This window comes from Betta splendens, chromosome 9, assembly GCF_900634795.4.
Source record: "Betta splendens chromosome 9, fBetSpl5.4, whole genome shotgun sequence".
Taxonomy (NCBI): Eukaryota; Metazoa; Chordata; class Actinopteri; order Anabantiformes; family Osphronemidae; genus Betta; species Betta splendens.
In genome coordinates, this window is record NC_040889.2 from 27946343 (window position 1) to 28018431 (window position 72089).

A 72089-nucleotide genomic window follows, 5' to 3' on the forward strand; every position below is an offset into this window, starting at 1 on the left:
GCGCTGCACTAATGCATATCGCTGTGTTGTTTACCGAAAATATACGACAGCCGCAGACGCGGAAAATATGTGGAGGCCAGAAAGTCTGAGGCTGGAGAATAATGAACCACAGCGGAATGAAAATCACAACAGCGGCGGTGTCAAGTGTGAAATCACGGCGCTTTTTTTATGCTTACGTTGATTTCGTGTCGTCACCCATTCACTGAGCAGCGCTGGGTTTGATGTGGGGTTAAAGACGTGCAGGAGCCTCTTAAACCACAGGACGCGACCTGCGCTAATGACGCGAGGCTCCCTCCGATGCACAAACAGGTGAATGAGGCTCCACGTGTGTTTAGAAGAAGCCGTTTCGGGAGCGGGCACCTTTTCTGGCTCATCGGCCCGATCTGACCTCCACCGTGTGTGTGTTCTGTCAACGCCTCCACAAACAGCCTCCACTTGGACTTTTTGCCTCTCGTCTGTTTTCAGGCGAGGTGAAGTTCACCTCGAGCGCCTGCTGTGAGGACGCTGCAGATGCTACGAGTGTGTTTATGCAGGAGGGAGACGGTAAATGTTTCCCGTCTCCAACTGCAGCTTCTTTTTCCTATTCATGTTTTCATTCATTCAGGTCGCTCGCTTTGTGATGCATTCTGAACCTCTCTCTTTCGTTTCTCCCAGGGAGGTGCGAGGAGCGTTTATGCAAAATAAACCTTGTGGATGTTTGATCCTTCACAGTCGCTGGCGATGCATCCTGGGAGGGGAGCTCCCTGCTGACAGCACCACGCAGGACACACTCACGTGCTGCAACACAAACAATGTGTGTTTTGGTTCATTTAGTTGGATGAGCTGAAGGATTTATGCTCCTCAGCCTCAGAGAAGCCAGTCGTCTCACTTTGTCTCAGATTTACAGGCGTTGTCACTCACCCCACTGTAAGCAATGCCCGTAAACATCCCATGATGCATCAGAATCTGGTACTTTATTCTTGTTGTTATCTCTCCACACATCAATCAGAACTAAGGAGCAATCTGTTTGCTGAGAACCTAGTCAATAAAAAAGTCCCGCATATTGGTTTATTGTATGAAATAATTCAAAGGAAATGAAATTAGATTTAAATAACTTTAATTGGGTCTTGGCTGCAGTGGATGCAAGATGAGCGGTCGATGCTCCGGGCAGGATGCCCTGCCCCTGTGCTGATGGAGCCCGGAGCCCCCGTCCTCCTTCACGTTTCTGGCTTCGGGTCACGGGTTGAGGTCCGCTGCCTGAGCTCTGTAAACTGTAGTGACTGTTGGTCCAGTTGATCTTTCAAATGTTGTAGTTTTCATTTCTGCAATGAATTCCAAGCAGTGCGTCGATGTGATTCCTCCTTTGCAGAGAAATATGTCCAAACACAAAGTGCAGCTGCTGGAATCGAAACGTCCCTCAAACACGACTAATTAAAATATTTGTTGTTAATTAGAGGAGAAAACGCTCCAGTTAAGGTAATGCACAAACAAGCTGCTTCATTATGGCCTAATGAAAAGAATATTACTGCGACATGTGTTTGCGTGTTTCCAACACTCGTGTTGTGCCGCGAGTCTCTGTGAACATCACAGCTGTGTCATTTCATGTCTGTCCGTGTGTAAGTTGCACATTTCTTAGTTGAAGTGGGCCGAATCGGGCCTGACTGAACCTGTTTCATTATCGCTGCGTAATTGCAGTCTGCAACGTAGCGTGATTAATCAAGGTGTTTTTTCCTAAAGCGGCTGAATTGCCTCTCGCTCATTTGGAGGAGCACATCAAATCATGACATCACAGGCACATCACCACAAATTAAAGGGGACGAATCCCATCTAATGATGTTTATCGCTTGATGTGTAGATATAGGGGCTTAATCACATTCTCCTCACTCTGTGTGAAAAGTGCTGGGGCGGCGTGTGTTTAGCTGTGCTGTGTGCGTGTTATCTACAGAGGATGTTCAATTACATCCTGACATGAAGGGAGGTTTTCAAATGCTTTTCCCCTTTAAGCCAATTAAGGTCTTCTGACAAAAACACTTCTTTCATTATTCATCATAAAGTGTGTCGGCTTTGTCGGGCAGACCCGCTGTCACCCTGATCTAAGTGCAGCTCAGCACAACTTGTGAAGCATGTCAGGGACACAGATAGTGGCCGGGAGCTGCCGGCCTGATTCTGCCGGCCGCCGCCACGGACCGGGTCCTGTGAAGACGCCCGCCGAGCCCTGCGGTAATTAAACCCCACATTTCCATTGATCTCCGTCATCTCCTCCTACATCCCCTCTGCCTCCTCCCTCGTCCCCGCTCCCATCCTGAGGAGGGCTCCTGAATAAATCATGGCGGCTTCTGAGTGCAGGTGTGTTAATTGGCCTGTCTTTACGAGCCCGGAGGCCCGCGCTGACCTTTGGTGGAACCGACCGGTGGCCCAGGGCCCGGTTCCTGCCCAGAGACAGAGTGGAGGCAGGAGCAGGTCTTCTCCACTGCTGGGGTGGACTCAGGTCTTTGAGCTCATGTGTCAGGCTTATCCCACTGTACCTGTGATCATCATACTCCATCTCTACGGATTACGTCTCACAATAACTAATGGAGTGAAGCACGGAGGCAGCAGCTTTTCTCTGGGTTGTGCCCGTCAAATCCGTGGCTCTGCGCTTCCCTGCATTACTTCCCGCTTCATGCAGGCAGCGTATGTGTAAAATGAAAAAGGACGATTTACACAGTATTACTAAGAAAATAATGTATCTCTATATATTCCTCTAAGAGGCTTTTACTTTTTGTGTGCATACAGAGAAGGAGCTGCATAATCTGCCAGACTGGCAGATTACGTCCAATCGCAGAATAACGCGTGTTTTGTTGCAGTCATTGCGCTGCGTTATTTGCCACAATGTTGCAATCTTGATGTTTGCGTCTTATTATGTTCAGAAGCTGAGAAAGGTTTAGCATCGATGGATTCTCGCACGCGGCGCCGCCCACCGGGACGCCGGGTCCAGGGCCGCTCCTGCGTCGGACGTGAAAGCCTTTCAGTGCGATACCATCTGGACGTCCAGGGAGCAGGAAGATCTCATTATATGATTTCACATCATGAACTCAGCATTTGAATTCTAGCACCGGACCGCAGTCGGCTGAAATGCGATCGGCCGATAACTCTGATACATGTGGCATCACCTTTATTAAAAAGGAATTAATTCATGAGGTCCTGGGACCGTCTGAGGACAAGCACCAAAAACATAACTGCATCATTGCACTCGTCGTGATGCTTTCCCAGAGACTAATACAATGAGAGAACAGAGAAACTAGACTAAGCTCATAATCCAATCTGATTCAGAAGTAGAATGAGATCTGCCTTCGCTCAGCTCCAACAACAGAAGCCCCACAACAGCCTGGAATATGCTGCTAAAGCCTGGAATCCCTGAATAATTTCATACAGTAGGTGGAACTGAGGCAGCGCTCGTGTTTCAGCTCTTCTCTGGAGCAGCTGTAGTCTGAAGCCGCCTTTGACTAAATCCCCCAGACTGATTTTCAGGTTCTGGACTTATCAGCAAAGAAAAGTGTTGCAGATGGAGAGAGGTGAAGATTACACTCAATGAAGTGATGCAAATGACCTAATTCCATTAAGCGATGGTGTGTAATTAGCTTTATCGACCGTGGAGACGTTATTAGACCCTTAAATAATCTGGAATGAGAGAAAGTAAGGTGTCAGACTCACGTCGTGGATTTGTCATCCGACCCGCGTGGACCTGACGTCTGGAGGCAGAACAGCACAGCTCGGGCCCAACATGTCAGGACAAATTATGTAGCAGCACAAAGCAGCTGCTCAAAGTGGTGAAGGGCCTGTTTTCAAAGTGCAATGACCACAGAGTACTAAATAAAAATCAATAAATCCTTGTCCTTTATGAATAAATAATGCTGAATTTAAGGGAACACGCGACAAAGTGCAGCAGACGGAGGCAGATGTGATGGCATTTAAGAAATGCTCTTTAATTATTGCCCTGCTGCTCAATGGCTGATTGTTGTTTGCCTGCGAGTGGAGACCGTCGGTGTCAACAGGAGAAGACGAGGGGAGACCTCTGCTCGGTTCCAGTGAACATCAGACTGCCCTCACTGCTCAGCTTGAACCTGAGGACGGCGGCTTCTATACGTTTGGGAGACGCCCACGTCTCGTAAATAATTGCTGAGGAACGATGTGACGATGCTCCTGACGGACCGAACCCATGAGTCTGCATGAGGTGAGGAATCTGCAGCCATGTTTTCCTTTGTTTAAGGAATATGAGTCATTCAGTGATGTTCAAACCGATGTGCAACGTGTCCCTGAATTGATTTCGGGATGAGCTGGAATCTCCTCGTACACGTTGCTCAGTCATTTCAGCAGAAGTCTACACCTGGTTCCACTGGTGCGGACTGAGGAAGACATGCAGCGCGTGCCTCCATCACCCGCTAGACAAGACCAAATCAGACCCAGAGTCAGACGCAGGAGCCGTGCTCGTCCAAGCATCCTCCTCGTCTCTCGTCTCCAGCTCTCAGTCGAAAACAAAGGGAGAGGAAATCAAGGTCAGAGCTGGGAACGCGTGAAGCTGCAGGAGGATGAATTTCCACATTCTCCTCTCCGACCCGCTGACAGGCTCAAGGAACGCAGCCTCGCTCCACGGGTAATGCATGACTATTAAAGGCTTCTGCCTTGTTCCTCCTCTCCTCTCACGCACTACACTCATTCCATACAGGAGGTGACGAGTGGGTGGGCGCTTAATTCACCAGTCAAAAGCAAGTCCACATTGTCGGCGTCGGAGCAGCGGAGAATCTAATTAAAACGGCAAATGGAACGCGAAGACAGCGAGTGAATGAGCGATGGAGAAAGGGAGCGAATCAGAATAATTACAGCTTAATGCAAACAACTAACTCTACATTGTCTTTATTCCAATGAGTTAATGAGGTTACAGACTGGGAAAAAACAATTCCATCACTGCATTGTCCTCCGCAGGCCACCAGGAAAATGAGCTGTCACCCGATCTTAATGGGACGGGGTTTCACACGGGCCACGATGAATATGTGACTCCCAGGCCTAATGAGCAGGAGCAGTGGGAGCGTCCAGCGAGGTGGGACCATGAACACGGGGAGGGAGCGGCCCCCGACGCGGGGGGGGGGGGTGGTCCAGTCCAACTGACCGCGGTTCAGGCCCAACAGCATCAGCTCTGCTCTCGCCACACGCTCGGGCAGCCAACATACAGTACAAATGCTTATGGCTTCGGCGCGGCATCGTTAGGCAGCTGTTTCATGACAGAACAGCTGGAGACACAATCTGCATGTACACACAATCCAAACGCGCAATAACGCAATTACAAGACGCAATTAAAGCGCGAAACCCGCTTTCTGCAGCTTGTGTGGATATTAAGGCAAATACAAACACAGATTTACTCGGTGTGTGTGTTTGTTTAATGTGGCGTTTAGGAACCAATTCCTTTATTTCACCCACACATATGAGCCTAATAAAAATGAATCTTTTCCAACGATTAGTGTAAAATATAATGTTCCACCCGTGAACTGCTTCCACCTCAGTCTCTCGTGGCGCCAGCAGGGATCCTCCCTTAAGCATCATTTGCATTTTCTCTTCTCTTCCTCAGATTTCTGACGTTTTCTTCGCTGCTTTTGTAAAACTCAGGCGTGTTTTATCAGAGCCGCCCCACGCTGGGTGTTTGGGTAGAAAGTTGTAAATGACTATTGCCTAAAGTGACAAATGTACTGCTCGGTCTGAGCTGAGACTCGGCTGGCTAAATGCAGCAGCGAGCGGCGTTGCATATTCAAGCGCTGGTCTGGGAAGGAAAATGAATATGCACCAGTGGCGTCTGCTTCATGAGTGGAGGCGTCCACACACAAACAGGCAGTGCTGCACCCTCACACTCCTGCTGTGATCTGGACCCAGCAAGCACTGGCTTTTACACTGGCCGTCATCCGCGTGCTGTAATTAACACTGGTCCTGCTTCAGCGGGACACTGCTCACTTTCTCATTATCAAAGGAAGTCATTTATGCCCCATTTTGCTTTTGATGCGTCAGGCTTATAATGAAAATAATAGTAGAACCACAGCCTACGGATTCACCGCCTTTGAGACTTAACAGCTTGATTCGTTTCATTACTGTCATGAATTAAAGATCCCTGATGTCCTTTCTTCCCTCTCCTCATTCGTATGGCTGTGATCCATCCACAGTTAATTTACAGTTGCTCGTCGTGCGGCGCCTCCAGCCTTAAAGCTCCTGTGACAATGTACCTGCGTCCTTTTCACTGTCTGGAACATATACAATAATGGAATGAGGAGAGCAGTCGGGAGCGAGTGGGCACGCTGCATAATGACCTGGGGGAGGTGTGTAATCAGTTAAAGTACACCCTTCACTTCCTGACACAAAGACACGGCTTAACTGGGGAGCGAGTGCTAATGTTCAGCAGCTGCGTGTGTTCGGGAGGCGTTTTACTTCTGGACCTTGTGATAATAAACATTGTTATACAGCGTGTGCCTGCTTGGTGAATACAAGGATTCACTGCTCATCTCCAGTATGACGAGTGGATGGAACGCGTGCGTTTCCATTCGCCCTCCACCAAGGCACCGTACGTGTGAGCGCGTTTCCTCGCACTCGATCCAGAGCAAACACGCGCCCCGAAGCAGCACACGTGTGCGTTGTTCTGCTGTAATCCACCATTGGATTACGTGCTGTGAAAGGTGACAGCCTTCGCCTCTCCTCCGGCCTGACCTCGTTCCCAGCGGGGCCTCTCCACCGGCCATCTGGTGCCACCGGTCTCCACTGTGAGCAAATACCAGCGGAGTGGCTCGCTGACATATTCTGATGGGGCGACTCAATATCGTGGTGGTTGTAAGCTCAGGATTAGTGGGCTGCACAGATTCTACCTCCACTACGCCGCCCACCTGGCCGCGCCATATGGCGGCGCCTTGGCTTTTGATTCACGTCTCTGTATGGACGCACGGCTGCACACATGCAACCGCCGACTCTGTGCCTCGTGATGCACACGCGCTAGTGCTTCGCTGCTAAGCTCCCACTGCAAATGAGAGACTCAGAGTGCAATTTGGAAACTTTCCCATATTTTATAATGAATGCACAGGCCAGCAGATGGGAATATTACACATGCGCCTATAGGAGATACAATAAATAATCTCCACTGTGAATGCAACTATTTATCAGCAAGAGATTGCAAACACATTTACAGAATGATTCCTTGTCTCGCGCCGGCAGGGAATCATCTTCCACAGATGAGGCTGTTCCGTCTCTGTCCGTGGTGCTGAACGTCTGGTGTCATGTTCGTCAGTAGGGGGCGTGTGCGACCTAAAGATAACAGCACCGCCGCCGTGCATCCAGTCCTCCGGGAGTTGAGCAAAGCCAGCATAGCAGCAGACAGTGGATGGGCTTCCGCCAACCAGTGCCCGAGTGCCTTTGCTGCTCATTAATCCAAACGCTCTGCGGACTCGCTGCATTTCAACAAAGAGACAATCAACTGATTTAATGTTGGTCGATACTGTTTCAAGGTGTGTGGATTCAATTTAAATGTCATTCGCACGAGATACGGCCAAAATAGTTCATGTGTGGTTAAACAATACGGAGGACATTTTAGTATCAGTAAGTTGGAGGCTTCGTTCCGTCGGTCCAGTTACCAAGCACAGCCGAACCCCTATTTTCTGTCGGATATCGACTCCGCCCCCGCCTCGTCCCTCGCCGGAGGGAGCGCGGTCCCAGCAGCGGCCCGGGCTCGTCGCCTGTTTGGGCTGTTTTCGTATGCATGCGCGTGCCTGGCCACGTCTGATCCAAATAGATTCGCCTCACGTCACCTTCTACCTACCAGCAGCCGCCCACCCTCGGCGCATAAAACATTTATTAGAGCGCAGCCCTGCGCTGCAAGAAGTGTCTGCCTGAATAAGTCATTAAGTGTCACTTTCCCTTTTTAAAAGTCTGCCGATTATGTCAAATGAACCCGCGTGCTCTCGGAGTTGACTGTGTCCGTGCTCTTCATAATCTACGGGTGTCGAGCAGCCAGACAGGAAATAGAACCCGAAAAACAGCTCCTCGGTTTTATTATTAATGGTAATGACAATGACGGATGTTACGATGGCGTCTACGATAACGAACGCACACATCGAGCGTTGTGGACATGCTTTACGCACGAGGGGTTCACAAACCACAGACATGTCTTGACTGAAATGAATATTGCACTTTGAGATTCGGGAGAAATATTCCTGCAGCGTGACACGGACTCATAAAAGTCTCATCTGTGAAATCTCTCTCTCTCTGCCTCTCGCCAACAAACGCACCTCGCGGCCCCGCCCTCCTTTTCCACCTCCCTGTGGCAAACGCGCACCAGTGCGGCCGCGATGCGCATCCGCTACACACTTTTGTCGGTCTGCTTGGGAAATATACAGCGCTGCGAGTGACTGGATACGGTTTCATAAAATGGATTCGATACGTTTTTTTCGCCCGCGTCGTTGATTCTCCACTTCTTCCTCGTTAACACTTTGAGCTCTTCTCCTGAGCTCCTCGCGCGTCCTATATTTTGGGGAGGGTGTCGACTGGCGCGTCGAGTCTGCTGTTCCCAATCTGGATGTTTATTGTTGACTATTTTTCAACCTCTCGTCCAAATGACTGAGCTCAGGTGCAGCCGGAGACGTGGCTCCCCTGTCGGGAAGACCTTCGGCTAAAGTTTGACGGGCGCGGGGCTTCAGGCTGTCCGTCTCCCACCGAGCACTGGATCTGAAATTACCCACAAATTGCCACAAACGGCGGATTTCCTCTCCGACCCCGTCTCCGCGCTCGCTGGGATTCATTCGACTTGGATTTATAGCCCGCAGCTTCTGGATTTCGCCCGCATCTAAATCATGAAGCCCGTTATTATGGACGGTGAGTAGGCATCGGACCACAGCACACCTCTGTAAAGTTTCCACATAACGCAGGCAGGAGAATCCTCCGGGGTTCGTGCGCACGGATAAAACCCACATCGGGCAGTCTCGCTGCTTTGTGCGGAACAGACGAGCGCAAATAACGGCCCAGATGGTCCCCAGTGGAGTTGACTCTGTTGGCTCCCGCACACTTTCTTGAAACTGGTGACAAAAAGCACGTAGAAGCCTCATATTGATAAACGACTCTCCTTTTTGGAGAGGGTCATCACGCAGAGTCAATATCCGTCACGGATGCTGCGGCTGTTAACGACCTTGACTCACTGGCTCTTAATTAAGCCGTAATTCACCGCAGATTTTGCGCTGCGCAGTGTGTTTCTTTGTGTGTTTGCGTGCATCTACTGAGGAGCCCGCGCGCGTGAGCGGCTGCGAGGTCTCGTATCGGCCGCGGTGGTCAATATGCTCCGCGTGATATCGCAACTTAACCCGGGCGTCCGCGCGAGCCCGTCTGGAGGCTGCGCGCTGAGCTTTTGATGGAGTCCGCAGATGGTGCGCTCGGCGCCTCGATAACAGCGCCCAAGTCTCCGGCTTCTTGGCTTCTGTGTGCTGGTTTGTGGCATCGTCCCACTCAGGGCGCCGACGGAGTGAAAGGAAACGGAGCTCCGTAGTTTTCACCAATTGCACTTGGAGCTGTTCTCAGGAGGACGGCGCTGCTCCTCGTTCCCACCGGAGCAGGCGAAGGATTCCATTTCTTGGCAGGTGCAGGCTGTAGGCTGCCCGTGCGCGCTCCCGCTGGCCTGTGCGCGTTCGCGAATAGGTGGAGGAAGGAGGAGGGACTGGGAGGGGGATGCACCTGGCATCTCAGTGCGCCTGCACCGCTGATTGTACCCGCGGCTGTTTGTGTGAGTGTCTAATGCGGTGCGGCGGAGAGTAGCGGTGACACGGCGTGTGACGAGCAGCACCTCCACGAGAGAAGTGCATGTATGTAACATCCAATTTGTTCCATCAAGAGCCTGTGGAAAGCTTCCTGCCCCACCCCTGCACGCACACACACACACACACACACACACACACACACACCACACGCACGCACGCACACGCACGCACACGCACGCACGCACGCACACACACACGCACACACACACACAGACACACGCACACACACACACACGCGCACACGCGCACACACACACACACTGATCTTCTGTTCTCTCTCTCTCTCTCTCTCTCTCCCTCTCTCTCTTTCACACACTCTCACACACATAATGCTTATGCAACGCGCTGCGCACACTCTCCCGTCCTCACGTTGTTCATTACTTGACTAAAACTGCAGGATTATGGTGAGAAAGCTGCAGATTATTGTGGGCCTGCCGAGTAACTTTGCATTTCACAACTAGGAAAATCAAAGAGGCACATCCACTTGTGCATTCTCTTTGATATGTCACAGGGTGATGCAAATTCAAGTGCACAAGCCTCCGTCGGCGCAGAATGGCTCTGGGTGCCACGGACCCTACAGGCAGGTTTTCATCATCCAGCTGCTGGTGTGATTTAGCACCAGGCTTCTGACACACACCTCAGCCTGCTTTTCCTCTTGCTCCTGCAATTATATCTGGTATCCATCTCTCAGCATCCTGATTTGGCCGAGAAAATATGGCCTGTCATGGCTTGTGTTTTAAGTGCCAGGGTGGGGAGGCGCTTTCATTTACAGTCTCAGCATATAATCAAATGCCTCGGTGCGAAAGCTGCTGCTTTGGGTGTCGTCGCTCGCTGTCTGCCACCAAATAAAGCTCAAATGAATGTTTCAAACTGTGACTGTGGAAGTGAAAGATTGTCTTCGGGAGTTTTAGGGCATTACACAAAGCAGGCGTTTTTTCAATTAGTTAACTTTGTTACGGGTTTGGCAGCGCCTTGCCAAAAACCCTGCCCTATTTTCTAAAATAGGCCACTCGATGCAGCATCTGAAGTGGCAAGATAATTGTCGAGAACATATCAAGCTGTAAAGAAAAACATGGCACGCAAAAAAAGGGAAACAAAAATAACAATAGCTGATTTGCATAGCGGCATTAGGTGGGATCAAACATCACGCTGCCAGCTGACAATGAGACACGGCATCCTCCACATCCTGAAAGCCAGCGTGGAATTCACGTGTCTCTGTGAGGGAGCGATGGGGAGGATGATGTGGGGTCTGAGGAAAGGAGGGAAGGAATGACCGCAGGAAAGGAAAGAAGGAAGCTCAAGGTCACGTGACTTCACCGGCTTCTCGCTTCACTCGACACCGCTGAAGCAGCTCTCACCAAGTACTCGTACGCAAGCTGCAGCCCAACGAGAAGAAAGGGGCATTCCGCCGTTTTTTCCTCCGTTGCTGAATGCTGCTCTGAACGCAGCCTTTCACCGATGGAGACTAATAGGCCGTTACCTGAGCCCCACAAAGACCAGGCATGTTCTGCTGATGCTGCTGCAGTTCTCGTGGTCACCGACAGAGGCTGAAGCAGGTCACGGTTGAGCCGTCGCCCCTTTGTGATTACATTTGAGGGTCAATAGGTGTCGACTCAGCCGTGATGAGTAAATCGTGCTTTGGCCGCTGCCCAAAATGAGACTCACTCCCGATGAGCTCACAGAAGGAAATGCTTGGCGTGTAATTAGCAGCAAATACATGGGAGCAGCCACCAAACACATGTCACTGTCATGCGTCGTCTTGTGGGAGTCGTCTGGACGCAGCGGAGCAAATAATGACTGCATTCAGAGTCAGCTGTGCACCTTGGTCTCATCTGCATACTGTAACATAAACGTTTGTCGCTGCCTTTTGACCACGGGGACCAAACGCTGTCTCCATGGACAGTTCAGTTGTTCCACGTAATCATTTGGTGCCATTATGCTGCTCGCCGTCAGCCTAAAAGTGAAGCCGCTCGTATCTGCTGCCACAGATCAGCCTGAATGTGACAGTCAGCGGGCTGTTTGGGATCGGATCTGCCACGTTGGCAGCGTCCTGCTGAGCTCCGTCCTTGAGGGGCTTCTGGTAATTGGTGGCTTCAACTGAGACTGCATGTGTTTATACAGTACACACACAGACACACACACACAAAGGCATGCATGCATGCGTGCACACACACAGACACACACATGCACGCACACACAGACACAGACACAGACACAAACGCACACACACACACGCACAGACACACACAGACACACACACACAAACACACACACACACACACACACACACACACACACACACACACACACACACACACACTGCTGGCCTCAGATACCCTTGGACCCATGGGCTCCAGGTTATCCCAGTCTCCCAGCTCTTCACTGCTAATCAGCACGACAGAGGAACTAAGTGGATGAACGAGCGAAATTCTGTTTAGTTTATTCAGAGGAAGCTAAGGGGCGAGAACGTGCATAAAGCGGTGGAAATGGAATACAGCATTCCCTCAGATTACCAGTCCTTAATCCTCTCTGTGGGTTATTATTCCACTGTCAGAATATTTGGAAGGACAACAAGCAGAAAACACCCACTCCCCACACTCCTCATTTAAACACAATAAGTGTTGGCTCTTGACTGGAGGATGGATGAGGGTGGTGATGCGGGCGGAGTCTTTATGTGGAGATTTATTTATGTCCACTGACATTGTCTCATAAAGCCGTAATAGCGTCTGCTCCCGACAGACCAGATCAAAAGCCCCAACACGCTCCTCAATCCACCGCAGGAAAAGACGCGCCACAGAACGCTGCATCATCAGAGCTGAGCTCCCAAACCAGCACCCCCCCCCCCCCCCCCCCACTGCCACATGACGGGGCTGCAGCGCCCAGCGTGGACGAGCGGAGCCGCCAACGTGTGCAACGCATCGCACTCCGTTGCACCGTGTCGTTTTTCAGTCTAGGTTTCAGTGGCTGCGGCCGCGTCCCTGGGATTCAGCGTCCACGGAGGCTGTGACGCTGATTGTAGCACAAAGGGGAGGCTGAACGCAGTAAATTGTTAATTAGCGGAGCAGAAGTCGCTCCTAAATTAGATGCATGAATGGAGCCATGTTGGGCCTCATAAGCCGGGAGCTCCTCCTCCTCCAGGACGGACGGACGGACGGACACGAGCGCCGATGGACCTGAAGCACGTCCTCCGTGAACCATGACGACGAGGCAGGTCTGAAAACAGACTGCAGCAGCAGCGACGCTTCCGCTGAGATCATTAGCGTGAGGATCTCCTGAGGAACAATCTCAGATTTCAGTTTTCCTCTGCAGCTAAATAAATATTGTGATATTTATAGCCGTGTGTTTCTCAGCGACGCAAAATGGACTCCGCACCGATCCTTGTGATCATCCGCTGTGCGCCGCCTGTTGTTGTGAGTAGTTTGCAAACCTGACAGATGGGAGTTGGTGTTTTGATGCTGCGTCTTACTCAATGCCTGGCACCACATCACTGCGGAGCTTAAGCCAACGGGGGTCACCTTCCTCTGTGCGGATTGTTGGAAGCTATTCTTCACCCGTGTTTAAGGCAAATTTCTTAGGGTCCGTTTCAGAGGGAACGGGCGAGTTGCATAAACAGCTTTTTTTCATGTGAAGGACAAATACTGTGCGGTGAATTCAGAGGCTGCGGGATTTCAAAAGGCAAAGAAGCACCTTGAGACGACCGGAGGAAGGAGACCGGCTAATGACACAGAGGCCAGACAATAGGGGGACAGACAGACAGGCAGACAGACAGACAGACAGACAGACACACAGACACACAGACAGACAGGCAGACAGGCAGGCAGGCAGGCAGGCAGGCAGACACACAGACAGACAGGCAGACAGGCAGGCAGGCAGGCAGGCAGGCAGACAGACAGACAGACAGGCAGGCAGGCAGGCAGGCAGGCAGACAGACAGACAGACAGACAGGCAGGCAGGCAGGCAGGCAGACAGACAGACAGACAGACAGACAGGCAGGCAGACAGACAGACAGACAGGCAGGCAGGCAGGCAGGCAGGCAGGCAGGCTGATAGACAGACAGACAGGCAGACAGACAGACAGGCTGATAGACAAACAGACAGGCAGACAGACAGACAGACAGACAGGCAGGCAGACAGGCAGGCAGGCAGACAGACAGGCAGGCAGGCAGGCAGGCAGGCAGGCAGACAGACAGGCAGGCAGGCAGGCAGGCAGACAGAGACAGACAAACAGACAGGCAGACAGACAGACACACAGACAGACAAGCAGGCAGGCAGACAGACAGACAGACAGACAGACAGGCAGGCAGGCAGGCAGGCAGGCAGGCTGATAGACAGACAGACAGACAGACAGGCTGATAGACAGACAGGCAGACAGACATACAGACACAGACACACAGACAGACAGGGGTTCGCAGGTTGTGACTTTCACCTTGTACCACACTTCCATTAAAGCAAAACGAAGCTGTAGAGATGCGTTTGCACTGTGCTGCTGAACGCACTCACACTCACACGTGCCTCTGAGTCGGTGGTCGTTCACGCCTGAAATATGTTTGAGGCCCTTCAGAAGAAATAGGCTGCCGCTCCTCAGCTCAGGGGAAATAGATGTGTTCTAGACGTGAAAGCTCGTCATGTAACGATGCTCAGCGCTTCTAACGTCTCCCCGTTCCATGCGCTTCATGGAATCAACCCAGACTTCAGGTGGTTCAGGCGACGTTCCGTCAAACGCAGATCAGTGTCGGCCGCTGGAAGTGAGGATCCGACGGCCCGAGACGCAGGAGCCGAGCAGAACCTCCTCCACGCAGTGGAATCAATGAGGATCCCCGTCGCGTGCGGCGCCGGCAGCGCTCCGTAACCTGCCCTGAACGAGCAGCGCCGCTGTTTATCTGCATGTAATTGGACCGGGCTGCCCTCGCACAACAATAAAGCAAACAGCCACAAAAACAGGAGCGCGTCTGGTGCCGAGACGCACGTCTGAGCTGCGTGGAGCGGGTTCTGCTCTCGTCTCCGGGGCCCAAAGTGGGTTATTCTTATTAAAATGCAAATCTGACAAGTGTGCTTCAGCGCTACTCTCCCTTTGTCTCTGTGGACTCAGTGCCAAACACACACACCTCCTCTTTCTTTACAATCTCTGCCTTCATGCTCACTTTCTCCGACCGCTCCCGTTTTCCTTCTAATTCTATTACGGCTTCACCTGCACTCGCGCTGTCGCTCATCTCTCTGTCTTCGCTCTCAGGTGTAAATGCTGATTATCTTGTGTAGATATCAGGCCACGGCAAATTAAATGTGACCACGCTAGCCTGCCAGGACATCCATTATAATGATATCTGAAATCTGCTGGGCTCCGGGGCAGCGCTGAGGGGGGGGGGGGGGGGGGGGGGGGGGGCTTGGGGCGGGGGGGTTGGTCTGCATGGATGTGGCGGCTGCTGACGCGGCCTTTAACCCGCTAATGAGTTTGTCACATATCGGACCTTCTGCCGTTTAAGTCGTTGAATTCCAAAGCTGCAACGCGTCAAGTTGCATTTCGTCACACGAGAGTTGGCTTCATTCCATGACGGATGTATTCATACTCAAGTATGTTCTTCTCGTCATAATGTAAATCTGTATCCGTCTGAAAGTATTATGTATGATTATGTCACGGCGCCGTGTGGGATTGAAACAACAGCTTTTAGTTCCTGCGGTGCAGCTTTTTGACACGCGCCCGACGCGTCACAGCGGGGGGTCGACCTGTGGAAAAACGCTCACACGGAATCCTTTGACATTCAGGATCAGAGAGCACAAAGTAGGAATGGATCTAATGAGTGAAAAGACTGCACTGGGATATTTCCCTGTCACGGGCTCGCGTTCGGAACCCCTAATCAGAAACGCGGCTTGTTTTCCGACCCAGTCCATCGTCGCAGCAATTACTCAGTGATGCAGACGAGCACCAGCACTCTCCATCTCTAAGCTGTGAACAGATGATGCCGAGGGTCTGCATGATGTGTGTGAGGGGAACAACACAGGCTGATAGCGGTTCTGACGCTCCCGCTGCGCCGTCCTCCGTCCTCAGCCAGTGGAGGCTCATGGGATGAGGCTGCGCTGCCACTGGCGGCAACTTCCAGATGTACGCTGTTTTTTGTTTTTTTCTCGTTCCAAATGTGTTTATCCGTTTTCCATCTCCCGCGAAAGGACAGAAACCGCTCCATTTGTTTGGATAATGAGTTTTGACAGATCAGACCTTTTCTCTGTTAGAATAAATCAAAGCCTGAAAATTTCCACCTGGCACTTTCAAGAAGTAATTGATGAAGAAACCGTTACCATATGCTTCCTTAAACACAAACTAATTCAGCTCTGTGCCATTAAGTCAGCGGAGGTTAATTTTGCTGACATGATTTTGTAATTAGTGGAACGGTTTGCGGCTTGTTTTGATCCACCGCCTGTTTAAGCTCCTTTGTCTTGGGCAGATTTTTGGTGGTTTCAATAAATCTTTCAGTGCTTTTGCTGCAGGTAATTGACAGGTTATGTTTTCTCCCCTCCATCGCTCCCTTGGAGGGCGTTAACATATTGAGTTTCGTGACTGACTGTGAAGTGATTCCCTCCATGACTTTAAAAGGCGTTGCGTGAATAGGCTGCACATTATACCACCGAGAAATAGGAGATGGGAGAGAGCGAGAGAGAAAGAGGGAGAGAGGGAGAGAGAGAGAGAGAGAGGAGAGAAGAGCGGAGATAGAGAGGGACTATAGAGATGCGCTGAGTGATGAGAGAGAGCGAGAGTGAGAGAGGAGAGTAGATGGCAGAGAACGAGTGAGAGAGCGAGAGGAGAGAGGGAGAGATGAAGACGAGACGGGCGAGAGGGAAGTAGTGAGGAGTGAGAGAGAGGGAGAGAGAGGGAGAGAGTGAGAGAGAGAGGGAGAGAGAGAGAGAGAGAGAGAGAGAGTGAGAGAGAGAGGGCAGGACTGCTCCACTTTCTCCACTCACGCTCACTCCAGTAGGTTTCCTGGTAGGACCCCACTCACGTTTTAGGGGGTGACTTCATGTGACCTTCTCATCTGTGCAGAAACAGCCATGAAATAGCTACAACTTGTGCTGCCTGAGCCTCCGCAGGTCGTTCCCATGCGCTTTGTTGCCCGCTCCCCAATGACACGCACATTAGGCCTTAAAACTCTTCAGGATCTGATCAGCAGCTCAAAGTCACGCCAGGAGCCCAACAGCTGGAAATCAAAGCGCAGTAGCTCTTCCTCCCAAACTCGATTTCATGTCAGCACCCGCGTGTTCCCGTGCGCTGACGTACATGACAGCCCGTCTTCTCTCTGGTCCCGTGCAGCGTCTGAAAATTGATTTTCTCTCACCTGAATAAAGAAGAAGAGGTCGCCCTTCACCCCCAACGCACAACAGATCAAACAAATACAACGAGCAACAAGAACGCGCCATTAGCAAACTCTGCTTAAATGGATTAAGATGAACGCAATCAGAACGTGCAGCAGGTCACGTCTGGCATCCCCACATTTCCCATCAGTGCAATCTATCTGCAGACAAGCAGCGCTCTGCTGCTGGAGAAGCTCCAGCGTCGCGCATTAGAAACCATAAACAGCCATTAGCTGCTCCGGCATGCGAGCGCTGCACCTCGCTGCCAGGTGGGTGAGGCATTACTCAGCAAATGGAGATCCTGGAGACTGGAAAGAGCCTGTGAAAGCGGATATGGTTTACTGACATGCACTTTATGGGCCGCTCCTTCTCAAAATAGCCTCATTTACTGAATCCGCAGGGTTTTTATTAGGGAAGCGTTTATTTGACTCTCATTGTCAAAGTTGAGGCAACAATAGTGTTTTTGTGCGGGCGGTTGACAGGCGTCCTCACGCTTCAGCCGCTCCACTGGAAACTTAATATTATGTAACTGACACTGAAGCAGCTCCTCTGGAAAGACTCCTCTGTCAACAGCAGCCCTGTAATTATGTTCTCCTCGTATCGGAGCCGTGAGTGAGCGCTGCCTGATACGGTTCTGGAGGACGTGACACCGTCTTCATTACTGGAGGAGTTCATCCCGCGCCGCCACCTCCTCAACGAGATAAAGTTGGACCTGTGCAGACTGGGACTGCGTTACAGTATCGACTGCTCATCCACTTAACAGGAGAATCTGCTTCGTTTACGACTAATTAAAGCCATTAAAGGGGCCACGCGCTAATGCAGTTCCACACAGATAACAGAAACACAGGCAGCAGTGGCAGCTGGGCTAATTTTACTGGCAGGTCAAGATGAGAGTAATTAACTGGGTATTAAAGTCACAGAGTGACGTGTTCAGCAGATGGAGGCTCGGGTGCAGAGCGCTGATACGGGTGTCGAGGATTACTCCACACGTTCCTGCAGGATCCTCCGACTTATTAACGTCTGTATTGGAACAAAAAGGGGCATCCAGCGTTTTGCTAATGAGAGCATTACACCCTGACTTTGAAAGCGACCCGTGGCTCAACAGACACGCAACGACGGGATCATAGCTATGAACACAAAAGGCAGGTTTTTCTAGAAAGCGATGGAGAGCCCGTTCCGAAAGGTGTCGATGGCGGTTCTGCAGCGGCGTGTTTGGATTTTGTGAAACTCTGTAGCACTTTGGAGAGCTCTTAGGAAAATTTATGGGTTACATCATCCACATTTACATAAAATTGTCCGGCGATTAACTGAGTTTCGCGCCGCACTGTACCAAGTTGTTACTATTTCATAACATTTTCATTATCTGCAATTCTAATGGAGGAATATGCAGGTTAAATGCATGAAGGATTTGCATAATGGCTATGACCGCACGCACACAGTTGTTATTACTGTGCAGACGTTATTTCGGCAAATGTGGCTGACGGCCTGCAGCAAACCAGCTGAAAGGGTTCCGCTCCCCACTACACGACATCCATACGAGCAACGAGGCCGTTGATAATTCAGCCAGGCAGCTGCAGCCTCCGACTCTGAAGGAAGATGCAGGAAAAAGTAGATGTTACACGGGTAAATATTCAGTGTCCAAGTGTAGACGAAACAAAGCCTGGTTCCTGCCACGAGGAGCCAGATGAAAGCAGAGCGCTGTGAGAGTTCTTCCTCCTAAGGTAAGCTGCTGTGAGCTGAATCTGCACTTATCTCCCATCCACCGCGCTGAATACAGGAAGGGAAAATAAGGGCCAGGCTTTCTGTTGCCAGATTGACTCCATCTTCAAAGAGATATTAACATAGCACCAGTTTCCCTTTTATCTTGCTTTAATTTCAAGGATGCCAGCCCAAATTAAGATGCAGCGCGACTGAAATGAACCTAAAATATCACAGTCACAAAGGAAGCAGCGAGGGAATGAGTTCTAGAAGAAGGGAAACACGCAGGTTGATCTGATCTGCGTGATCGGCTCCATCCCATCGATTCCGGCGCGACGCCTTTTATTGCACAAAACAAACGAGCTTCTGCTTCTGTAGTTTAGACCTCACGTACAGATTATGGAGCGTGACTCAGCCAACGCTGGGCTGTTAACGTTCAGCCAGAGTGAAGTCACACATGACATGTGCGTTGTGCTACTAAAAAATGCAGGCGTCAGGTGCGACAGTAACACTTCATTAACGCTGGATTTCAGCATTCAGAGACCGAGTCGCTCGACGCCCAAGGTGACGGTGCTGTTCTGTCGGTTCCGTCGGGTCCGTCGGTTCCATCGGTTCCATAGATTCCATCGGTTCCGTCGGTTCCATCGGTTCCATCGGTTCCATCGATTCCGTTTGTTCCGTCAGTTCCATCAGTTCCTTCGATTCCATTTGTTCCGTCGGTTCCATCAGTTCCTACGATTCCATTGGTTCCGTCGGTTCCATCGATTCCATTGGTTCCGTCGGTTCCATCGGTTCTATTGGTTCTGTTCCATCGGTTCCATAGATTCCATTGGTTCCGTCGGTTCCATCGGTTCCATTGGTTCCGTCGGTTCCATCGATTCCATTGGTTCCGTCGGTTCTATTGGTTCTGTTCCATCGGTTCCATAGATTCCATTGGTTCCGTCGGTTCCATCGGTTCCGTCGGTTCCATCGGTTCCGTCGGTTCCATCGGTTCCATTGGTTCTGTGGGTACGCACCGCGGGTTCCGCACACACTCCACACCAGCACTTTAACCACCGTTCTTCCACGTCGCTCCCGACTCGCAGCTGTTCCCCACAGTTTGTTTAAAGAATGAGCTTGTGATGAGGCAACGCTGCCTGCAAATATGTCAAATTACTGTGTGGTAATGGAAAGGAGCGAGGCAGGAGCCGCTGAATACCAAGCACTGGAGGCTGATGTGCGTCGCTGCAGACGTCTTATAGCCTCTGCAGATCAGCAGGGACGGAGTCTGAATTGCCTGCCACACAACAAAACATATATCAGTGGCGCGGCTGCCAGACAAAGGCCTCCTTCTGCTAGCACCACGGCTCTATATATATTTCATGGCCTTGCGGTTCTTTGAAAGTTTCTTTCCCCGCTGTGTTTGTATCTCCAAAACTTAGCAGTAAATTTTGGGCGCGTCCCATCAGCAGCAGCAGCAGCAGCGGCGGCAGCGACGTCTTGCTTCTTTGCAGCCGGCAGCATCGCCTGCCTTTGCTCCTCTAAAGATGCCGTTCTCCCCTGTGCCACGATGCTGTCACCAGCATAGCATGTTTAACATAAAACGGGGAATGGAGAGACTTGGAAGGCGACGTAGCGGGGCTAGTGATGGCGGAGAAGATCAGACCGCAGCGGGGAACATGGGGAACGGAGTGGAGGCGAGGGAGCCGCATACTAATGGCGCCCTCTGCGTTCTCGCCTCTGCTTTTCCTCCATAGGCGGCTCTTCTTCAACTTTCCTTCAGGATCTTAATGTAATGACGCGTCGCACATAGTGTTCCTGTCTCCAAGGACCCCCCCCATGGACGCATGCATCATACGCCAGGCGGGTCGGTCTGTTTGGTGCTGTCAGCCTCAACCTGTTTTCCCTCCGACCGTCTTCAACCTGAGAGTGTCTGCGCCGCGCAGACGTAACTCACCTATGGAATAATGTGGGTAATAACTGACTGGGCTAATTGACTCAGGGAGAAGATAAATGGGGCTGTGACTATCATATATTTGTATGAGTAGTTGCACACTGTACTGGAGTGAATGGTTGAGGAGGTACTTGCATGGGTTATCTGTCACAGAAGGGCTGATAAAAACAGATAAAAGTGACTAATGCTGACACGCTCTCAGCCCAGAGGGGAGGAGAGATACGAGTTCTTGCCTGGCATATGGTCCTGGACATATGTGGAGATACACAGGGATCGTGATTAAAATCTGTAATGGCCGTGAGTCTGGCTTTAATAGTGACATTGCACTGACAGACTGGATCAGGAGCACAGGTTGGCTGATCGGGAACAAAGTAGCTTCCTGTTTGCTTCAGAATAAACTGACTTGTTCGTCACTATTAGCAATAATATACAAGATGTATATCAAGCTAGTTTTTATTTCCTGGGGCAGTGTAGCAATTTAATTTCGGCCCTTTTGGAGCTGGGAACGGGTCTGATCGTCTGCCACAACAAAGCCACAGATTCTGTCCTGTCTTTATTCATCACGGTGAGTTGAACAGAAATGGTGCCATCTTCGAGTTTGCTGTCATTAAAATTTAGTTAATGAATTAGAAGTTGTCGGTGAATATTTCTCATCCAAGTTTCCGTCCTTAGTTTGGGCCAAATGCCCAAAATGCTGTATCCTACATTTGTCTTTCTGACTTGTAAATCTTTAGGAAACTCTGCACACACTGAGGTCAAAGCCAGATAATCTAATGACATCATGAAGTTACAGCAGTTTTCAGTTTTCTGACTTTGGGCAGATAAACCCAGTGTTAAATTACAAATCTGTCAACCTTCGGGTTTATCTTTGCAGAGGATGGATAAATATCAGGTCGTATTCGTACCATCTAATCCTATTATTATTTGTTTCGTTGCTTCTTTAAGCAGAAGAAAACGCGACACACAGCGGAGGCAGCGCTTCTAAAGCAACTGTGTGAAAAGATTTGACGTGACTCGTGTGATTATCCAAATGGCAATGTTTAACTGCGGGCTTCTGTGTTGGACAGGAAATGTCAAAATACGCGTCCAAAACAGAAAGTAGGCCAGAAGTCGACATCTGTGGGACCTCACACCAGCAGCACGCGGCCTCTAAACAGGTTCCAGGATTCCCCAGCAGCAGAAAGGCTGCGAGCTTCACAGTAACTCACAGACACATGTTCAGATTCCGTGTGACACCCGCAGTCAACAGGTGCCAGAACACAACAGCTGCTGCTGCTGCGACTCGCCCGCTCCGAGGCCGCTCCGGGGGGTTGGATGCCAGCGCTGGTTCGGGCTCGTGGGCGCTGGGCTCCTGCGCCTCTGCAGCCGTGTGAGGCGGTCGGAGTCGGACGTGACGGCGAGGGGGTCGAGGGGGTCGAGGGGGTCGAGGGGGTCGCGTTAGCAGAGCAGAGCGTCTGTGGGGGATGCGGGGGACATTTAATACGCGTCCTGAGGGTCTGGACAACACGTCTCACCATCAGCAATTACAGCAAATCTGCTGGATCTTAATGTACGTGATGGACGAAGGTGGAAACAAAGAGCGCGCGTCTGGGGACGCGTGTTTGCAGCCTAATCACCACAACGGGGAAAAAAAGAGCGGTTCGAGGAGGGTAGAACGACCTTTTGACCTCTCTCTCCAAATAGCAGAGGAGGAGACGATGGAAGTTGGTTCCATTGGTGCCTATTTAAAGCTCCGCGAGCCTGCGCTCCTTATTTTATCTGAGGCGGAGAGTGGCTATTGGACTCGCTATGATTGATGCGGTCTCATCTCTCAGGCTGTCACGCTCTCCTGATGAGCAGATTCTTTATCGACTGGGTTTTTCGGGAGAGTGTTAGACTCACAAGGAAGTCTAAGCCCTTTTAGGGGACAGACTCCAAATGGCGACCGCGGCCCTGATCTTCAAAGTGTCGATTTAAGTGTAAGGTCCCATCAGATAAGTTCTCCTGCAAGGATATCGGTGCGGAATGGAAGCAGGGCCCAGCAGACTGTTAGCGCTCGCTGCCAGAGCCTATTGACCGAACAGGAAATACCAGTGGTTGAATAATGGTATTAGCTAAGGTGTCAACATCCCATTGATGTTTGCTTTCATCTGGAGTCTTTCTTCGCCGCGACTATTGGCTGCTTTCTGCTGCCAGTGATGTGTCGCTGGTCAGATTGTAGTGAGCATCAATCCCACCGGCTTCTCACACAAACAAATCCCCCCGTGCATTCACATATGAAAATGCCAAACAAGGAACACAAACCAACCTCGTACAGTAGCACGTTTTAAAGTACGAGCGGATTTCCCGCCGTTGTTCGCTTATCCCTGCTCTGCGCTGTGATATTCTGTTTAGGAAAAAAAGTATATTTTCAAGAATGTAATCCTCAAAGTCTCCCCTTCCCTGCAATAAAGTGATGGCTTTGCATTTCCCTCCTAAGCTGTGCTGCCGGTATCAGAGGGCAGCCTTCACAGGCCAGATTGTGCAGCCCCATGTAATGGGCTCCTTCACTCACAAAGGGTGCTTATTTCGGCCATATAGGATCCTTTGGTCAGACTGATGCGCTGTGGAAACACTGGGTCGCAACCTTCATGTCCTGCCCCGTGTTGAACGATCTGCAACAAGCTCTCAACTGGAAAACCAGTGGAAATACTGCTGAAAAACCCATGGAGTGAGATGCTTCACTTTGTGAGAAACCTGCCTCTCTTTCATCGGCCCTTTCACCTTTTGTATCTTGCGCCGTGTAAGCGAGCCGTGGTTAAGGCAACCAATTTGTTCCACTAAGGGAAGCAGAAATGCTTAGATAATAGGTCTAAGTATCAGGGGCTGTCAGAGCTACAGCGCCACAAGAAGACAAAGACAAGATCAAAACTGGGAAATCAGGCATCGACTTTTGATGAGCATTCACTACATGATGGTCGTCTCTTACTCTGCTCTTTATTGCTGATAGACTTCGTCTCCTGGGGTTATGATCTGTCTAGTCCACTCTTTGAACATCGGAGATTCGTGGTGTAATAATAAAGATATGAAATATTATTTATTTGGGCTTAAAATGTCTTTTTTCCCTCTGAATCAGATTAAAGTCTTAAATGTCTGAAGAAAACCGGTCTTTAAAGTTAATCTGAGCCCATTTAAAAGCAGAAAACAAGGCACGTGAGCGCGATTGGTGCCTTTGAGCTGATGCTCATTCCCAATTGGACTGAAGGCACTCCACATCTGGATGCGTCTGTTTTTGAACCCGCCGCTCTTGGAGCTGTTGCCTGTTGCCTCTGTAACAGTCGTGTCAGCACAGGTTGGTGAAGCAGACGCTCATGTTGAGATGCTTCAGGCCTCAGTGGTGTCTCAGTGGTCGCCTCCATATTCTGCATGGTCACACAGGACAACCACAGCAGTTACAGTACACTATATGACGTTTGTGCGACCTTGTCATCTAATAGCATTGTACCATAGATTACAACAACTGTGCTGATATTTTATAGCACGGATCGAAACCTTAAGCTGCTCCAGTTCGTTCTGCTGTTGTGACCCAGGTTGTCAAAATGATTAAACTGCTAAACTTAGTTCAAAAACAATGAGGCAAAGCATCAGAGCTCCTCTTTTGTGCGCGGCGCTGACACAATCTCCTGTGCAAACACCTTCTCTGACACAAAACAACGCTGCCTGAACAGCTGAAGAACACACGGGCAGAAATGGAAATGAAGTGTGAGAAAACAAAGCCGACATTTGTGCTGCTGCTGGAGACGCTGGTCTGTAGTTTACCAGCGTGTCGTTCAGCTGGACCTGAACCCTTTACCTTCTAATTTAACCCGGCCTCGTTCCACTGCCTCCAGCAAAGCGCGGCCGCGCAGCGGTTCTGTTGCAGCACACTCACATCCTGCTCCTTTGTCTTTAAATAACTTCATGTCATTTCCTTCGTCCAAACATGTTTAATGTGAACGGCTCTGTGTGTTTCTCCATTCGCTTTGCCTTTGCCTGGCATTTCACAGCTGAATCATTACATATTATTAAATCAAATCTGCTGCTGGCGATACAAAATGGAAAATTTCCAAAGTCGAGCGGAAGAAGGTCTAGTTAATGGATCCCATTCTTTTTTGTCTTGGAAATAATGAATCTTTCTTTTAATGCAGTGCTGACTTTGATGTCGATCCACGGGCGTCTATACCATTAGTCATGAAGCTGTCTGCTCCTCAGTGCTTTACTAACCGTCCATGTTTCTGTCTGATGAGGCGAAGTGAGAAAATTATAGCAACATTAATGATAAAACAGTGGCTTCATAATAATTAACCACTGCCAAGGCCCCGCCCACTTTCAACACAATCACATCATACTTTGTGCTGTTGTTTTATTTGCTCAATACTTTTACATTTTAATAGAAATAAGACCTTGGAATTCTTGATTCATAAACAGTATGACAACACTAGTGTTGTAATCTGAGAGAAGATGGGGTTGTGGTGCAGTCGTGATGAAGATGTGTTCCTGGGATGAGGTTGAACACTAGGGGGCAGTCTTGAGCCTTCCTCTCCTGTCCATAGCATATTTAGGCAATTACACCTCCTCTCTCTTCTCCCATCCTTTAACACTTTAGACGGTGTGAGCGCTCGCGTGTGCATGTGTTCGCTTCACGGCGCTGTCTGCACGCGACAGACTGTGAACTCACACATTTGTTCGTATTTGGGTGTGGGCCTGCGTGCGGTGAGCCCCCGGCGCTAAACTTAATCTAAAAATAACGTTCATGTGGCGACATATGGTTCTGATTGAGGCGCTTTGTGTGGAGCTCTGGCATCTTGGATTAAAAATGGATTGCCTCGCCTTCATTGCCCCCTCTCTCTCTCTCTCTCTCTTTCTCTCTCTCTCTCTCTCTCTCTCGTGCCCCCTGCACACTCTGCAAAGCCTCCGCTGCTCCATGCTGTCTCTTTACATACACCATCCCTTCCCTCATCCTTCGTTCTCCCTTGCTTATGTGTGCAGGCACATTATAGGGTGGCCACATTCTCTTTCATGCCTTCTCCCTCCTTCGTCTCTCGCCCTAACCCATCATCTCCTCGCTATCGAGTGTCTCGTTGCGAGGCGGCTCCTTTGCAGTGCCTGCCTCAATTTGAATCAGTCGTCGCGGTGCGGCGTCACCTCGGGCCTCCTGATCAAATCCTCCCAGCTGATGACTGCTTTCATTCCACATTTAGCTGCCTCATTTCCATGTTGCTGCCCGCCTGCTTCCCATAATTCCTTGCTGGTGCGGGAGCGGTGCTGCCCGTGTCTGCTGGTTTGTCTGCTGCGTGGCTCTGTGTGTTGTTTGTTGCTGGGGAAGGGGGAACAGATGGTCGGCCACGTCTCCCCCTGCAGAGGGCGAGTGCTACAACGTGCAGCATCACACGGGACGGCTTGTACTGCAGAGACCGGCACCACAGCGGATCTCCTCCACTCGCTGCGTCAAATAGGCACAAATAAAACCAGCGAATTATGTCTGTGCACAGTTCTTATGTAATTGCTGTCTTTCCCTGCACATGAAAATTCCCTCTTGTTCCTCAACGCTTTGTCTTTGAAAACATTAACTCGAGCGGCTCCTAATTCTTTGCTAAGAGTTTTGAGGATCCTAAGGAGGAGTGTCCTGATGCATTATGAAAAGCTTCATCGAGGGAGGTCTTCCTGCTCTGTGGTGATGTGTGACTACGTGCAGCGAACTAGCAGCTCATGCTTGAAGCCAGGACACCTTCCTGGACGACTTGGCCCACGGCAAAGAACCCTCACGAGGCCCGTGTTTTCCTGGGTTCACCCACAGCGCGATGGTGGTCGGTGGATCGGTGCCCGTGAACGTCGCCACCATCTTTACGCGGCGCTAAATCTTAGCAAGAAAACGTGCGTTTTCCAACCGCTAGTGTGCCAGTGAGTCGTCTTTGGGCAAAAGCCATGAACTCAGGAGTCAAGATTAAAACTTGGCTCTTGCTAATCATAACAAAAGCTGCTGGATTAGTCGGTGGAGATAGAGTCAAGGTCCTTGCCCACGCAGCTAATTGAGCTCTTATCTTGGTCCAGCTGTTAAAGCCATTAATCATAACTTATGTGTCGTGTCAATGGGGAAGTGAGAAAAGCAAATAAACTCCTGATGAGTTCTGAAGGTGAATAATACGGACTTATACATCACAGTGGGCAGATTCTGATGACTACGCTTTCAAGGTTCTGTTAGTTACATGTATAAGTTGCAAATGCAAACAGGCCGCGGTTGCTTCTTCTCATCGACCGTCTCGGTCCGTCTCGTCTTGTTTCTGCTGCTTAGACTCCCGATAATCTGGAGCGGAGTGATCTGTAGCTCCGAGCAGACACGAAGCCGCTGTTTTCTTGTTTACTCTACATCACTGGAGGCGGTTTACCATAGACGACGCCAGCACACGCAAAAGAGCTAACATAATCTATTGTTAAGCACTGCAGCTGTTGATGCCCTGTAGAAATGCACTGGAAGAGTGTGAGGCCACGACGCAGCTCCCTGCTTCTGTATTAACAGCCTCAAAGCTCTTTTTCTTCTTGGAAATCATGTTTATACCTGCATGTCGTTATCTTCTGACCTTTTGATTGAGCTGATTTTCCCCAGGAGCCAGTAGAGAGGAAAATTACCATCGTTCCAAACAACACATAACTTTAATTGCCAGCCCATGATAAGGTCTATGAGGAAGCTCTAAAATGTGAGTGCTCTCATCAGCGCGTGCCACTAAATTAGCATGACAGTGGCAGCGGAGAAAGGCGCAGAGCGGTGGCGAGCTCAGCAGAATGAGTGAAATCCCTGCTGTCAGGTGAAGGCTGCTCAGGTGATGCGGCACAAGGCTCGTGCCTCTCCAAGAAGAATGCAGATGGCGAGAGGAGCCTTGAGAGGGTTTCAAATTAGAAATAGAGGGATTTCATCAGGCGCTGCTGTTTTTTTTTTCGTTTTTTTACAATGCAAAACTCGCTGTACGCAGGAAAAGACGAGTATAGATCCTGTCTCATGTATTAATGCAAACAATCAAAGCAAACAGTCCAAAGCTTTGACAAATTGGAAGCTGATAATTAGAGCAGAACAAAGAGCAGCAAGGTCCTTGCTTCAAATGTCATATTTACTTCAGGATCAATACTTTTCAGTCTAGTAATGTTTCATTTCACACTAGAGGAAGCAGCAGGACACATTAGCTACTGTGGTACAGTACTTTAACATCCTGATGTTTTCTAACTAAGACAGATGACATTTGTTTTATCGCAGATTTGCAGCCTCAGAGCATCACTGAACCACCACCGTGTCCCCCTGAACCGGGTCCACAGCTTTGGCTCCAGACGTGATACATGGAACACAATGTTTGATGTCTTCATTGCAAAGTTTACAAACCTGTAAGGAAGGTTCAAGAGCCTCATTAAAGCACTGTAACACATCTGTATTATTTAGACATATGAGATCCATTAGCACGAGCACTAGAAATGGCATTCATATTGCAAGCCACCAAGAGCGCAAAGATGAAGGTCCGCGGGGAACGAACAGCTCCAGGATGTAGTTTAAAAATACCAGATTGTTTTTCTCCAGGGCAGAAATGACTCATTACCCAGGCAGCAAAGCGGGAGCTTCTGCCAGTCGGGTCGTTCCGCAGTACAGTGACACGCAAATTGTGCTAGCACATCACTTACAGTGAGAGTGGTTGGAGACTCAACACAAACGTGTTGTTGTAATCTCAGGAAGGAGTGTGGAGATTCCAGCTTCGGGTACAGTAGGTAGAGGGAGGTCTGCTGACCGGACAGGTTTTTCCCCCTTCTCATCCTGTGGCTCGCTCGCCCCAAAGCGAGGAAGGCTGGCGGTGCTGGGAGCCGCGAGACCAGCCCATCGCTCACACCGCACTGACTCTTCACTGTTCGAGCTTCACCCCAGGCTTATCTGATGCCCGTTTGTGGTGAGGTGTTGTGAAAGCGGTGGCACACGTCACCGCTTCCCCTCCCACCTGTCAGGGTTGGGTCCAAGGTGAGGAGAGAAGGGGCCGGAGGGCGCGGGGCAGGCGCCCTGCCGCGTATGTTTCTCAGCTTTAAGATAAAGCGCAGGAATGATGACTTCGCAGCGTGAGCTGAGCTGTGGGCCACAACCCGACCTTTCCGGAAAAGAAGGTGGCCTCTGATGCAAAGAACCAGCCTTATCAGACCAACAGGTAGGAGGAGGATGAAACAGCAGACGTGCTGCTGCAAAGACATCCAGCCGAATGGGAGCTTGACTGGGCGGGGACGCTGCTAATGTCTCCATGTCCGCGTGCCTCCCGCTTCTCTGTTTTTCCTCTATTTTTCTTATTTGAGCTGCTCTGCAGAAAAATCCATCTTCCTGCAGTTGGCCACTTTGTCTGCACAGGGCACAGCAGTACTAAGGCAGCTGGTAAATAATGCACAAGTCTTTTTCCTTCATTTATTCAAAGGAAGTAGTGCGCGCTATAAGATCCTTCCTGAAATGGGCCTATTAACCCAACTAGGCCACAGCTGTTACGACAGACTCACAATGTCCACTAAAACAGTCCAGTCACACTCTCCCAGCCTCTTCTAAATAATCAAACTGCTCCTAAAGTATGTATTTTGCTGCGGTGCTGTACAGATCAGATCATTTGTAAGGTGGATGAGCTTTTTGCGGATTCTCTTTGCTTTGTACATTGTAGTTTGTGTGTGACTGACTTTCAGCGTTTTCCTCTCACCTCACCATCACAGATTTACTGCACCTCCCCCACATTTTATTCTCAATATGTCCAGTTTTCATGGCTGTGCCTCTGACATCAGTGCTATTCTCCTGCTTTCAGTCAGGATGCTGCAGGATGGTTACTGTACAGTGGTGCTTGAATGTCTCCGTTTGTTCGTGCCTCAGTAAAAACTGTGTGTGAGTCAAAAGAAGCTGACCAAGTTGGGATTCAAAGCTGCCAGCTTTTAGGTTCAGGTGGAAGGTCTAGGACGGAGAATGAATCAGATGCGTGCGGAGGCAGAGGAAGAAGAGGGATCCTATACCTCGCTGAAGTCAAAGATCCGCCCACGTGCGCTCACAGAGTACGGCTGCCTCCACAAATGTTTACCACATTTGCAATAGTTGTCATTGCGCAACAAATGCCAATGTTTCCCTTTGACAAGGCTATTTTAGAAGGAGAAGACGTGTGTAGAAGACGTCCAGTGCGATGCGAACAAATCGCTCTTGTTCCAGGACACAACCGCAGACGTAGGCCGCGTCTCATTGGCCCTCGTGCATTAGCTTGGAACCCACTCGCAAGATGAAAGGAAAGGAGCGCTGTGTCTTTTTCAGGTCAACGTGCCTCCGGGGCTGCCTACACATCCAAAATAGATGGATCTACAGGAAAGCTGGCCAGAATTAGTCAACGCCTGCACAATGATCTAAGTAATTTATTTATTTTATTCTTTTCATTTTCTGCTAGTCTCAGGACAACGTTGGTCCCCTGGCGATTCCTTACAGATGCTTGTGGGTACAGTGTGTCTGCTCTCACCGTGCGTTTAAAGAGGCAGGGACTAAAGGAATTAAACAGCCTTTGTTTGAGGTAATGGATGACGAATGGCTCTTTTACCAGACGGCACCTCAGAGCATCGTGTGAGACGCAGTAATTGAATGTGATGTAAATAAAAGTTGAATAGAAATGATGACAGTCTGACGTGATGGGCTAAAATTGGCCGCCGAGTGAACGGGTTCACATGGACCCAGCTGATCCTCCACCTCCAGATCTGCACAGCCTCACGAGTATAAGCTGAAAGCCACTGGCGTCACTGCTCCTGTTGCTGTTCTGGCTGCTGGAAACAAAAAGTCATGTTTTGTTGGGCAAAAGCTCATTTCCCGTGTGTGCATGTCACAGGGATGTCGGGGAGGTGATATCTGATACTCGTAGCTCCCAACGCTTGCGTGTTGACCCCATTTTAAAGCGCGTACGTCTCTGTGTCTGTTGCTGTGGCCTGAACGCAGATCAGCGTGATATTTGTGGTTCTCTCTGGTTAAAACAGGCTTTTTTGCTTGGTCTCAGCCGGTCTGAGGCGATTGCAGATGACACATTCGCAGCCAGTCTGCACAGTCAGCTGGCAAATCCAGCTGAGCGCAATACTGCGAAACTGGAGAAGACGGAGGGAGGTTGGATGACACATAATGGCAGTAAAACGGATGTCAATAATGGTTTGTCTTGTGACACGGCTCATTTTCACCAGCACATTTGCTGCATCTTGACTCGAATAAGAAGCCTGCGACCTCAAAAGGCCTCAGAGTTGTAGAGATTTGTCTGTGCATAACCCAGGAATGACTAATGTGCATTCTTGCAATTGTTCCTATTAAAGCACAAGGGCCTTGCAAAGTTAAATGGAGTGTGTATGTCAAGAACAAAGGAGCGAAGGTGCCAGCAATTTAGAAATGCTTCTTTGGTTTCCCCTACAGCGACTCCTTCAGCACCGCAATTCTCCCAACCAGCTAAATGGATCACTGACAGAACGGCTTTGGTTTTGTCTGGCCTGGGCTAAGATTAAGTGCTTGTTTGATGTGTTTTTCCCCAATTGTAACTAACACAAACACAGCACTTCATCTGGAGCTAGTTTCTGTTCGACAAGAACAACAAGTGCCAGTGTGAGCGCCGCTGCCAAACACCGGAATTCTGCAGTAATGAAGCTGTCAGAAAGATGTAAAGTTTGCACCGGTTGTACTGGGAGTGGAGCATTCCTGGAGGGGGCGACCGTGCCTTTGGCGACGACAGGATGCATGGACATCAAAGCAGCACCATTACAGCGTGTTCTCTGCTCAGACGTGTCTGTTTGGGTCGCGGCGGCCGGACGAGCGGCCTGCGGGCGCCGTCGTCGCGCTCCCTCTCCAGCTGACACTTCACACGAGGACGTGTTAGCATTATCCGCGGCCATCATCCAGTTTTTACTCGGGCCATTATCCTTTTTAGATAATACAGCGGTGGTTCATTAGGCCTCATTTGCTTTTATGCCAACGCAGTGCATTAACTGTGAGGGTTTCACAATTCTCGCCAATTTCAGACTGTTGACATGAAAACCCCAGAGCTGCGTGAGAGACCGTGACTCAGTTCGACAGTGGTGATTCACCTGAAATGTAAGAAGCCTGTTCACAATGAGGGCTGTGTGGCTGTGGGTCAGTCGCCCACCGCTCATGGAGGCGCGTCCTGCAGCGAGACGCTGGAGCCGCGGGTCCGGTTCTGCACTCTGTGCTCTGAGCGCCAATAAGTGCAGCACGTTCATATTACTTTCTAAATGCAGCCATTTATGAATTCTTCTACTGGGACAAAGAGCGAAGCAGCTGAAGACTCAGTGATGGTCACATGCTGCGAAACAGCCTAGAAATAGAGGGGACGTAGAGTACAGTTCAATAACAGCAGTGAGGCTTCACTAGAAGCTGTGGAGGTTCAAGGCAGTGATGGCTTCGTATTGTTGTGTGTTTCGTTCACTAAAGTGCTCGAGGACGAAGACACTTGTTTCAAGCTAAAAAAAGAGAATTGCTGGTGAACTGGGAGCACCTGTGCTGCTACAGTAGGAGCTCAGCAGCACCCAGGCACACGGGCCTGTGTTGTTGCTCATTTATTCTCTCAGCAGCCGTGTGTAGATAAGATAAGAGCTCATACAGGCTGTTAGCGGGAACGCGTGGCTGTGCTCCTGGCAGCCGGCACCGCTCAGAACCAGAAGTAGGCCGGTCCGAATGTTTGCTGCTCTGTGGCTGGAGGAGCATCTGGACGCTGGCGCTCGGTGGACGCCTGCATTAATGCCTGCATCATTCTCCGCCTCCATCGCTGGACGTGAATCACGCGTGTTGCACGGCTTCGTACGTGTCCTGTGACACGAGGAGGCGCGAGCGGAGCTGGACCGGAGCTGCTCAGCGCGACCTCCTGCAGACTTTTACAGTGAGCTGGAGCTCCACTACAGCTGTGAGGAACCGCCTGTAGTGACTCCACCACCACAGAGGTTATCTAAGCTCATTTATTTCTGCCTGAGTCGTGTGTAAATAAAAAGCCATTTCCGTTTATTAAATAAATCTGCTGGGAGTCTTGCAAATACATTCACTAGTATAAGAAATGTCTGCCAATTCTAGATTTTTGCATAACGGTTATAATAACTCCTACATACAGTAAAAATAGCAAAATTACGCTTCTGTCGTTGTGGAGGACCTTCACCAAGCAGACCTTTAGTAGTTCCCAGCAGGTGAACCTGATGTTGACTCTGTGCACTAAACCACAGCATCTGTCAACACCAGTTCAAATGATAGCCTGTAAAGGTTGAGGGAAAGACGACGCGTGGCAGATCTGAGCCGCCGGCCGCTCCCTGCGTCGCTCAGGGCTCCATGTGTGATGCTCCACACCTTCCACTCTCTGTTGCAGTTGTCGGGCGGTGGAGTGGGGATTCGATCCGACAACCCTCTGATTGCGCGCTCATTCTCTCACTGTCAGGATGACGCCGGCCCGCGGCCTATTGTTACCGCTGTCACCTCTCAGTAGCGCGACACGACAACCTCTGCAGTAACGCTGCATCACAACGCTTCGCTTTTCCTCCGGACACACGTACGAGCGCTGTCGGCTCCACGCTCCTTGGTTGTACTGTACGTCGGCGCCGCTTCGACTGCGTTTCCTCCTGCTCTGTTATTCATGAGCCATCTGCTTGGCCAAGCGCTGTGTCAGATGTGTGTCAAACAGGACCTCATCTGTCTTCTAATTGTGTCCTCGTCTGCATGAAGCTGCCAGGGACTCCGTCTCCAGTCGCTGGCCCTGCGCGTCCTAAATAACCTGTTTGATCTGATGTGAGCATCTTTATTTAAGATCATCACATCTGGCACATTAATCTTGTAAAGACAGGAGCAAATCTATCTTTGTGAAGAAGAATTGGGTTCAGAACAAATCCAATTCAGAAATTTTAATAATAAACATTCACATATTAGGTATATGTTCCACTTTTAATGAAAAAAAAAATTACAAGTATAAAATATATTACTTGACCTAAAAGTAAGAATAACTACACTGAAAACTAAGTAATTGAAAAAGTCCATCTTTGAACGCTGTACTTTCTGATCACAACCTTTTCCATATGAATGTGCCCCACCAACCAATCTCTCTGCAATTCACTGATGCTCTTGAAAGTGAAGACCATTTCTTTGCTATAATATAACTTTTTTTTACCAGCTTATGAGGGAAAAGAGGTTCAAAGCAAATTTAAATGGAATATTCTCCAGCTCTGCCATGACAGAGTAACTCTAGGCTACTTAGTAATTCACTGCTTTGCAGAAATAGTATTTTATCAAAAACTCTACAAGTGAAAGTAGAAATATTAATTTTACAATGTGCTCAAAGAAGTCAAAGTACACAAAAGGGATCAATTTCCAGTAGCAACAATATTCTTTAATTAGGGACACATCCCTTAAGCCCCGTTGGAGCCAGAAGTTCAGTGAAGTCCGACAAAAGAAGGTTTTCAGGTTCCAGGTTTTCAACTTCGTTGCGCTACATGGGGGTTTAGAACTTTGTACAGGTCTTCTGTGTGTCATGAAAAGTATTCTCCTCTCATGCAGTATTTGTTCGTACTTTTCTGTACCACCATTTCTACTACAACATCAAAGTTCAAATGAAATACATTACGTGCAGCTGGACTTTAAGCACTTGATGGAAACTTTTCTAGCATGTAGATCGATATTTGTTGGTAACAGAACTGGGCAATAAGCAGCAGACGGGAGCAGAGAGCTCAACCGTTTTCAGAAGCTGGAAATGAAGAAAACATATTAACAAATTCCACGGAGGCAAAAACAGAACATTAATTATAAAAATGTCAGAGCCTCATCTAACAATGGCAAACAGAGCGAAAACTGGAATTCTCACTGCTGATAATAATGAAGCCAGACGTCAAAGTCAAACATAGTAAATAGCACACAGCATATTAGTTCTGTGGAACGACAGAGCACATGAAAACATTTTGTTTAGTGATTCTATAACATTTTGTGACTTACTACCCACAGACTTTTAATCTGCGTTGTTTCCTATAGCTTTCCTCTAAGTTACTCATTTCAACATGACATAAAACACTTCACATATGCATGGACGTTTTCACACAAGACACATGACCTCAGAGAGAGGGATCATGTCTATATTAAATGCAAACCCTCCTTTGAGCAGCAGAACAATGTATGATTTGAGAAGGAGGCCAGGAGGTCCCTGCGGAGCAGCGCCGTGATTCATCTCTGACAGAGACATCACTTCCATTCAGGGCCAAGGGGATAAGACTGTCATGTTAGCCGTCCCTGCCCCATCCTCAGCCCTTCAAAGTGGAGCCACCGTGATGAATCCGAGCCCCGTCCTGATGTGCCCTCTGCCTCCACGGCGGTTTTCAGAGCGTGACGAAGGGCGTGCATGCGTGTTGCATTTCCATTTTTAACACAAACGCGGCGCTGAGCGTTTGCTTAGACCCTCAAACGTGAGAGAGGACTCTGGTAGAAGAAGCGACCCAAGCTGTCTGCACCCACTCACACCACCACACCCCACTCACTCTAGCTACGAGCACCAGTGAACTTGGAAGTTGGATGTTGTGTTTGGTTTGTGTTTGTCCACAGCACTGGTTGCTTTCAGACCTATGTTTGTTTCCCTTTTCCAATACTCCATTTAATTCCTGATTGATCATCCCTAAAGCAGAATAAGATTTTACTGTCACCTTCAGATATAGTAGTCGGAGGCGATATCTGTTTCGGAAGACGACCCGTGTCCCTGCTTGTTGATTTAACTACATTGCTTTTATCTGTAATCACTACGAAGGACTTTTGAAACACAGTTTAATTGGTCAAATCTCCAGACTGTCATCCGCAGACTCCTTAAATAGCGGCTTTGCTTGTTGTGAAGGGGAAGCAACGATGGCCTTTACTCGAAGCTGAAGTGGCCGCTGTGTCAGAGAGGAGGAAAGAGCTCATCTGCCCCTAAATCGAGGGATGATTGCCATTGAACAATGACAGGCCACTAGCGGGGCCAGGAACCAAACGGAGGTGCTCAGAGCATTATTTTGAAACCAGAGCTGACAGATAATAATGAGGAACTCTTTAATTTGTAATAATAAAGTATTTTTCAACAAGGCAACAACAACCGAGAGGAACAAGGTTATCTGAGGATTAGAGTTATTCAACACTTGACCTGCAGATGCACATTTGAAACACATTTTTTTGTTATCACCATTGCACAGATGTGAAGATGCTGTAAGTGAGGTCAAAAAATATTAATTCCATGCGAACAAAGACAATGCGTATTATTCAGTGCTGAGGAAACCGGTCTTTGACATGCAACGCGTGGGCAGAAATGGCCTGTTAATGAATAGACAGCAGAGAGGAGAAGAGGGAAGACGGTAGAGGAGATCCGCGGAGCGCCGCGCGATGAAGTATCGCTATTGTTAGGCAGGGCTGAGGGAAAAGTGCTGCGATGCAGAAAGAGTGGAAAGTCTTGACAGCTTTCCGGTGGCAGTCTGACGGCTGAGCAGGGAGATTGGAGGGAAAGTGCAGCAGAGGGCTTGTGTCAGGCCACACCAGAGCTCCGTTTAACAAGGTCCAGGGATGAGCTGCACCACAACACAGTGCAGGGGAATGAGGGGAGGGGGGCGCGGCCGGGGGGTCGGGGGATGAGTGGAGGTCATGCATTTTCCCAGAGCCTTACTACCTGTCATGCCTGTGAGCCTGGGATCCCTTACATGTGCATGGGAGCAGAGACTGGCAATCCTCAGTAAGGACAAGAACTGAGGCAGTTGGTGGATTTGAAGGACTAGCTGCCATTATATGCTGATGCTGCTGCAGACATGCCTGTGACACGATGACAGCTTCATCTGCACATGAAGGAATTCACCTGCGCTGTAGCTACAGTGCAGGAGCCCCTCCCCGATGCGTTAATCGTCACGAGGCTGGGCTGCAAGCTGATCGGAGGAGAAGGCAGAGGACATGTAGAAATAATTAATGTGAGCAAATACGGAATACACCGTATTTTAAACACAACGCATGCAAGCGTCCTAACCGGCCTCGCTCTGAGTGCTATCACACCCCTTGTGTATCTGGTTTTCATGCTGCAGATAGAAAAAAAAACAGCTTCAGTCGTGGCTCTGCAGTGGAAACTCTAGCAGGGTCTCTACAGCCTTTTCCCACTTTGGCCCCAGGCATCAATCTCTTAGCCTGGCATGAAAGCTTATCTCCCAGCGTCAGGCTAAATGTCAACCTCAGGAAGGCTGAAACACTATTAGTTATGTCCACGCTATTAGAAGGAGCTAATTCCACATAAAAGCCACCCACCGTAGCTTAAACGAGCCTGCGTCCACACGGCTCCTCTCAGCTACTCATAGATGTGAGAGACCGCACAGGTTTGGATTTACCTGGAATCAGATTTACTTCATTTATTACAGCTGTTCTATCCTGCTGCCTAACCCGAGTCCTCCTTCTTTGCCTGTGACAGATGTCTGACTTTTGATATTTATTGCTACTTACTGATCACCCGTCGTCTTCTTCTGTTTTGCAGGGGGCCGACTCCTGTTTCTGGTAATGTGGCTGAACCTTGTGCCTCAAACTGACAGCTGTCCTGCCAAGTGTGTGTGCTACAGCGAGCCCAGGCCGACTGTGGCCTGCCAACAGCAAGGACTCTTTTCCATTCCAACCGAGATCCCGGTGCGGAGCCAGCGGATATTCCTCCAGAGCAACAAGCTAACGGTGGTGAGGTCCACCAGCTTCAGTTCGTGCCACAATCTCACGGTTCTCTGGCTCTATTCTAATAACATCAGCTACATTGAGGCCGGAGCTTTTTACGGTTTGGAAAAACTGGAGGAGCTGGACATTGGAGACAACAGCAACCTCCGCACCATCAGCCCTACGGCGTTCCGGGGCTTAACCAAGTTGCACACGTTGCACCTGCACAGGTGTGGCCTGTCAGAGCTGCCTGTCGGGGTTTTCCGAGGAATGTTCTCCCTACAGTACCTTTACCTGCAGGACAATAACATTCTAACCCTGCATGATGACACTTTTCTGGACCTTGCCAACCTCAGCTATCTCTACCTACACAATAACAAGATCAAGTTAGTTACAGACAACATGTTTCGAGGGTTAATCAAGCTTGATCGGCTACTGCTGCACGAAAACCGGGTGATCTATGTCCAGCCCCGGGCCTTCACTGATCTTGGTAAGGTGACGTCCCTCTTCTTGTTCTTTAACAACCTTACGGTCTTGACAGGAGAGACAATGGACCCGCTGGTGTCCCTGCAGTATTTGCGTTTAAATGGGAACCAGTGGATCTGTGACTGCCGAGCGAGAACCTTGTGGGACTGGTTCAAACATTATAAGGGTGCCAGCTCTGAATTGGAGTGCAATGTTCCCGAGTTTCTTGCAGGAAAGGACCTGAAACGTCTGAAAAGCGAAGACTTAGACGGTTGCGTGGAAATGCCCCAAATCCAGACCAATCTGTTCAGCTCAAAAGGACAAAATGGGAAATTCCCTTCCACTGAAAATCCCTTGGGGGACACCATTCCTAGGTGTTGCCTTGGAGATAACGACAAGTCCTCCATCCTTTCTGGCAAGAGCCGTCAAATCACTAACAACCCACTAAAGGAAAAGGAGAACATGTCGAAGACTAAATATAAGGAGCCAGAACGAACGAAAAACGAAACCCAGAACAAACAGAACGATGGACCGCTGGGGACCTTGTCCAACACCCTGGACAAGTCGTTGGAAAACTTAAGTCCAGACTTTATAGACAATCAGCCAATGGAATCATCTACAGTGTCAAACAAAAAGAAAAAGAAGTGTTCTAAAAAGCCCAAGTCAGACACCCACTGCATCAAAGGCCGGGGTTCTGATCTGCAAGTGCTGCGCGTTCTCTTCATTCCCATCATCTGGATATCTCTAGCCATGTCATAGGACTCCTGCTCTCACCCTGAATACAGGACTCAAGATTGTTGATGCTCATGACAATGATACCGAAGATGCGGTGACATCTACAACGAACAGTGACTGAAGAGCGACGAGTCACGTTGTCCCCATGTGGGTGAGAACAAACCACAGAGAAGACGTTAGAGCACATTTAACAAAATGGATGCCTTTACAGAACAATACAGACCTAATGTAAATAATGAATTGGTGCCCAAAATTGTTTGTTCTCTATGTACTTAACTGTACTGTGTCTAAGCTACACTTCGGAGACTCCTCCCTTTTTCCCTCTCAAAAGCTTTTACAGCTTAGACTGACCACAGGAAGACTAAGAGAAAAAGAAAGACAAAAAAAAAACAAATACAGGGAATCAAAGACGAGCGCACACAAAGAATGTTGGGTCCGTTTATTGAAGATAAACAATCTCCCCCATAATTTATTCAAAGTGATGCATTTGTTGGGTAATGTTATGTTTTTTATGTTTCTAAAATGTTCTCCCCTCCTTTTAGTTCTATTTTCATGAAAGAAGGTATGTGGGTAGCATTTATGAAAAGAATGCTCACGATTTGTTTATGGAGATTGCAATGGTACCATAGATATGCATTTTATTTTACTTGTGTAAAAGTATGAATATATTATGAATAAAAGTTCTTATTTCGTATTTCTTGCAGATGTTTTTGTGATATTTTACAACAAATGTTTTCAGATTTGCTCCTTAAGGCTGAATTCTGATGGACACTGAAGTACTACAATCAAAAGGTTAATGAACTGGTATTAGTACTTGGGGTAAAATACTTCTTAGTTTAAGTCCAGTAAGGGACGTACAGCAAGAGTTTATTTAGAGACTGTCTTAGTAAAACTGTTTTAAATGAGCATCAAACTGCATTTAAATGTGGCTATGACAGCAGCTCCTATTATGTCCCACTAACAACACTGAGAGCCAAGAAATGTTCCCTCCACCAAGCAGATGGTGGGCCCACTGTGGCGTGTTCATTGTTTTTCAGGATTCTTGGGAGAGCAATGAGCGACTGCTGCGTCAAGTCTGGCCCCATCCCAAACCTCAGCCATACATATTTTGCTTGTTTTCTCCTCAGCTGCTTTGGGACGTTGGCACCAGAGTGTGTTACAAGCGCCAGAGAAGACCTGCACCCGGTAACCAGCGTCTGTTACAAGGGATTAAACCAGCAACACAAACGAGCCTTTCATTCAGATCCGTCTGAAGGCTTCACCTCTCTCTACCTCTATCAACCAACCATTTTAACTTTATTCTCATGTTGGTCAAGGAGCCATTAGCCTAAGAATGCAGCATGCGATCAGACCTACCTTATAGCATGCATTGATTACACACACTGACGCGTGGTGGTTCGGACTAAATTATTAAACAGTGAATGAGAATGTTCTGAGTTGCAAGCATTAAAAAGCAGTTGGGAGGCATTAAGGCATCATACTTAGTATGGTTATGATTTCTTGACAGGAGCCAACATTTCACCTCAAAACAATTTAAGCTTGAAATGTCAACTTGTGAGATAGAATAGTTCCTCAGATGAGAGTTGCCTGCGGTGGCTCCAATTCACAAGCGTTACACAAGCCGAGACTTAATGTAAACACGGAACCCGAATTTGTTTCACAAGAAATTGAAATGCTTAAAAGTCAGGGCCTCAACAACTCCACAATCATTTCATTCTTTGACCCTGAATAATATGAGACCACAGAATTTATGTAACATACCGGAGAAATCCAGAGAAGGTTATGGATGTAGTTAAAGCATAGGTTGGCAACAGAGATGGATGATATACGTTCTTTAGAACCATTATTTTCCATAGTTTTTTGCACTTGAATGACAAAACCGCCTCTAAATACTGTCAGTGTTCCAGGGCAGATAAATAAGGCAGACAACAGCTTAACAAGCTACAGTATGCAAATGGAGAGCAACTGCCAGATCTGTGCTCCGCTAATGAGCGGGTAGAATCGGCCTAATAAATACACCTAGCGCTGAAAACAGAGGTTCATCCTCGTCAAAGGCAAGACTGTCAAGATGTGCGACAGTTAAATGGGCCAGAATAAATAGTTCCTAATATTTTTCTACTCTGCGACTGAACCTTCTGCGTTTGCCAATAATTCATTGCTGTTTACGTCGGTGCAACAAAGACACCCTCCAGTGCTCCAGAAGGAGTGACCACTACGGTGTCCTTGTCCTGGACTCCTGCACTCCTCCATTAAAAGTAATCTTGACTTTGAGACAATTTGAAATTGTCTTGAGGATTAGACACTTTCTCATGCTGGCAAACACAAGGCCTGTGGGTATGAGCCTGGAAAAGAGACTCATGCTGAGCGGAAGCTAGAGTTCCTCTGGATATGAATAACATTTGGAGCATTTGGCAAGATACAGCGATCTGCCCTCACGAGTACATCGCATCTCATTCACACATTGAAGCGTATATTTTCTCCTCATTCACACATACATAATTAGATTTCATGGTCTTTTATTTGTTTTTCTACTCTCACAAGATTCCTGCTTTTACATACCTCTCTGTTTTTGAGAGTTTGTTGCTGGTTCCACGGCATCAATATTTCTTATTTTTAAAGTCTTAAACAAACTGTTTTTAAAATTACAAAGTTAGAAGTTGTCTTGTTCTTTACTGCCATTTCTTACTGTAATATGTGTGAACTTTCATCCAGCCTCAGGAGATTTGGAGCCGTGCGGCCACAAGGATTTATCTCTCACTGGCTTCACACCAGTAGCCGTGTTGGTTGGAAAACTCATCCGCACCACAGAGCCATTTCAGGACCTTCAGAGGTGTTAAGTGTGACTGGTTGCCACATACTGCACAGCTTAGCCCACACCACAGGATCATTCCAGTCTCCTTCCAGCTGACTGCCCAAAGAGACTAAAGACCCAACTGCCCTGGTCTCTTAACAGGCTTCTAAAGGTGTGATTGGAGCTAGTGAGGTCTGAGGTCACACCCCTCGACCCAGGACTGGCTCAAACTTCAAGTCTCCTGGTGGACATCAGCAATTTCTTTCATCTGTGCCATAAGCTTTGCATTGAATGAAGCTAATTGTGGGGATTGTGATCTGTAGTGATGCTCTGGATGCAACATGGATCAGAATTACGGCCATAATCCAGAACGGCTGTTGAAGAAACTGTGGCAAAGGAATTGGCTGCCACTGTAAAAAGCTCTGGACTGTGGGAAACATGAGTCTTCTGACATCATATGTTGTGCTTCAATGATGTCAGTGGAATGTATTATATTCAAAGCTTTTTATTGTTCTTGTTTTTATTGCTCTTGTTGTACAGTTCTTCTACAATCTGGACACTGGAGCTCCACAGTAGCAAATAGAGTCATACTGTAAATAAAACATTCTGAAAAAATTATGTTAATATCAAATATTTTAGAATTAATCAATAAATTATGGAAAAAAAGCAATAAATTATTAACTCATAGCTTAGATGTTATCACTTCTTGGGCGTCTTTGTCACGAGTAGAGGACAGAGATTAGGGGTTTTTCCATTCGGTTGCTCTAATTACCACGAGCCCTCTGATGGCTGCTGACAAGCCGGGGCCATGTGTTTGGCTGAAGGCTGAGGGAAAGGAGCTCTCTCCACAACAAGCATGTGAAAATTACTTGAAGAAAGAGTCAAATACCGCTGTGCAATAAGAGTCGGAGCGTGTCATACTTAGATAGGTCACATTTCAGCCAGGCAGCTGGGGACGCAGGATTTAGGCCAATCTGATGGATCTGGGGACGGGCTGAGCCTGCTCCCTTCAGCAGCAGGTCCCTGAAATGGAATTCCTAACGATGTTGTTCTCGCCCTCCAGAGCATATAGATACGCAGGTCTGAGGCCAGTAGGGCGGTATTAGGGCTCATGTGATGACGGCCTTTCTTCTCAGATGGCTGCAGGCAGAACAAACAGCTACTGGAAAACCGGGTCATGCTAACAATAATTACTGTATTGCTGACGAAGCAGGTCTGAGCCAGCTGACGGGTTTGATGTGAAGAGATTGCACTAATTCTCATGTTTAGATCTCATAGCGCTGCTACTTATGTAAACTTTGTTCAAAGGAAATGAGCTTAAAAGCAGGAAAACAACGAATCCCCGCCTGTTTCTTGATGTCTCTCTATTCACTGAAACTGACCCGCCTTCAAGTCCTAATGCAAATTCTGGCAGACGCTCCATGTCTCCTTCAGAAAACACCAACCTTTGATCTGAAGTAATAAGGCATTTTTTCCTTAGCTTCACTGAATGTGACTGAAATATTTGAGTTCATAGCTGCAGGCGAAGGCTTATATGAGAAAGTTTCGACTGCTCGCTGTAGAGGAGTCCCAGACTTCCACAGAGGGGCTAAAAGTGTTAGCCTCCTGTTGTGCATACTAAACACTCTGATGCTATCGCACTCCCTTTCTATCAAATCGCTCCAATTTCCTCTTTATCTCCATCTATTTATTCGCCCTTCGCTACCTCCCACCCTTGCGCTAACCTTTCTCCAACACACGTTCCAAACAAAACTGAAGCGCGTCACCATCTCAGTCCAGCGTTTAATGTTAAAGCACATTAACCTGAAGGCGTTTGTCTGCGAGATTCTTTGTCCACTGACACTGAGCGCTAACCCACAGCTTTCAATTTGACATTTGTCAATCTATGCGCCACGTCCAAAGTGTGAATACGAGGGGGAATTAGCTTTCTTTGTAGGAAAGTCAACTTTCAACGATTCTAGTGACAGGCCGCAAATTTGTGACAAAGGGGAAAAAGCGTTTGTGTGTAATTTGTGAATTTCGCCTCAGATCTTGTCATTTCCCCCACATTCGGTGATTTCAGCGGTCTCCTGAGCCGGCGCCAGGGTTGTGACTGGCTTTAGCTCTCCAGTGACGCTGTAAAGGTCAGAGCAGCTGGACGTTCACCCTGATCCTCTTTCAAACACGGAGGATCACCATTTTGTTTTTTGCCATTAGTGTTATCATAGCATGATAATAATCTTTATGCATTTCTGATGGGAGTGGACTGAGAAGAAAAGCTTATGAGGCCATCGCACAATGCGGAAAACCATAGCACGCGCCGTGGGTTTACAGCTGGAGTGACTTAAGGACAGGTCGCCATGTCTACATTAAGTATGTATGTCCTCAAAGCGTTTGACATCCCGCCAGGAACGAGGTGAGCTGTATAATTCAGAGGGGATAATCTGGTGAACCATGTACGCGGGCTGAGCTGGTCATTATTTCTCAATCACGCCTGGATTTGGGAATGTAGAGTGGCAATTTGTTCTCAATCCTAACTCAGACAAATAATGCTGCGCGTATGTTCAGATCCAGGCCGTCACCAGGGGACACAGAGTCCTCTCAAAGCCGCGCCGGGCGCCGCGCAGCTTTCGTAGTAGATTAGGCTGATATCCAACAGGATTTGGTGCCTACACCTCGTGAAAGCGCTGTGTAAATGGGTTCATCTAATGATCCAACTTAATATGATTAAAAACAATAAAGCGACGCATATACACAGCCCCCCCCCCCCCACACACACACACACGTGTGGTCGTCCAACAGCACACATAGACTCCCATAATCTCCTCCGGGCCAAATGTCCACAGTACGAGAGTGGGACCGTGGCCACGCCTGCTGAAAAACTCCCAGCAGCATTTTGAGCAGCTAATCCTTCGTGACGTAACGCACACACGCAAACCAAGCGTAATGAATGGAAACCGATAACCTGCAAATTCACACACTTGCTTTATTCATGTATTCATGAATTTGTAATTTGGATCATTCCCTATTCATTTTCTTACACGATGCGTTTGGTGTCCAACGGTTATTGTTGCAGGTTGTTCTTCGTGTATCGTATGATGGTGCAGCCTCAGGCTTTGTTGTTTTCCCTTTGTTTACCAGGAACTGAAGACAAAGCTCAACATGTTCCTGTGTGAACGTCCATGTCTGTGAGCAGAAAGCAGTGATCATATCATACACACAAGCCAGACTTTCCAATTACCTCCTGCTCAAACCTCCAGGACAACCATGTTCCTGTCCAATAACCTGCACACACCATTACACCTCTGTAGAGATGGTGTGGATCAAATAAACTGGCACCAAGGACATTTCATTGAAATATTCTTCTAGTTGTCCATGAACATGTCTTCGTTTTAATATCACGCTTCATTTACATTTATCTTTACATCTTGAATCATAAGTTTATATTTACTTTTCATACTGTAGCTCAATAATAATATAATAATGCAAATGCATCCACAGAAACGGCAAAACCTCCAAATACATGAACAAAACCCACATTTACAAGTCAACCAAGGTAATTACAGTGCAGTAATAGGTGTCAGGCTAGCAGTTGTTCCATGGCCTTTATCCAACTCATGATTGATATGTTGATTTTCTTACAGTAGTCTCTGTTCTATTGTAATGTCCTTCTATGCTGAATGTAGCAGTAAGTTCCTGCAGACTGTGGCTCAGACAGTATCTACAGTGAAGCCCTGCTTCTTTGTTATTGTTTTGAATCTGCAGCTAAAATAGATCCCTTCATTATAACATGAGTCAGAACAGGCTCAGTAGGAAACAGCGGCCCCACTGTCAGTCTGCTCACCATTCAAATCCATGAGTTCCGGGCTGAAACGTGGCGGCGGGACTCCGCAGGCGTGGAGTAACATGTTGCATTAATGTCGGCGCCGCAGCGAGGCCATCTTCACAGGCAGAACATGCTCCTGACTGGGAGAGCTTGGCAGGCCAGCGTTTCTTGATGTACCTCGGGGGCTTAGGGGGACTGATGTCCAATTCTTTACACTTCCACGGCTCCAATTTTCACTCTCTAATGGAGTGAAACATGTTTCACTACTAAGCAGTTAAAAAAAAAAAAGAGCTTGTGTTCCCCACAGCGCTGCAGGGCGGCGAGTGGCAAAACGGGGAAATGTTAATCACTCAGTTTCTTTCCTCCTTTGATTTGCTATGAATAATTATGTCAATAACTAACAAATTCCCCTGAACGCATGATCAGAGCGTTGGATGCTTCGTCTTCAACACTGTTGAAGTCATACTTACTGTAACAGTCTTTATGTCAACTGGACATTTTCTCCCTGTATTGTGCTTTTTCTACCTCTCACTCTCCTCCACTGGAAACAACCTGCTCTGTGGCCACAGGCTGGAGGCTGGATCTGTCCTGCTGTTCACCCCTGTAAATGTGACGGATTCCGTCTAATCCCACCTCGTGTGTCACTCGCTGTTGGTCTCAAAGGGGAAACGGGAGGAACGCCGCGGCGTGCGGCTGCTTCCTGCTGGAGGAACTCCAGCCCGGCCTTTCTCATTACTCTGTGCGTGATTAAAAACTGCTCTCAAACTCATATCATTAACCTGCCCACACAAGCATGCAGTCTCAATGGGGCCTGGAAAACCAGCAGGAAGAAATGAGCTCGCACATCGTGAGCGAGCACTAAATTCTCTCACTTTATTGACAGCAGCATGAGGGAAGGTTTTCCTGATGCTCTGATAAATAAACGTATATATGATATTAGCTTGGTGCATTCACTGACTGGTCTCCAATGTGGGAAAAAGAGCACCTTCACCTTCTCACAGCTATTATAGAGAAATCTATAGCTTTCGGTTCACTGTGATCGTTTATAATCCATTCCCGTGCTCCCTTATCTGATTGCAACCCCGGTCACAAGCTTCTTGGTGTGAGATTACAAACATCTGGCGGGTCATCTACTCTTAAGCCGCTATGATAAACTCGGCAGCGGAGAGAGCTTTTGGACTGCCACAGGCAAATTTAGCGATGGAATATCCCAAACAAGCAAAGTCCTAATGTAATGCTTTGTCATTGCAATGAGATCCAACACCTAATGCCCTGCTGGTGTGGATATGTGATTAAAATGTGTAATCTGAGAGGTTTGTATAGGCTGATACGCAGTATATCACATCACAGCCAGGGTTTCTCCTCTTGCTGCTCCGTTCCTCTCTAACTTTTCCTGTTATCTGAACTAATAGTGGGTCAAATGCAACTATACAGTGTGAAAAAAAAGCGAGATGAGAAACGAGAAACAGCAAAACTCCCTCTGGGCCCAAAATGAAGATATTGAAATGTGATCACAGGAAGAATCATAAGCTCCTCCTGAATTTTGTACTTTATATGCAATCAATCGCATCTTCAGATCAAAAGGCTGCACACACACACACACACACACACACACACACACACACACACACACACACACACACACACACACACACACACACACACACATACACACACAAAAAGGCTGGCAGTAGATCAAACTAAGCACCGACAGGAGAACTGAAGCATTTTAGAAAGTTTTTACCGGGTTGGGCTGTAACTCAAACTTAAAGAGAGCATTAGTGGATCTTCACAGTTTACGTGCAAAGCATCAACATTTTATTAATGACTCTGTGTGTGGCTGCGTGAACGACCCTGGTCTATAGTTAAATACCTTATCATGCGTTGGGAGGCCTGACAACCAATGATGGACAAGGTGTTAATAGAGTTTAGGACACAGACTCAAACGGAGCTTGTTGGATGTGGTGCAGATACACAGACGCTTCTAATCTCACCTTGTGATCACGCTGAACCTTCATACTGATGCTGAGCAGGTCGAACGTCGTTGTGGGATCGCGTTAGTATTCAAGGTGGAGTAGAATAACAGATTTCACACTGCATCGCATGCAGCTCATGCTCCAGCAAATGTTTCTGCATTGCCCCCAAACTCCAGAGGGATCCGCATTTGCATTGCTAATCGCTTATAATCTTAATTAGAAACAATAACCAGTAAGCAGATGTCCAAACACAAACTTTGGCTTTGAGCAATTAATCACTTTCTGCTGCTAAACCTGACTCGTCTAATTCCATTTTCCATCTACTTTCATCGGGACTGCATAGGACAGATGCAGCAGACACAGATGTTTTACATTTCGAAGCAAAGCTCTGACTCCAGTCAAACACTTGCACTTCAATGAGCACCTGAGATACAAATTATGCATTCATGATCTCAACCCACACTGCTCCATAGCTTTATAACAACTTCATAGACATTCAGGAAACAGAATTTCACTAACACCAAATATAACTCTCGAGAGTGGCAGGAGACTCCACCAAGGAAACTTTCAAATGAATCCACCTACTAAGGCAACCTGCGAGTTCTCTATCAAAATTTTACTGTTCCCTCACAGCGAGCAGCGCGGCGCAGATGCGAGGCTTTCCAGGAGATGGGGAAAAGGGGGCAGAGGCAGGTTAAGACGCAAAGAGACATTAATAAACAAAATTGCGAATCCTCCACGTCTCCATCATCCAGCCCCCTTTTCTCTGTGATTCTTGCCCAAATGTAACAGCTGGTGGCACGAAAAGGAAGAGAGTCTGTTTGGATGTTTGTGCGGAGTTGAGGCAATTTATTGGACGGGGATTTAGCAAATCAGAATTCATTGCAGAAACTTTCTGATCCTGGAGGTTCAAGGGCTCTGGATAAACAAGACTGATTGTTTCAGAGGTTTGCATATATCCCCCCTATTTGAGCCAGAGTTATTACATGCAGGCGGCCACCTGTACGGAGGAATAAGCTGGAGTGATGTCAGGGAGATTCTGCTGCAAAACACCACTCCAGCCTGTCTGCGTTTCTTTCTTTCATCCAGGAGAAGCAAAACGTTCAAGCCTTCATGCAAGGTAGACATGAGGGACCCAATACTTGTCGTTGTCATCATCATCATCATCATCATCATCATCATCATCATCATCATCATCATCATCATCATCATCATCATCATTCTATTCTTCAACAAACCCTCTGTTTAAAAAAAGCTCTTTCTGCACCAAGGTAGTTTCATTGTACTGTAATTTGTAGTATAATTCATCATTCTTAAGTATGATCATTAGTTCCCCATTTTCTTTGGAAACTACATATGATAGGGTTTTCATGTCTGTTCTTAGTTACTGGGTTTAAAGGGTTTGTGTTAACTGGAGTTTATTGTTGAGTTTGAGATGGTTTGTTCTTAGGAAAACACCTGCATCTGATCAAGCTGACCCTGATTGATGGCCAAAAGCATTCTGGGAATTCAGTGGAGGTCCAAAGAGTTCTGGGATGCTGAATGGATAACACGGCCCAATGCCATTCCTTTGTTTAATCGCGTAGTGTCCTTAGTGGACTCTGTTCACGCTTTCGTTGGACGTGAACTACTGGTTAAAACTCGTAAAATTGGGGGTTTCCAAAGTTTTGCACAGAGGCTTTGCTTGAGACAAACGTTTGCGTCTAAACAGCTGACCTTTTCTTTCTGCAGAAGGAACAAGCTGGTGAATTTGGGCACTGCCTCATCTTTTATTTTTTGATTGCAGTGTTTTTTATGTAATAAATTCACAATTATTGATTTGAACTTCAAAGCTGCATCTGTTTAAATTCTCTGAAGAAGTTGAAATCCTGAATCTACTACATCATCAACTTTCCTCCAGTTCTGTAGTGGAAATTCTTTTAAGTGGTGCTAGGAATGATTTTTACTGCCCCCTTCGCACCACATGTTAATAATATATGTTGAAGGGGACACAGTTAATGGCTTCGTGGATCGATACCAATGACTCATTGATTTCCGGGGGCTGAGATTTTTAGCCTTCAAATACAAGCGTGAAAAGTCTGGGCCCGGTGGGAAGCCTCCGCACGCCCACACACACCGACACCGGCCTTTCAGCCGCTCTTATCAGCTGTGAGGATTGGAAAGCTTTGTTCTTGGGCCTTTTAATGTGATGTAGTGCTGCGTCCAGGGTTCTGCTGGGGAAATGTGACGTCTTTAAGTCCATTATAGGAGGACGGTGAAGCCTTTGGTGGGTCAGGACTGTGTGAGAGGAGCTTAGTTGCACTAATGTGGCAAATGAAGTCACACAATGCTTAATGTCGCTGTTGGTTTTGCATTCGGCTACAATAAAAGTTTGTTGTACTGTAGTAAATAGGTCATGAATGAGTAATGAAAAATAAAGAGCGGCTTTCTCACCACTTCATATCACGTCTTTACAGGCCTCACTATAAATGAGCCACTGTGAAGTAACTTAATCAAAATAATGTCATGTTATGAAAATAAATGGCCGTTTATATTACTGTAATGTTGTTGTGCTTCCCCCTCTCTGTTTACCTACTAATAATAATAATTATTATTATTAATGATCAGATTCAGGGCTGTATATCATAGTGTGCAGCTTCTGGGCCAAACTACCTTCCTGTGGGTTCGTTGCTGCTCTTCTCTATCTCCTCACCTCCACCTGTCGAGGCAGTCGGACGCAGTCCGGGTTCTGACCCGTGATGCTATAATCGTTAGACATCCATTCAGAGGAGCTGTTGTCATGTGTTAATGGCTACATTCTGTACATGATTCACTCGCGCTGGTTTCTCGGTAACAGTCCACCGTCTCCACCAGCAGCTTCTCCGTCAGATCAGACTGCGTTCTGCCACATGAGTGATTTCTCCTCTCCTCCCATGTGAAGCACATCTATTTTCTGTTGCAGCTGCTGATTAATTGGCCCGAGCGTGGAACGTCATCATTAATACTATCAGACAGATCTCAACCCCTGGGAAGGGGTACAGTGGGAGTTCCATTACACTCCGCCAGGCTCCATCTACCGCGGCAGCACGCTGATGCAGCAGCCCACAGACACCCATCAGGCCCCACGGACGACTTCCTGCAGCACGTTGGGCTCCACGTCCATCACACGGGTAATTCCTCTTCATAGGCACCTTAGTGCTTCCGTACAGAATCCCCTTTAAGAAGTTTATGATGTATTTGCTGGATCTCACATGCTTTCAAGCTTAGATGGAAGTTATTCTTTTGATGTGGCTCAGCATAAATGATCGTGGGCTTAAATGCTGAACAGGAGAGGAATCAACAATTCAGAAAGGGGCCGCGCTGTGTTACAGGTCCAGGCCTCATAAAGGTTCTTAGAAAAGCTGTGTGTTAAGCCTGCACCTGACACAACACGGCTTCTCAATATGCGCCTGCTCCGAGCGCTGTGGCTTTAGCGCGTGTGTTTTGGTGGTGAATTCATCAGGCGGAGGAAGGTCATCCGAGAGGCACACGCCCCACGAGCCGCTCTGCGAACGGAGCGCATTAAAGAGGGATGAGGCTCCGCTCAGGAGCGACATTCACTGTTTCATACTGAAATATCACCTGGTGTCGGCACAGTTGTGATCGGCCGGTTGTGTCACTGAACAGAAACTCACACGAGAAATCTCCCTCACAGGTAAAATATTAGCTTTAAAGCACTTCCTGTCAATCATAATTTGTGGCCAACAGAACCTCTGATTATGAAGCAGACGCAGATCTGCATCTCTGCTTGGTTTCCAGTCACAGTGATGGAAAAAAAATGAGGACAGTGGTCAGATCAGGTATATTATAACATGTCATGCTGAACCATGAGGATACAGTACATGTATTTTGACTTGTTAGAGCAGAGGCTCCGCTTCCTCCCTTCTACAGCACCACTGTACTGACTCCTGCTTCCACAGTGTCAGGATTACCTTTGTGTTGAACGCTGCTTGGTGTGGATCACGGCGCCAGAAACGCCACCTGGAACTGGAAGCCTGTGATTGTGGAGAACGCTGCAGACGCTGCCAGGTTCTTCCTCAGCATATTGTTATGAAACCTCCATCCACACACGTTAATGCCTCTGTCTCCTTCAGCGATGGCTTAAAACGAAGCACTTTTGCTTTTATTTAAAAGAGAGAGAGAAATATTGTTCATTATTTATGGAATCAGGTTAATTTCTGTGCTTTAGATCACATGACAGATCATAGTTTAACTGAGATACTGAGGCAGAATCGTAGCATACGACTAGTAACAGTTTTTCTTCAGCAGCAAATACAAACCAGAATCACAGTCTGTAGCTGTGAGACCGACTCTTGGTCCCTGAGTGAGGCATGAGTAGAGCTGCTGTGGAGTAAAAACAGAAAGGATTCAAGCCTGGATGCTCTTACCTAACAGTGGAGCTGTGAAAAAAGATGCTTGATGGTTTCTCTCCAGCAGGAAGCAGCATAAACAGTCGCTTTTCAAAACCTTGCAGGAATGCACTCGAGTTCGTCTGCTTCTGCCAAGACCTGTGTCTGAGCACAGGTTCAGCTCAGAGCGCAGGAAAACGCGAGTCAGGGGGAAACGAAGCCTGTAAGACTGGCAGTAAATGTGGCTCGTACTGATCTTTCATTGTGTGGACTTCTATGAACGTGTTCTGTTTCCATGCTCCCTGGCAACAGAACACTTTAATGGTTATTAATTATACACAGGAAACTGCAATTTGTCTAAAATGATTTGATTTTTAATAAAACATCTTAAGAAAAACAGTCAGGATGCAGCCTTGGTAGAGTTAACTGGTTTGACATGCATCTCACTTTAAAAATCATGATGTGCTTCCAATAATTCCAGTAATCCAATAAATAGGTTTTATAAAAGGCTCCAGCTCGATGCGATGAGAGAAAGGACCATGAATCCACAGCGAAAGTTGTGACTCGTTTGCTGGCGTCAGACCAAGGTTTTCAAATTTCTGTGATTGAAGTTGGCTTTTCAGACATTCTGCCAAATGATAAACAAACAGGCAGAATATGAAGGTCTGAGGAAGAGCGAGCACGCGGCGCAGAGCAAAGTTGAACTCACAGCGAGTGCAGAAACCCATTATTTCCCACTAATGAAACGCACTCTGGCCGTGAGGACGAGTCTCCCACTACAACCAGCATACGACCAGTCGGGTCCTCATTTACAGCGCTTCCTTCCAGTAAACCTGCGAGAGAAGCCGGCCTGTGAGGACGACCAGGGTATTTGATTTCAGCCACAGTAACTGAGGTAATCAGAGGGTGGCGAGCAGAGCACACTGGCAATTTCCAGAAAGGTCACCTCTCTAATGAGGAGCATTAGCCCACTCCGCCGCCGCGGAGGCGCCGGGAACCTTTATTTGGCAACAAGCAGGTGGAGACTGGCAGCTTCCAGGTGACTCCAAGCCGTGGCTTCAACACTAACCCAGCTGAGAACAGCGGCTAATAGCTGCTGGTCATCGGTCATAAGACGAGGCAGTAAGTTCTCCAGTCAAATGGTAGAATGACAAACGTTCTAGAATTAGAGCCAACAGGTAGCGATGGTTCCTCCTCTTTGAGTCTGACGCACAGCAGACAGCTTCATTATCACTTTTATAGCCAGCTCTGTGTCAAACATGCTGCACAGAAGATGCAGAAAAGATGCCGCATCATTTCATTTTAAATCAAAGACATCATTTAGAGGATCCACAAAGAGCAGGAGATCCCTTTGAAGAACGCGTGACAGCGAATGCAAAGGTGAGCCGTTCCGGGTGAAATCATTAACGTCAGAAGAGACTAAACTGAGAGTGGGCCCCTCCAACTTGAGTGGCAATGGGAGTGTAAACATTGCACCTGTCAGCTCATTACCGGGGCTTCAGTGTGGCAGCAGAGCCGTTTGCAGGATGGACGGCGGCTGCGGCAGCCAGGGTAAATACCTTGCCCTTCTGCTGGATCCCCGGGATTCATTATTCTGCAGGCCAACGCACGGGGGGAGCTGTCAGGAGTTACCACTTCCATTACACACTAAATCCTCTAACAGGGGTTTTAACTTGTTGAATGAGACTGATATTGATTTAAAGCGGGTGGTGCGGTTTGAGAGCAGCGGATCGGTTGATTCAACCCACGAACGCGCCTGAAACCAACCTTTAGCGATCAGATGCAGCTGAATGAGCCACTTACCAATAAAGTCATTTCTGCTCTGCAGCCGTGACAGAATGACTTTTCATCAGTTCCCATTAATCCCAATGACTCCGACGACGACGCTGCAAAGTTGCTTATTAACTGTCTTAAATAATGTGGCCCTTGAAAAAGAAAATCCCTTTAATTGCACAGCAGATAAGCTGCTTACGGCATCTGCAGCGGAGCTCGGCTCAACCTGACGCAACACTTTGTTCTCTTTTAGTTACTATCCAGCTAATGAAGTGACGCCGGCCCCCGGTCGACGGCACGGCGTTGGTGTCAACGGAGAACTTTCTGTTATTTTGATGCAGGTACAGGATGCGATGAACGTGGTCTGTGGCTGTTTGCTGAGTCACAGTCAGAGGGATGTGAAACAGAAGCTGTGTCTAGTTCATGAGTCGTCATCAAACAGCTGATATTAAAGCGTTTTCCAGACTTCATTATGGATCTGCTGCTACACTGTGCGGCACTACTGTACTTTAAGATTTAGTTTTCTGATTTAACCTATAGTCGTTCTATGTTTCATGTAAACCAGCAACAAGCCTTCTTTACGATGTTCTAAACCATTTGTGACATCATGTTTTATTTCTTACTTAGCAGAGGGAAATGTCTTTTCGCAGGAAACAAGGAAGCTCTTTCATGCAAGGACTTCTTCTCAAGGCTTCACATTTCTACAACAGCAACTTCTTGGTTTTTTTTTTTCTAAAGCGACAAAAGCCCAGATTTTGCCTCAGGGTCCTTTAAATTCTGAACAGCATACAACACCTTTTGTCCTCAGACCCTCAAATTAGATAAGGAAAAAGTTGAGAGTCTCTGCAGCCATGACGTCTTCTGAGCTTCAGGGACAAACCTGACTGCTGTGTCCTGACGCTGCATAAATAGAGCTTTTGGGAGATGAGCAAGGCACAGTGTGAAGCAGCTCGACATGTGTGAGACGACCGGCGGACTCACAACACATGCAAACTATTTAATATGAGGATTATGTTGATGCTAATGTAGTAGATTCAGCATATCAGCTTTACAATTTAATAATTGTGAATTACTTATAAATGATAAGACAACATCACCAAAATAAAATAGGGGAGGAGCACCTGGTTGAAGAGGCAGCAGCAAAAGCTCAAAGCAAACGGTCCCGTCGCTGCAGGCCTCTGTTTTAAACCATCTCTATGGCATCAGCATAATAATAAGACCTGATATTGACAAAGTCCACACGTTCACTGAAAAGGGACAGGGTTGTTTCCTGGAGTCAATCCCAGAAGTTCCTTTGACAATGATTCCCAGCAGACGAGTCGTTTATGCAGAAATACAGAGGTCACAGAACAGTAACAGTTCTGCCTGTTAACATGACCGGACGTTTCCCAGCAACAACCTCTGGGAACCTGCAGCAAGAAGAAGCCACTGTGCTCCAATATAGTAACATGATATAAATAATATATAATAACAAAGATGAAATACACAAGTCGCCTACGCTACAAATGCTGTCTTGACAACACTGCAGGTCCCTTTAGCAGCTCAGACACAATGAGGCCTCTGAGGTTTGAGTCCTGACCTGAAACCAAACCAACAGGAAGTTTAGAGTCGTGTCACTTACTGTTTCTCATATTTAATCTATCATTAGCAGTAAAGACAACTTTTCCATTTCACACACGTTTTATTTAGATTTAATTTCCAAAAACGCAAACAAAGAATGATTGAAGTCGTGTTCAGGGAGAGAAATGTTCTTTGTTCTGTACTTAATGGCTTAAACTTGGAGGAATTAAACATTTTTACTGAGTCTAAAGCAATTTATAGCCTAAATTAAGAAAACAGTGAAGAGTATGTGGAGTTTACACTAAGCAATAAACACAACTGTAGCGGCTGCGCTGATAAATGAGCAACTCCAGTAACAAAGGGGCTCCTTAAAACTATAAAGCTTTTTTATACGTCTATTTATATTCACATAAATGTTATATGAATTCCATTTTCCCGTGCGAGAGGTGAGCAGGAGCTGCGTGTTGTTCCTCCTGAAGGCATGTCTTTATATTCCATGTGCGACTTTCCCAGGGGAACCAGCGGATCTTTGGTGTGTCTGTGATTTATGATCCTACCACGTCTCGCCTCGAAGGAAACCTGACAAAACCCTTCAATAATTAAGGTAAATGATGATTTTGTCTCTTTTTGAATTTATTTTTTTCTCCTACAGTTTTTTGAGCGAACAAAGATTATTATGTGCATGTCACGAGGACACGCCACAGGGAGGCTTGTTCACTGGTGCATGTTGCTACTGTAGTAAATGGTTCAAGGTGAAATAATGAAGGCGTGAATGTGATTTGAATTGAATTAGTCACTTATTGACTTTGAGCATATTTTAGCAATAGAGTCTCCAGTAAAAACCTTCTCAACCAGTCCCATCCAACATGGCTGCCTTGAGGGACGCGGCTCCCATTAGCAAATGATCGGTGCCACGAGAGACACCGTCCGTGTGCTACATGTCATTAGCGACGCTACCCGGTCATAAATGTGTCAGGACCTGTCCTTGAATCCCTCCCCCTCCTCGATTCCAGCGATCAGCAGCTTCCAGCCTGTGAATCCGTCCCCCTCCTCGATCCCAGCGATCAGCTTCCAGCCTATGAATCCTTCCCCATCCTCGATCCCAGTGATCAGCAGCTTTCAGAATGTGAATCCGTCCCCCTCCTCGATCCCAGCGATCACCTTCCAGCCTGTGAAGCCGCTCTCCCTCCGGCCTCCGTCAGCAGAAGCTCCTGGGCGTCAGCTGATTCACGCCTTTGTCAAAGCGACCGTGTTATGTGGCCTCCGACGACCGTATCAGCCGCTTGCAGGGGATGCATCGCACTCCTGCCGCACACTTTAGACCACAATACCTTCCTCTGTCAAGCAAGTGCATCAAAATGACAAACACGCTTCATCTGTTGCTAACATTCACGAGATAAATGCTGCGCAGTTACAGCCGCGGGCGGCGATTTAAAATTCATAGATGTTGCCAGAAGTGTTCATTGTAAGGGCAAGGTGACACTTATTCTGCAAATTAGGAAGGAGGTTTACAGCTCATCCGCTGCTTTACAGATGAATGAGGTCACAGTGAGTTCAGAGGTGCAGAGAAGCTGCTGGGCCTGTTTGCAAACAAGAAGAACCCGGCCGACGGAGCGACACGCGCCGACCACCAAGGCCCGAATGCTCATTCTCTCAAGATCAAGTAGCACCGGTTGCCCCAGGGATGCGGTGCAGCATTTTAATCTGTAATCACGCCTTCGGGATGGAGAGAGTGTCCCAGATTCCTGGGGCCTGGGGCCGACAGATCAATCTGACATTATATTAGGAGGAGCCTCACAGGATTTGGAAAGCTGTCTTTAATCCGATGTGCTACAAGGAGGGAAAGTGCAATGAGAAGCACATCCAATAGGTTTCACATCAAAGAGGAAGGAGGCCATCAAGAAACTTAGGATAATTGCTTTGGTTTTTAAGATTCACTGTATGGTTCACAACAGCAGATAAACGAGAGGCGGATTCTGTGCATTTTGTGATTTGTGAAAGAAGCTTTTCTCACACAGCTGAAATGCCCACTGCATCTTAAAGGTTTAACATGCAAACCTAAACTTTCCTGTTTCAGTCACTCCTCGATGAAGTGAGTGCGATCTCTTTTGGCCGGTCAGGACTCATCTGCTCCGTTCCTCTGATCCGTCACTGAACGCACCTGTTGGTGTAAATGAAGGCAGAGCAACACAGCTGCAGGCGAAACGTCCCTGCATCCTTGACTGCTTTACAAAAAAGCCTTGTTTTTCCAGAATATGACTTTACTCCCGTGGTAAATAAAAAACAGGCCCATTTCACTGAGTGCATTATCATGACTATTACCATGAGATCAGCACTTAGTCCATTGAGAGGATATGTGCTGTTTGTCTTGAAGGTTTAAAAACCATTTGTGTTTGTCCAACATGCTCCTGGGCATTGATCACGTCCCTTGATTTGCTATTGAGTGCACCTCCATCCATCCATCCATTTTCTTAACCGCTCACTCCCTAGTGCGGGGTCACGGGGTGCTGGAGCATATCCCAGCTGGCTACGGGCGAGAGCCAGGGTACACCCTGGACAGGTCGCCAGTCCATCGCAGGGCAACACATAGACAGACAACCATTCACTCACACACTCACACCTACGGGCAATGGAGAGAAGCCAATCAACCTAATGCACGTCTTTGGACTGTGGGAGGAAGCCGGAGAACCCGGAGAGAACCCACGCAAGCACGGGGAGAACGTGCAAACTCCACACAGAAAGGCGCCAGGGCCGCCTCCGGGAATCGACAGTGCTACCCACCGCACCACCGTGCCGCCTCATTGAGTGCACCTGATTGTGCAAATGAAGCTGATCTACAACAGCTGCAGGTCAAACGGAAGCAGGACATCTGCACCTCGCTGCACCAACACTCTCCTGCTGGTTGAAGCTGCTCTTTCTCAAAGAAAGTTAACACTTTTTGAAAATCTTCCCTTGCATGATATTTTATTGCCATACAGCAAATAAATACAATACATCCATGTTTCAAATGGGAATCACAGCGGACCTTAGAGCAACAATCAATAATTAAAGTCCCTCTTTTTGGTCTTTTTATCATTTGTGTAACTGTGGGACGAGTCCGATGACGATCTGAGTGATTTAAAAGCTGCTGGTTCCATCCTGCTTGTGCAGGTGTAGGATTTAAACTGGGCGTGTTAGCATGTTAGCATGTGCAGCACACGTCCAGTTAAATTCAAACCGTTTCAATTTGCCTTTCAAGTGTTTTTTTCCTGCGTTTGTGTGAATCTGTGGGGAGTCCCTGTGTTATTTACCTCAGGGGTTCATTCCCACTTTGAGCTCATGAGTCAATAATAGATGTGAAGAGTTTATCTCGGGGATCTCCAATGTCCTTTATACGCTTTTTATTTAGATTACAATTTATTGAAGGGCTAAGTTACAAATTACAACAGAAAATAAAAAAAAATCTAAAAAATGTATAGCCTTAATCTGTTAAAAAAAATAAAATGGAACAAAGCCGATGGGTTAATTAAATGCCGTTTGGCAGAAAGTATCTGCTAAATAAATGTGCTTCAACTCCGGAGCCAAGTAACACGATCAGTTTAAGATTCAAACTGATAAACTCTGTTGCTTTTCTTGTTCTGAACTCTTTTCCTGGATGTGAAACTTTTCCCTGAGGGAAATTCTATGCTGCACAAAAATAGCATGCATTTTGACATGAATGTTTGTGGAAGCAATGATCACTGGAAGAAAAGACAGGTGATGGTAAGAATATCATGTGAGCTGTTGGCAAAACTGGGTTTTCAATATAATAAAGTGAAACGATTTTTATATAGAAATAATTTGTTCTCTGATCATTTCAGAGCTGAGGTCTCCCATTAGAAATGTGTTGTTGGCTGTGGAGCATGTTTCCAGGTGTAACTAAGGCGAGTCGTGATTTTGAGCCAACACGTCCTTGAAACCGAAGCAGCTAAATTTTATTCAGTCATCAGTGACTTTATTCATTTCCTACCGTAACAAATTCAAATGTTGTGGTGCTTTGAAGCATTAATGTGTCTCATGTTGATGTGGGGAAATTGGCCAACGAGCACTTGAAGCTCAGGCCTGCTGTACGTATTTAAATCACTCATCGAGCTTTGACTGCACAGAGGTGAGCTCCGCCAAGCAAACGGTGACTTCTCATCCCTGAGCCGAGATCTTGAGTGAATATTAGTCTTTTACAGTCAAGTTATGACCCCGGATGTTATTCAGGTGAATATTATTGGGCTTTTCTGGCATGTTTTATCATGAAAGCATGGAGGCTGATTTCTTTATGCAGTTCATCAACACTGAATGTGCTCCATGGAAATGAGCAGGATCATTAAATCTTACGTGCACAAATCATATGTTAGACAGTTGTAAAGCTCTTGTTGATTTGTGCTTTGTTCATGTCGTGTATTTTGATGTTCCGACATTGTTAGAGAGTTCACACAGACTCAACTTTTATGCTCAAATTAACACATGAATTTATTACATAGAATGAAATAGTACAATCACAGAATAATCATGAGAGAGGTGGTGGCCGAATTCACCCGCTTGTTCTTCTGCAGAAAGAACTGAGAGGTCGAAAAAGGTCAGCTGGGTGTCTGCAGCAGACCCTCTGCGAAGCACTCTAAGAAACATCTCCCAATGCCCACTTTTTAAAGCTGTGTTGTTTATGCAACCAGCGAGTGCCTACGTGTCCATCGAAAGTCCATGTTTACTCAGCTGCAGCAGTTTATTTGTTTTAGTGGCCAACCTGACACCACGGTCAACTTGACATTTGTTGCAATGGACAGAAATAACTCCATAGGAGGAACAGAATTTACCACATTCACACCAAAATTCCGTCCATCTGTGATGCTGAGGAGAAATAGTCACCCAGTCAACCACGTCATCATCTGGGACATAGCTCCTCCACCGCACACGCCCTCTTGTTCTAATTAGCAGCTCGAGTGCCGCTGATTGGAGGCCATTTGAACTGAACCGGGCTCTCCCTCCGAGGGATGCGTCCTGCAGCGGATCCTTACTTTCTGCTTCTATTGTCATCAGGAGGAAGACGCCGGAGCTGCTGCTGGACCGTAAAGCAGCTGCTCCCGTCCCAAAGCACATGCACCGCTATGAATTAGTGAGCCGAGCTCACGTGTGAACTCTGAACATTGTTGGCACGTCTTCAAGGTAGTATGTCCTTCATTCAGCAGATTCAGAGGTGAAAGACTTCTTGGAGACGTGACTAGTAGCTTCTAATATTGTAAAGTGAAGCTGAAACAATCACAGCTTCAAAAAGGCTATGAGTATTTCCGTCCCACCGCCCTGCTGTTATGTAACCGTGCAGCTTTTTCTGACCACTTAATGCTGTATTTAACCAGCTACGTGGGGCTGAACGTGTTCGTTCAAGCGAGCGCTTCCTCTCACCAGATGACACAAGCCACAGCTCCCGCGCTCTCAAGACACGGCATCGCTCCATGCGGCGCCGTCTTTAGCCTCCACAGCGCGCTGCCAAACGCTGAACCTCAAGGAGGCATTACTGTGTGTCGGTTGAGTCCAAGGCTGCCTCCTCCTACTCATCCCCGGAGGAAGCAGAGATGGGTAGAGACCGAGAGAGCGGATGCTTGAAGTGGGGTAGAACGCTGATCTAATTTGAGAATACTGTATATCCTCCTACCATGAGTGAATGTACAGTAGCGGAGGAGGCCCACTCATGGTGTCATTTTTACCACATTCTCTCCTATCAGGCTTGATTACTGCAGGCTTACTAGCACCTTCAGCTAAATAATGCAATGAAAAATGGTGGGTTGTTTGAAAGTAAAGTACCACAGAGTCGCTTCCTGTTTTATATCTACACTGTCTGATTCCATGATGTTTAGCCTTTGGCCTCATTAGAGTTTATTTAAAATCTATGCTGAGTCTGAACATTATAGGAGAGCATGATGAATGTTACAGTGCAGTTTATAAATAGCACTTTGTACCTTGGTTTGTATCAGCCATTAAAAAGAAGCACCAAGGAAGTCACAGAAGGAGAATTCAGAGACACTTAAATCCAGCACGATGTCATCGCTGAGCCTTGTCTTACTTAATGTGTGTTGTGTGTGATCTAATTATGTGGATGTTTCGAGTCTGACACTTATTTTCCCCCATAGCTCTACAATTTTGGCACTTTATCTGTGGAGGGGAATCAGTTCGACATCCCAGTGTGTGTGTGTGTGTGTGTGTGTGTGTGTGTGTGTGTGTGTGTGTGTGTGTGTGTGTGTGTGTGTGTGTGTGTGTGTGTGTGTGTGTTTATTCTTGAGCTCACTACATGAAAAGTATTTCAGAGAAGCAGACTAATGCCAGTTTGAGGAAGGTGGACTTGCAGACGAGAATATGTTCGAGTTAGGGTCAAAATAAGGTTTTAGTTCAGTTAAACTTACTGTATATGTGCGTGTCAGACAGAAATGTCCTCACAAAGACAGAAATACAAGTGAGCAAAAGGAGAAAACCAAAACACTGAGGTTAAAAAGGAAAAGCAGCCAATAAATCATTTTTAGTTGAGAGGCATATATATTACATTGGTATGAAGCTCACAAACATCACTGCTGCTTGACTCCAGGCAAAATGATTAATATTCCATCGCTGCGTTGTAAATTGACAGCCCCAGACAACAGTTAAGAGCTCGCTGCACTGTAGCACATTCTCTCTGACGAACAGGAAGCATCACATTTCGGGTGGTTTGTTCTTATCCCCTTCTTTAATTGTATTTTTGTATAAAGACAGAGTCAAATTCATCTTTGTGGGTCTTCATCTTAGACAAATACAGACTCAGATAAACAGTGGGATATGTTTTTCATCGTGCCATTTTTATTTAGAAAAATGAAGCCAATGGAAGCAAAACAGAGGAAATACTAAGCACCTGATTCAGTCGACTGTAGATCCACCTTCTGCAGCAATAACATGAATAATTCATCTCCTGTATGACTTTATCAGCTCCGCACATCACATTTGAGGCATTTGGAGCCATTCTTCTTAGCAGGATTGCTTCAGATCATTGAGTGTTTCTTGGCTCTCACTTATCTGAATTTTTCCCATTTCATTGAGGTCTGGGCTTTTGACTTGTTCCAACACTTTTCCGCCCTTTGGATGTAAATTTACTTGCCAACCTTTCCAGGAAAAGCCGCGCCTGTTCAGTCTTTCTCTAATTGTGCTGTCATAGACGTGAACCGTTAACGGGGTCGGGGAGTCTGTGATAGCTTTTTTTGTTTTATTTCCTCCCAGCGCTGCGTCGTCTGACGCTGGGGCGAATGTTGCTTTGCTACAGTGCTGGTTTTCTTCTCAGCATCAGTTCTTTGCGACCAGGTGTCGTTGACGTCCATGCGTCCATCTGTTCACGTCTCCACACCTACTGTTCAGCTAATCATAGCCTGATCATGCTTGGCCCATACAGTATCTTAACAACATATAAGAACAAAGGAAAGTGTTTAAATCTACAAAAAAAATACCTATTTTGTTTCATATTTAATTTTCATATTGCATCATTTTCTCTTTGTTTTATTTTGCCTTGTGCTCTGAAAACTCAACCTTTAAAAACCTTCAGTTGGTCAAAATAATTACCTGATAAAACCTTGGCTTTCCTCCATTTCTGCATCAATTTAGCTCGTCACTTGTGCTTTCTTGTTGCTTCATGTGGAGAAAAATTGAACGTAAATAGAGCTTTCATCCAGACATTTAAAATTGATATATAAAAGTTGTGTTTCCCCTTGGAGCTTCACAAAGTAATAAAAAGCATAAACTGTCCATTCAATTTTGCAGCTAAATTGAAGAACATGTTAATCACTCACTGTTTCATAACGCGTCTGCGTGAGCATCAGCACACTTTACATACAGCCTGTCATTTACATATCATGGGTGTGAATGAGATTAGATTTAACATCTCACGTGTCGAACAAGCAGCTGCAGCTGTAAATGCAAACATCACAGGTCCAGGTCTGAAGTCATCAGTGTCTGTTTCTGTGGGGAGCATGAGTGACAGGGGAGCAGTAGCTGCAGGAATGAGGTGGGTCGTTTACCCCACAACCACCTGATACGGTCTTTGTGGCCCAGAGGTCTGTATCCTGTTATTCTATGAATGACCTTGTCGAGGTAACATCTGTCTCACCACTTAAGGGATCGCTGTGTGTCCAACCCAGTCATTCATAACATCAGTTACTCGGGGGGTATTTTTCTCCCATTGCTCTTTATGCATGTGAGATAAACTGGAATAAAAGCAAATTGGCCTTTCCAGCAGCCAAGAATTTAAATGCTGCTCATAATAACAGTGATCCTGTCTGAAAGTATGAGCACACACTCATAAACTAGCTCATCTGTATTCCAGATCCAGGGCTGGTCTGTCTGTTACCTCTTGCAGCCACAGAGTGATTGTTGCAGTAGTTATCAATAAAACATAGTGTGCCCTTTAACTCGTTTCAGCTTTCTCCCTAACCAGTGATTATTCTTAATGACAGAGGTGCAGTTTTTCCTCCCATGAAACCTGACAAAATCTCACAACTAGGGGTGAACTCCAGTAACCCTGTATAAACCTCCTTCCCAGCAAGCCCCCATAAAAACTTTCACTGAGTGCAATTAGATTGAGACTATATATCAACATATACAGACCAGATCAATAAAAGTGACACACACATATAGTCTGAGCTGGGAGGGAGAGAAGGCAACACCTTTTATATTGTGATTCATTAAGCCATTAATGAGGCATTTCACAACACGTCATCCCAGCCATGATTGACGAGGGTGTATTTACTGAGTCTACAGTGCTTTACTAGATACTGAAATGCCTTTATTACACAGAGGAGATCCTGGAAGAATAAAGGGCCGGTAGGAAGTAACTACTGGGAAAGAGCCATTGTTAAATTACAGCTTACGAAGTGCATGAATGAGGCACAGTGGCAGAATCTTTAGTAGATATTCTACTGTCGCCATCAAAAGTATTAAGTCTAATCTGTGTGAAATTGGACACATTTGTTCAGAGGTATCAGATATGAAGCTTTCACCCTCCAGTGCTTTTGGTTAATCATGGAAAGGATAAGGTCTTTAATATGCTTTTGTATTTGACTAATAATGAGAATAAAAATAATGTAATAAGGTCTTTTGTACCTGATTACTGTAAGTCTTGGAGAATGGATTTGTGTGTAATAGCTGTGATTGTGTTCATGTTAAAGCACGACGTGAAGCTGATCACCTCGTGTGACGAGATGAATCCTAACGAGGGCAGGATGAAGAGCCGCTCGCTTCCCGACGGCGCTGATACTGGACCCCCAGCCCAGCTGATAGGGCAGAACGCAGGAGCATCAAGCCAACCAACCTGGAGCTATCGAGCCGGGAGCAGGGCAGTCGGGGATTAGAAACCGGAGACACGAAGGGGAAATTGATTGTGCATTTGCTGAGACGAGGACGGGCCAAAGCTTGACAAATGCCAAGAAACCTCCAAGCTGCACAGGGTTTAGTGAGCACAGTTAGTTTGATGGGGGAAAATGGCACGTCAGTGAATGGACTCGTGATTATAGCACTACACATGGCAGGAAAAGTTTTTCATTAGACAAATTGCCGGTAGTTATCTAACATAGGGATCGATACGGCAACAGCCTCATTCTCTAGAAACATTCCTGCTTTTGAATCCGCCTCTGAGGCTCACGGCTCCATCTTCACAGGAATTTACACACTCATAAATAATACAGCAGCATCCAGCCTCACTGCGTCCACACGGCTCTGATGTAATTATGTGTATTTGTAAATGCAGGATATTAAAAAAGGCCCGGCGCACTTTATGCAGGTGATGCCGTAGCAGTGATTTATTTGCTGCAGGATAATCACCCATGGCTTTTGGGGAAAGCGTTGGTTCCGAGCACAGCAGCCGCTCTGACGGTCTCGTGCAGACTGTGTCGCTGTTCCCACCACATCACTTCATGCATGTTCGGAGGCACATTTCAGCTTCAGCTGCGGTCGACACAGGACACAGCAATTAATGTTTCAACTTGTCAAAAACGCTGCATGTGAGATTCTGTGGACCCCATCTGGTCACATCCTAGAAAATAATACCTGTTATATTTATCAGTTTAGCAATAGGGTCACCTGGTTATTATTGTTTATTGTGTTCATCATGGCTACTGAATGTGTTTCTATGGAGCTTTAGAGAATAGTTATGGAATAAAACCATCAGCCATCTTCAGTAATCCGACCTGTGAGCTCGCAGCTCGTTTGGATTCACTGAGACCTTAGCTGATTCATTACGTCATTAAATCTGAGTGGATGACGGCTAACTGTGCATCTACAATGCAGCAGCCTGACACTGAAGCGTACAGTAATTGGAAAACGCACGAGCCGTCTTCAGAATGAACGGTGATTTACTGACAGCTTTCTCCCTGTTTACAGTCAGATCCATGATGTAATTTCGTGAAACGTCTATTCACTGAAACTGAATTTTCTTTTTCAAGGAGAATTCTTGACTGTATTGATCACACGGCTCTTACACAACTGGTGTGAAAGTGCCAGCGAGGACTGACACTGAAGAGTTAGCGCCACGTTTGATCTCAGATTTCCAAAACGTGGGCCTGCAGCGCTAAGTGCATGCGTTTTCCTCTAACAATCCCCACAGTCCTGTTCACGATCAAGGCTGAGATGCTGAATACTGGAGCAACCGCCATCTAGCTATTAACAGTCTAATCACTTCACAACAATGAACGCTGAACAAAGAAGGAATAAAGAGAGCGCTTCATTGGCTGCTTGAAAGAACGTGCTGATGAGGAACTCTCTGATTTGCTGACTAAGTGGTCGTGGTTGAATCCCATCACTGCTGCTTTATGGACCTTTATCGTCACCTGTTAAGCAGATGCATGGTTCCATTCAGACTGACCAATTCTGACACTGACACTGTTTGATTCCCTAAATTTGCAGTTTCCATCATAAGAACTGAAGTTACGGCCAAAGCAGCCGGAGAGCGGACGGAGGGTGATCCTCCATAATCCGGCGAGTCGATACGGAGGATCAGCTTCTGTTTGGCCTTTTTTTTCCTACTTGGCCTTTGACGGCTCTTGATTGATCGGCCGAGCGCAGCCATTTGCCAAAATGGATGACAAGCACGGGAGCTGCAGTCAGGGATATCAGTTGCCTTTGAGAGTCTGACCTTCAGGAGCGTGAAGCTGCCAGAGGCCGACAGCTCCGGCTCCAGAGCATCTCCACGGCGCTTCAGCCTCAATAGAAAGGAGCCGTTTGCCATCTGCTCAGGACGAGAGCATGAGATCCACACAACGCGCCGGAATTGATGATCTTTAAGATTGGTTTGTCAAGTTGAGTCATTGTCTCCTAAATGGGTTCTGATTTTGCAAAAGAGAGACGAGCATTTCTGAACCGCGCGTCGGAGGAGACGCCGGCAAATCAATTGTCGGTGCTGTTTTTTTCATGAGGCTTGTTGACTGTAAAAAAACACAGAAACTTCTCAGCCTTCAGACATCGTTTCATCTATTTACTCATCTATTAAAACGCTCCCATCAGAGCAACGTCTGAGCACAACAAACAATACCACTGCAGCCGGCCTGCAGGCTGATGCAACCACCAGGCCACTGGGCGGCTGAACCACATTTTCTGCCTCACCTGATATTTTATTCAAACATTCTCTGTGTTTCATGGAGAGACTTTAGGGCAAACATACAGTATAATTGGTTCTCTGGGGACAGGCGACAGCGCCTGGCAGTCGGTGACTCACGGCTTTCTCACAAGTCCAAGGTGCAGCGGGCTGGGAATATCTCCCACAATGCATCTGCAGAGCTGCGCTCGCAGCTGTGTGATGTAACGGGCCCGTGTGTGCGAGCAGCGGCAGAGACGCGAGGGGAGAAAAGATCACTTCCAGTGGCGCAGTCGCTCTCTCCCTGACGCTCGCTTTTGGACCGAGCACCAGTTCGCATTTGGAATAATGCAGCAGGAGAACGAGAGGAGCCTATTAACAGTCGCATCAAAAGCGCTGGTCTTATTTATTGTTTCCTAAGCGTCAGTGCTCTGACTGTACTAATCATTTCGCGAATCCGCTATTGAGTTTGTTCGGCTCCACGGTTTCCCTACATAATTGCCTCACTACGGATTTTCAGGTGGTCGAAGTTCTCTTTCAGGGTGCATCCACGCCTCCAGGTGTAATGGCCGCCGCCTGCTCAATACGCCACTACCTGAATCCTAGATCGGCCTCATTTGAGTCGAAGACGCTGTGCGAGAAAATGAACTTCACAGATTCCCCGACTATTAAACACAAAGCCTGCAGATGTTGTGTGATTAACTTATTAATTACAACTGAGTAATAATTACAGTTGCAGTACAGGAACAAGAGTTCAGCCGACAACAGGGTGCTTTTTTATTGAAGCCGTGCCGTTTGCAGCAGTTTGTTCTGCCCAGCAAGAAGCTGGCAGTGTCTCAATGTCGCACAACAACGCTGTGGTTTTAATGAATTATCTCTGTGACAGGAAAACAAGGATTAAAGGTGCAGTGATGCCTCCTCACAGGCCGAGCGGCTGGTGGCGCCTGGCTTCCCACTGGCGGCGCCACCAGCTCCTTGTCCACCTGTTGGCTGCTCCTCCTCCTGTTGGCTGCTCCTTGTCCACCTGTTGGCTGCTCCTTGTCCTGTTGGCTGCTCCTTGTCCTGTTGGCTGCTCCTCCTCCTGTTGGCTGCTCCTCCTCCTGTTGGCTGCTCCTTGTCCACCTGTTGGCTGCTCCTTGTCCAGCTGTTGGCTGCTCCTCCTCCTGTTGGCTGCTCCTTGTCCTGTTGGCTGCTCCTTGTCCACCTGTTGGCTGCTCCTTGTCCTGTTGGCTGCTCCTTGTCCACCTGTTGGCTGCTCCTCCTCCTGTTGGCTGCTCCTTGTCCACCTGTTGGCTGCTCCTTGTCCTGTTGGCTGCTCCTTGTCCACCTGTTGGCTGCTCCTCCTCCTGTTGGCTGCTCCTTGTCCACCTGTTGGCTGCTCCTTGTCCTGTTGGCTGCTCCTTGTCCTGTTGGCTACTCCTTGTCCACCTGTTGGCTGCTCCTTGTCCTGTTGGCTGCTCCTTGTCCACCTGTTGGCTGCTCCTTGTCCTGTTGGCTGCTCCTTGTCCACCTGTTGGCTGCTCCTTGTCCTGTTGGCTGCTCCTTGTCCACCTGTTGACTGCTCCTCCTCTTGTTGGCTGCTCCTCCACCGGTTGGCTGCTCCTTGTCCACCTGTTGACTGCTCCTCCTCCTGTTGGCTGCTCCTCCACCTGTTGGCTGCTCCTTGTCCACCTGTTGACTGCTCCTCCTCCTGTTGGCTGCTCCTCCTCCTGTTGGCTGCTCCTTGTCCAGCTGTTGGGCTCCTCCTCCTGTTGGCTGCTCCTTGTCCAGCTGTTGGCTGCTCCTTGTCCAGCTGTTGGCTGCTCCTCCTCCTGTTGGCTGCTCCTCCTCCTGTTGGCTGCTCCTCCTCCTGTTGGCTGCTCCTTGTCCAGCTGTTGGCTGCTCCTTGTCCACCTGTTGACTGCTTCTTGTCCACCTGTTGGCTGCTCCTCCTCCTGTTGGCTGCTCCTTGTCCACCTGTTGGCTGCTCCTTGTCCACCTGTTGGCTGCTCCTTGTCCACCTGTTGGCTGCTCCTTGTCCAGCTGTTGGCTGCTCCTCCTCCTGTTGGCTGCTCCTCCTCCTGTTGGCTGCTCCTTGTCCTGTTGGCTGCTCCTTGTCCACCTGTTGGCTGCTCCTCCTCCTGTTGGCTGCTCCTTGTCCACCTGTTGGCTGCTCCTTGTCCTGTTGGCTGCTCCTTGTCCACCTGTTGGCTGCTCCTTGTCCTGTTGGCTGCTCCTTGTCCACCTGTTGGCTGCTCCTTGTCCTGTTGGCTGCTCCTTGTCCACCTGTTGACTGCTCCTCCTCTTGTTGGCTGCTCCTCCACCTGTTGGCTGCTCCTTGTCCACCTGTTGACTGCTCCTCCTCCTGTTGGCTGCTCCTCCACCTGTTGGCTGCTCCTTGTCTACCTGTTGACTGCTCCTCCTCCTGTTGGCTGCTCCTCCTCCTGTTGGCTGCTCCTTGTCCAGCTGTTGGGCTCCTCCTCCTGTTGGCTGCTCCTTGTCCACCTGTTGGCTGCTCCTTGTCCAGCTGTTGGCTGCTCCTCCTCCTGTTGGCTGCTCCTCCTCCTGTTGGCTGCTCCTCCACCTGTTGGCTACTCCTCCACCTGTCTGCGTGAACGTCAGGTCAGCGGGTTGTTCGGCCGCTGCGATGGAGTGACGCAGGGAGTCTGTGCCTGTTGGCAAACCACGCTGGGTCTGTTTGCCTCAACCAGCACTCAACCCCTGTCACATGTTTGTCAGATCAGCTGGATGAAGTGTGCGTCTTTTTCCCTTCATGACTGCTGCTTGTGAGCGTGCGATCACAGGAAGGGTGCAATCTTTGCAGCGCGCTGTGCTGGATGTTTGCAACGCGCTCATCCTCTTGGATTAGTGTTTAAACCATGACCTCGTGGCTCTGGGATGATGAGAACACTGTTCCAATCTCCTCTGAAGGCTTGGAAATCCTCTGCCGGCGCGACGCTGGAACCGCTGTCCATCAGCGATTCCCCCCGTCGCAAATTAAAGTTTGATTTTTCATACCTCCAAAGCCTCGCGCTGGTCTGTCGCCCGGGCTCGGCTCTAATCTTTATCTGAAAATGAAGAGAAAACATTACAGCTTCCGCAGATGTGAAACCCTGTAATTAAATGAACGTGACAAAGAACATAATCAAGATTTAAATCTAATTTACACAGACAAGCTCTGCTTTTGGCTCCAGTTCTAGTCTCTCACTTGGACGTCTGCACCACAATTAGCATAACAAGCCCTGACCTTGTAGGAGGAATCCACTGTCAGATCAGCAGGTGAAGACTTTTTGTTTTGGACTCGTTTTCTTCAGGCTGTAGACGAGCAGCGGTTTGGGTCTGAACCACCGCTGGGTCAAACTAAACACGTTAAAGGACTTTTACGGACAAACCTTTTTAGTCAAAAACTCAAGTCATGATGAAGAATCATGATTTTTTTCTTGCAAATATACAAACTCACATGTGCTTCACATGCTTGAAGTCATTTTTTGCAGTTGAAATATAAACATTAGTTGAATCCTAATTACTCTTTTATAAGAATACCAAGTACACAATGAATTAAATGTAGGGCAACTTTGTTTTTCTCTTTGATGTAAGTTTCCATGACCCTGAGTACTTCTCATTGGAGATTATTTGTTTTGATGAAGGCCTTGAAAATGCAACAGCAGCGTCTGAGAATAATAAAGACGACTATATTCAGCATTTACAGCGCTTGCTTATTTAAATAATGTATATTTCTAGAGTCAACTTTGGGAAAGCACCAATTTTTGCTCTGAGCTCTTAATTTATTGGAATGTGGTTAATAAGGTTTTAATGCTCAACAAAACGATCAAGGTGATTTTCACTGATGTATCAGACACAAGTATTTTTATTCTTTAAACGCAAAGCAAGTGTCAAAAGTATAAAAATGCCTTTTAAAGGCTCAAACACCTAATGAAGTGATGTGAGGTCCCTGCACTGAAAGCTCTGCTGCGGCCTGTATTTGTAAAGACTTTGACCTTTCTTCTGCAGGATGAAGGTTATGACTTGTGAACAGGATGCTGCCTCAGTGCAGCGTTACCCAAAACTCTGTGTTTCTAATAAAATGCTTGGGATGGAGCGTGTGTAAACAACATCCTGGAAGGAGGCGCTCTTCCAGGCTCTGCAGCTCCTCTGCCCTTTCTGTAACCTCAGCTGGAAGGCCTGTTCAGCCCAGCTGGTGACGGTTCAGAGGCACACAGCTGTGGGGGATTCTGCCGAGAAGGCGCTTGTTCAGGTCTCTGAATATAGATTAGTCCATCACCCAGTGCTTCCTGCTTCAAGGCTGGAGTCCAGGGTCCCTGAAATGGAGCCACAGAGCTTCCTGTCTGCGCTGGTTTTCTGTGGAGGCGAATAGGGAAACCACTGTGCTTATTGTAAACACTTCAAAGCACCAGCGAAACCCTCTTTCCACCCCTTGTTTGCTGTCTTGAGAACGATAGAGTTCTGTCCCTGGGTGATTACAGTGTGCATGTGTACTGCTCTAAAATGCGTGGATGCAATAATCCTTTCTGATTTCATTTTATTCAGGGTCGAGGTTTTGCAATCACACCAACAAACACAGCACTCATTAAACGCCTGACCCTCATCAAATGGTGATTTTAAGTTAAGGAATAAATAATTGACACCACTTAGAAAGAGGAAAGCACAGAACTCTATGGAAGTGATTCTTGTGCAGAACAGACAACTCTTCCCTTTGAAATGCGAAAGACTGTCACCTCGGGCAGATTTCAAAAAACTTTAAATGAATGCTATCAAAAGTGCTGTCAATACTGCTCACTGTATAGTCTGCAAAGTGGAAAGAATTGCTGTCAGTGTCCAAGCGCCCAGAAAAAAGCGTTTCCCTCTCATCTTGACCAATCTGAGCAGAGCAGGAGACGGAAGCTGAGGTGCAGTGCAGGGGGAGGCGGGCGGGCGGGCGGGCGAGCGAGGGAGCGAGGGAGCGGGGGAGGGGAGGAGGCAGAGCTTCTCCTCTAATGAGGATCTGGTGGGTGTTCTCCAGGAGTCGTGACTTGTTTGTTCTTCTATTATTCCCTGAGTCCTCCACTCCTCCGCTGCTCCACTAGAGAGGACCCCGGCTCAGAATAACACGTCGCTGCAGAGTCGGGCTCATCGCGGCCTCCTGTCAGAAGCAGCTAATTGGATCCAGTCGAATTGACCCCAGATCCCTTTCCCATCTCGACTGTGACCTAATCCTCCTGAGCGGCCCTTTTGACATCTATTTAAATGCTACGCATCCGTACTACACTAAAGACGACTTCTTAAAGTTCTGAGTGAAAGTTTTTAAAATCCACCTCTGTGATGTTGGACAATGAAATTAAAGGGGTCTTGTTTTATTCTTAATGAATTGCTGTAAAGTCAAATTGTTAACACACTTTCCTTTGGACGTCGCAGCAGCAGCGGCTTTGATTCGCAGCCCACTTATAGCTTCTGCACTTCCTCCATTGCAGAACATTAAATCCAACGTTTGAACTGCAGGATCATTGCTCTGCGCTGGTTCTGGCTGGATCCAGGTATCCAGGAGGAGGCTGTGGCGTGAGCTTGCAGCATCGTCTCAGCTAATTAGCAGGCAGCAGATAAAAGGCTGTCATTCATTATTGAAGCTGGCGGAGGAAACCCTGTC

At 47.6% G+C, this 72089-nt stretch overlaps 1 protein-coding gene across 1 annotated transcript; it reads left to right on the plus strand.

The window, feature by feature from the left end:
- The first annotated feature begins 8306 nt into the window (after positions 1–8306).
- rtn4r (reticulon 4 receptor) lies at positions 8307–39310 on the plus strand. The gene is made up of 2 exons (XM_029162435.3): positions 8307–8853; positions 37253–39310. The coding sequence occupies exons 1-2, from the start codon at positions 8832–8834 to the stop codon at positions 38638–38640; spliced, it is 1410 nt and encodes a 469-aa protein (XP_029018268.1). The 5' UTR covers positions 8307–8831; the 3' UTR covers positions 38641–39310.
- Positions 39311–72089: the final 32779 nt, after the last annotated feature.

Coding starts and splice junctions, on each gene's coding strand:
- rtn4r (XM_029162435.3), top strand. CDS start 8,832: ATGAAGCCCGTTATTATGGACG. Junction 8,854..37,252: donor GAAGCCCGTTATTATGGACG/GTGAGTAGGCAT, acceptor TCTGTTTTGCAG/GGGGCCGACTCCTGTTTCTG.